General features: G+C 48.2%; 2 protein-coding genes across 3 annotated transcripts; one reads left to right on the top strand and one right to left on the bottom strand.

Annotated features, from left to right (window-relative positions):
• Positions 1–4,639: 4,639 nt before the first annotated feature.
• Positions 4,640–12,932, top strand: LOC116523361 (protein myomaker). The gene is made up of 6 exons (XM_032238463.1): positions 4,640–4,899; positions 6,069–6,754; positions 8,214–8,328; positions 10,295–10,443; positions 11,509–11,625; positions 12,646–12,932. The coding sequence occupies exons 2-6, from the start codon at positions 6,620–6,622 to the stop codon at positions 12,790–12,792; spliced, it is 663 nt and encodes a 220-aa protein (XP_032094354.1). The 5' UTR covers positions 4,640–4,899; positions 6,069–6,619; the 3' UTR covers positions 12,793–12,932.
• Positions 12,933–17,112: 4,180 nt separating this feature from the next.
• On the bottom strand, positions 17,113–19,999 carry LOC116523360 (haloacid dehalogenase-like hydrolase domain-containing protein 3). Of its 2 annotated transcripts, none has more exons than XM_032238461.1 (2): positions 19,244–19,927; positions 17,113–17,966 (listed from the first exon to the last, which is right to left on the bottom strand). In XM_032238461.1, the coding sequence occupies exon 2, from the start codon at positions 17,955–17,957 to the stop codon at positions 17,235–17,237; it is 723 nt and encodes a 240-aa protein (XP_032094352.1). In that variant the 5' UTR covers positions 17,958–17,966; positions 19,244–19,927; the 3' UTR covers positions 17,113–17,234. The 2 variants fall into 2 exon arrangements, with proteins under 2 accessions (XP_032094352.1, XP_032094351.1); XM_032238460.1 differs by lacking the exon at positions 19,244–19,927 and adding an exon at positions 19,940–19,999 and having other exon boundaries at positions 17,114–17,966.
• Positions 20,000–53,487: the final 33,488 nt, after the last annotated feature.

The following is a 53,487-nucleotide window of genomic DNA, read 5'->3' as shown; positions in this document are numbered from 1 at the left end:
TAGACATTTTAATTTGGATTAGAAATGGCAAACAATTGTTTTTTTTTCTGTCTTTCAACTATAAAAACAAAAGGGAAGGTTAACATATACTGGTGATTATTAACTAGAAATGTCAACATTTTTCCTTTTCCCTTTAGATTGTCTTAGACTTTAAATGGTCATTTTGTTAACACATATTAATAGATTGTTGTTTAGAGATTGTTGCTTTTTGCGTTTGTGGAGAGAAGAGGAAAGAAAAATGCCAGCAGGTGGCTGTGTCTTTGAATCTTAACTAAATGAAAATTGTGGTATGGTGATAGTAAAATATATAAATTTTTAACATATATAATTTAAATTGAATGGAATATATGTCATTGTGGACAGAACGCACGAAATGTACTTGTGACCAATGGATACACTTTCTACAAGATGTAATGTAAGATGATGCTTTTCTTTTTGTGTTTTTTCTGTAATAAAACTAATAAAAAAATTTATAAAAAAAAAAGAAAGAGAAAGGGGGAGACATTCTTCTTTTCCCCCATAGCCACAAGTTCAAACCCTTCTTAAACACTTCACTTTCTTTGTTCTTCCCTCAGGCAAATGGCTCCATATTTTTTCAACTCGATGATTTTCAACAATACAACTTAATATTTTTAAATCCAGTTTTAAATCCAGGAAAGAGAAATATGAACAGAAAAAAGAACACTTTTTCTTGATTTTTCCTCTTGTTATCTTCCACGTCTCATTGATGAGGGTTGTTTAAGATATGTAAATTAGAACCATCTGGAAAATAGCAAGTCTCCTTGGTGTTGGTATTTTTAGCTTCTGTTCCACCCTCTTTCTTTCCCCATGTCAATTAATCTCTCTTAAAGACACAATCTTTTCAGATCCAAATTCAAAGTTTCATATTTCAGTGGGTTGGTCAATTCTCATTTCTGACTCCAAGTTGTTTAAAGCAAGCAGTTCTCTTTGGGCTTAACAATTTAAGCCACATTTTTTTCCTTTTTCTTTTCTTTCTGCCAAAATGAAACTTTGATTTTGTTTTTGCCAATTAAATAGATTTATGGCTTGTACATACTGTTGTGTAAAAGTAAAAGGTTGCAGTTGTAATGTTACCTTCCACTGTGCTAAAGGCAGAGGTGGGTTTCTCCCGGTATGGTATGGTACACCAGAAGAGGTAGTGAAAATCTGATGTACCGGACAGGACCAGTAGCAATGGCAGCTTAGCCACATCCCCGTACCGGTGAAAGAAAGAAACAGCTGAGGAAGGAAAAGGAGTGAAGGCCTCGGCTGTTGCAAGAAGCGCCCGCGCTTCATTCTCTTTGAAAGTCGCCTTGCTTGCCATGGGGAGAAATCAGGGAGAGAGATGGAGGAGAAAGCTGAGCTTCTGCTAGGGATGGCCTTCTCCTCCCTCTTTCTCCCTGATTTCTCCCCGGCTGCGTTCACGGAGGAAAGAGGCAGATATGGTAGCCGGCGCTCGCTTCCCTAAGCACTCACCACCGCCGCCTCTGTGGCCCGCAGGCTGCAGTCCCGCCTGCCCTGCTTAACTGGGTGGCTGGCCGCGGGGCAAAAGGAGGTGAGGTGGCCTCAGGTGCCATCCGAGGACAGCCCCTGAGAAGCATTGCTTCTTGGCCCGAAACAAAGCACCAGCGAGGAAGGAGTCTCTGGTGGCTGCAGCAGCAGCAGCAGACACAGTGGCAGCGGCTAAAGCATAATCCCGTGCAGTCAGTTCTGGCTCTGCCTTCCCCGAGTATGCCCCGTTGCTGCTGGCACTGCTTTTGGTGAATCCAGCTCAGCCACAGGGCTCTTGCCATCGCTGAGAGCATCCTTGGCAGCTGCTTCTTGCCATTGCTGCTGAGCCGGAGGACCACCAAGCAACCTCCACTGAGGAACACTGAGGAGTTTTGGCAGCATGAGAGAAAGACTTCAAAGTTGGTGGAGGTGGTGTGTGGCTGGTGTGCCTTGTTCTGACTTTCCCCAGTTGCAAAATGCTTTAAAAATAAAGTTTTAGTTTTGGGGGGGGGGGTTTGCAAGGGTAATTTGACAACTTTGAGACTTGTTCAAATGCCAGAGTTCCTGAGCCAACATGACTGGAGGAGGAATTCTGGGAGCTGAAGTCCACAAGTCTTAAAGCTGTCAAGTTTGAACACTCCTGAGGCTTTTTTTTCTAAAGGGTTAGGGGTGCAAGGGTCTTATAACTTGACAGCTTTAAGACTTGCACGCTTCAAATGCCAGAGTTCCTGAGCCAACATTTTGGTGGCTAAGCAAGAGCTTTATTAAGTGAGTTTCACCACATTTTACAATTTGGCCACACCCACCTGGTCACATTACCACCAAGCCACGCTCACAAAATAGGCCATGGCCACAGAATAGGCAGTAAAATATTTTGAAACCCACCCCTGGCTAAAGGGAGTCGGAAATTGGTGACTTTTTCTTTCCTTTTCCCTCTTTACACCATTTTTTTTTCTTTTCTCTCCACCTCCTTCTAGTTTTCTATTACTATTTTGAAATTCTCTTTGAATATTATATTTTGATAAACCAATAAAAAAGTTTCCCAAAGAAATAATGAAGTGGGTTTTGGTTGGACTTCAGAAAGAATTCCCTATGAATAAGAGTTGCCCAGATTCGGGAGAGCCATCTGTCAGGGGCATTTTAGCTATTCCTGCTCTGGGAAGGACACAGGACTGGATCTTCTCCAAGGCCCACCCCAACTCTTACTTTTGCGGAATTTGCCACATGTCTCCTCAGACCTTCTGTGTGCCACCACAGGGTGGAGGGAGATGCATGCTCTCTAAATAACCTATCAACTGTTCTGAGGGGAAAGAGGCCAGATCCTAGAAATTCTTTGGCAATCCTAGATTGTAAGCCACTCAAAATCATCGACTGACTGAGGTAGAAATCGATCGATCGATCAAATAAATAAATCCCAATTCCTCACCAGAGCCTGGATGGACCAAGAGACCCTGGACATGCCTTTCTATCTGGGGGATACAGTTCCTAGTAGGCCAAGGACTCTTCAACGTCTTCATAAACGGTCCTAACCAGCAGCTAGAATAGCAATAGCAATTAGACATATACTGCTTCATAGGGCTTTCAGCCCTCTCTAAGCGGTTTACAGAGTCAGCATATCGCCCCCAACAACAATCCGGGTCCTCATTTTACCCACCTCGGAAGGATGGAAGGCTGAGTCAACCCTGAGCCGGTGAGATTTGAACAGCCGAACTGCAGAACTGCAGTCAGCTGAAGTAGCCTGCAGTGCTGCATTTAACCACTGAGCCACCTCGGCCACCTAAGAAGAAGAGGAACTCATCAAATTTGTAGATGACACAAGCTGGAGGGAAATGCTAGCCCTTGACAGACTTGAACCCTATCTAACAAAATGAAATTCAATGTAGAGAGAAGTCAAGTCCTACACTTAGGCAAGAAAAACCAAAAATCACCTGGGGGACAATCAGAAGTCAATGCTTCTTTGGAATAGAATCAAAATCACAGGAAGTATTAGTATGCTTTATATGGCTTTGGGAAGGACACACTTGGAATACTGTGTCCAGTTCTGGTTACCACAATACAGGGACGTGCAGTCACTAGAGGCAGGGGAGGCGGGGCCTCACCAGTCTCCTCAGGAGAAGGAAATAATTTTAAAGAATTTTTAAAAAATAATTAAAGCTAAGGTAGTTGCTACCAGATTCCAAGTCACAGTGGCTTGGAGTCTGCTTAGTGTTAACTATAGGAGGAGGCGAGAGAACTAAGGGCCTCCTTTGCATAAGGAATTTTTCGCCTTTTAAAAGTTAAGCAAGGGTTAAACGGCGAAAAATTTCATATGCAAAGGAGGCATTGATTCTCCCACCTCCTGATATGGGAACAGCGAATCATGCCTTGCACTTGAGCGACTGCGCAATCTAGCAGCAGGAGCCTTGCTTGTAAAATGCGCCTGTGTGAGCAAGTTCAACTCTCCACTTTGCATCACGGGAGCCGCCAAGAGCAGAACCATCAGAAGACTTAGAGGTCTCTTATTTCCCCATTAACCTGCAATATCTTTAACTAGCTAACATTTAATATACATTTAAATTTGTACTGAAATATTTGTTTTACAAGTTTTTTTATATATCAATATCTATTTTAGTTTAAATTAATATTTGCAGAGAATGATTCTCAAAGTATTCATACAGCTATGGCTATGGAAAATGATAAGATGTTAGAATGTATTCCAAATAATTGTCCGGTGGGGCACTTTGCATCGCGGGAGCTGCCAAGCGCCTATGCTGCAGAACCGGGTCTTGGTGGCTACCGTGATGCAAAGGAGGCCGCGGTGCAAAGAGAGGGCCATGGGGGGTCCTCCTTGGCGGCAGCCTTGGGGGGCGGAAGAAAAGACACTGCGGGCCTCCTGCCTGCCTGCCCCGCAAGGTCCGAGGCGGGCAGAGGCTTTGAGCCGGGAAGTCCATGGGGGAGGGCGGGCTCAGGCGGCTCTTCCCCCGTGGGGTCCATGCGGCCCTTCCCAGCTGCAGAGGCTCCGCCGTGGGCGGGCGGGCAGAGCGCAGGACCTGCAACTCCGAGGCCAGCCGGGCGGAGGCCATCTTGTGGGGCGGAGGCTCCGGGCCTCGCTCCGCCCGCCCGCCCATCCTCCTCAGCACCTTTCCTGCTGGGCGGGCGGCGGGCGGCAGTGAGCAGGCGAGGCGAGGGGAGCCCGGGCGGAGTGCCTCCCGTCTTGCGAGCTGAGCTGCCGGGTCGGGCCGGGCGATGGCGGTGCGGCTGGTGCTGGCTGGGGCGCTGGCAGTGGCAGCGGCGGGGCTGGCGGTGCCCCAGGAGAGCCGGCCGGCCCTGGAGAGCCTGCTGCCCGCGGCCGGAGCGCGCTTTGGCTGGACGAACCTCAGCTGCCCCGCCTGCAGGCTGCTCTTCACTGCCCTGGACGCCAGCATGCAGGTCAGCGCCCTGCTCCCCCCTCCCCGGAGGCCCATGGCATTTCCCCCGGCTGGCCGAAGAGGCTTCCCAGGCGGGCGGCTTCCTGGTGGCAGCGGGGCCCTCCAGGCCTGGGCCGGAGAAGGTCCCAGTGGCCCCCTGGAGGAGGAGGAGGGGGCCCTCTGGCCGGTGGGGAAGGCCCGGGCACTTTGCATTGCGGGAACTTCATCAGCCGCCGCTGCCGCTTCCTCTGCTGCCGCCGCTTTCCCCTCTGCCCTGTCCACGGCTTATGCCGCGTTTGGAGTGCTGCCCTTTCCGAAAGCCCTGCCGAAGCCCCAGCACTGTGTCCGCTATAGAGCGAGACGCTTCCCACCTGTATGGCGGACACAGCAGCGGGGCTTCAGTGTGGCTTTTGGAAAGCCGCGCCAGGGCTTTGCCTCATCAGCCATAAAGTTCATCGCACGTCACTGCCACAATACAAAAAAGAAGTAGAGGCTCTAGAAAGCGTATAGAGAAGAGCAACAAAGATTAACCAATTAATAGAGTTGGAAGGTCATCTAGTCCAACCCCCTGCCCAATCAGAAGACCCTTTTTCCAAAGGCGTGCCAAAATTGTGTGTGCACACACTATCGCATAGGTGTGTGCCCACAACCACAATTCAATGCACCCCACCCACTTGTGCATGTGTGTGTGTGACCCCCTGCACCTGGTGGGGGGGGGAGTTTTCACCCAAGGCTTTCCTGAAGCCTGGGGAGGGCGAAAACAGCCCCCCCCGGCCCACCAGAAGGCCGAAAATCAGCTGGCAGGATCTTGAGCCTATCTTCTAGGGTGTTGGCCATTCCTGCCAGCTTAGTATCATCCGCAAAATTGGTACGTTCCCCTTCTATTCCCTCATCTAAGTCATTTATGATGTTTTTGAATAGGTATACAATGAATTAATGGTTAATTATTTAGTAGCATAGGGCCTCCTGCTTAACCGGTGGGGGGGGGTAGGACTAGAAAACCTCCAAGGTGCCTTCCACCTGTGTTATTCTGACCATATTCTAATCTTTATTTTGAGGCTTTTGTTTTAGTTTGGGAGTTGAGTGGCAACATATCTGATAAACAAGAAAGAATAAAGCTTTGGGATTTACACCATTACATTGTCACGTGTCTTAATTGTGTTTTACTTGCATTTACATTTCTTTATATAGGGTGGAGTCTGGTACTTTGCAGCAGCAGGCCCCTGAAGGGGCCAGGAAGCAGCTTTGACAAGGTGGGAGAGCATCTGGTACTTTAGGGCCAGGCATCTGGGAACAATGTGCCTGGGAGTCCATCCTCAACAACCCCTCCCAAAGCCTCCTTGGAGAAGGACCCTCCCCAGATCAAATCCCCTTCTGCCCTGGGCCAGATCCTGGATCCCTCCTCCCCCCACATCTGCCCCAGTGTTCAGTCAACGACCAAGAGTGATGTCCTCCTCCTCCTCCTCCTCCTCCTCCTCCTCCTCCCCATTTGCCTTTCTCAGGAGTTGCTCCAAAGACAGCTGGCTCCTCCTGGGAGATGGAAGGGACCATTTGTTCAAGTGGAACCCAAGAACAGGAGCAGCTGGTGGGCTCCCTGCAGCTGTTCTCCATCGAAGAACAGAAGGGACAGGGAGGCCTCTGTCCTCGGTCCCAGCTGCCCTCTCTCCCACACACCCAGGGTCTGCCCTTGGCTCCCCAGTCTCCCGGGCAGTCCTCAGGGGGAAGGAGCTGCTCTCCTCCCAATGGGCTCTTTAGCTGCCAAGTTCCTCCTGCCCACCGTCAGCAGCCTGGCTTTCCTCCCCACCATCAGCATCGCAGCCAAGAGGCAGTTTCACATGGAGGCCATGGTCTACTTCTTCACCATGTTCTTTCTCTTGGTAAGTCCTCCTTCCCACCAGCCCTTTAGCCAAGAATTCTCCTTGGTAAAAAAAAAAAAAGGGGGGGGGCTTTGTGTTCACAACGTCTGCCTGCTTTTCTTCTTTGGCATCTTCTTCTCATAGCATGTTTGGTTAAGGCCCCATTGCAATGCACCTCGGACGCTTCTTCTTTTCGCTCTCTCAGATGGTTAAATTCGGGAGACAATGAGATATTTTGAACTGTCCCCGTTCCACCGGGGACCTTGGCCTTTTGGGCCCTGAGAAAATCTAGTTGTTTAACAGGGGGGGGGGGTCATTTATTACACAAGAAAGGAAATGCAAAATACCAAGAATAGTTTTCAGAGAAGGTTTTGATGCCAGTAGAAGCAACCCCAGGTTGCAGGACATTCCTAGGCGAAGTTTCAAGTTTTTGTGGAAACCATTCCATCCATATCTCTCACCCCACCCTCTCTCCTTCTCTCTCTCTCCTTCTTTAGCTCTCTCTCCTTCTCTCTTTTATTCTCTGTCCTCCTTATTTCTCTCCCTTATCTCTCTCTGTCCTTCTCTCTTTCTCTCTTTTATTCTCTCTCTCCTCATCTCTCTCTGTCCTTTTCTCCCTCTCCCTCATCTCTCTACCTCCTTATCTCTCTCTGTCCTTCTCTCCCTTCCTCCTTCTATATCCCCCTTATCACTCTCTCCTTCATTATCTCTCTTTTCCCTCCTTCTCTCCCTCCTTTTCTCTCTCCTGCCTTCTCTCTCCCCTCCTTCTCCCTCTCCCTCCCTCCCTCCTCCTCTCTCCCCTCCCTCCTTCTCTCCGTCTCCCTCTTTATCTCTCTCCCTCATCTCTCTCTCTCTCTTTTCCCCTCCTTCTCTCGCTCCCTCCTTATCACTCCCTCCTTCATTGTCTCTCTTCTCCCTCCTTCTCTCTCTCTCCCCTCTTCTTTGGTTAGAGTTCTCTTCCAAGACAATAGTCTCTGCATCTGACAGAAATGTAACGGAAAACTGTTAACATATGGTTCCTGCATAGCACTGAATAATTTTTTTTAGCATCTATAGCTACACACTTCTTACTCTGATGGGTCTTTTTGTTTATTTGAGTGGAATCCAATCAAAACATCAGGCTATTTGAAGAAGGCCTGTGGTGCAGACGGGCCTAATTAAAGGAATTTTTTTTTTAAAAAAAGTCAGGCTAGGCAAGGAGCCAGAGGGCAGCCAAGTTCTGCATGGGTTCACATTTTTGTTTCAGGTCATTTCAAAGAACTGCTTTCAGTTTTTAGTGACATAAACTGCAAAGAATCTTAAAACCTCTCTGTCCTCACTGGCTATAAAGCTTTTGTCCCCAGATGGCACCAACTCTCTGGAACAGCCTGGCAAAGTAAAAGGGGAGGCTTTCAAACAAGAGGATCCTGGTGCAACTTTTTAAAATTACAATTTTTATCACAGAAACCCTGGAAATAAACAAGCCACTGTTTCCCATCAGGTCTGCCACACCTGCGAGGGCCCCGGGCTCATCTTCCTTTGTTTCATGAAGTACGATCTGCTGCAATACTTCAGCATCTTTGGAACCGCCTTATCCATGTGGGTCTCGCTGATAGGTAAGAAAGAAGGGCTGCTTCTTTTGAGCGCAGGGGGGGGAGGGGGGCATTAAGGACACCTAAAGGAGAAGGCAATAACCCAAACTGCATAGGAAATCTTTGTAACGTCTCTCTCATCTAGAAGAGCCCCAAGGTCCCTTTCAGCTCTGTTATTCTGTGTTGCTGAAAAAGAAAGATGCCAGACCACAAAGCAGGGAGTGCAAGGGACACAACCGTCCCTCAGATGGAGAGCCCTTCTCTGTAAGCCAAAGCCAGGTCTCCAAGGTCCACCTAAAGGTGGATCAGAGCTGGGGCCGTTCAGACCTTTGGGGGCTGCTATTCCAAAGGAAGGTCATGTTTCCTGGGTCCAATCCCATAGCATTGTCTAAGAGACGGGACCTGTTGGGAAAAATTGATGGATCACGTAGGAGAGACAGTGCCTCAAATCCAGAGGTGGGCTGCTGCTGGTTAAGACCGGTTTGCACGAACCGCTTGCTCTGATTCTGTGTGGTTCGGAGAATCATACCACCAGCTGACCCTGTCCCCACTCATTTTTCATAATTGGCCCCCAAAACGGCCTGAAAATGGCCCCAAAAAGCTGTCCACGAGAGGAACAGAAGCTGGGTGAGCTGGACCTACCCTGACTGACTGACACACACTCTCTCTCTCTCACACACACACATGCACGCACATAGAGGTTGGATCTTTCTTTCCTCTCCACCCACCCACCCCCCGAGAATCCTGGATTCCCTCCCCAACCCTGCCTGTCCCATACAGGTACCACCCACACAAGTGACATAGAGTTGTCCATGCCCACTCAGTCACATGACCCACCCAGCCAGTCATTAGGGCAGAGAAGCAGTTGTTAAAACATTTGCAGCCCACCACTGTTCAAATCCGTGAGTTCTGCTCCAGGTTTAGCCATCTTCTTCTGCAGAGGGAGAAGAAGCTGTGTCTGTGAGCAGATGCACTTCCCTTGTCAGCCTTACTTGGCAGGCCACAAAAGTAATATGACCAGTTGAGTTCCTTCTGCATTATTCTAAATTGACATTAACAGAATCTGAAAGTACAAGTCGCCCTGCTGTCTCCTTTCCAATCCAAGAAACCTGGGAAGGTCTCGTCTTCTGTGCCTCTTTCCCCGCCCACTGCCCAATTGCAGGCTTTGCAGTCTCTTATCCAGCCATCTCTTGGCCCTGCCTCCCAAGGTCCTTCTTATGTAGTACAATCCTGCCCCCCCCCCCCCCCGTGAGCAATATTTACCTTGGTACTTGGGAGGACTCTTTCTTGGGAGATGTCTTTCTTTCATTTGGAAATTGAGCTCTGAAGTCTCAGGAGGTGGACCTGTGGGCCAGGTGACTCTTCCTTTTTGGGACTACAGATTGGGTAATTTTGGTGGTTTGTCAGATGCAGCCCATGGGCCATAATGTCCCAGCTGTGTGTCATGTAGGGCTTTTGGAGTGATAATATGTCTATCCAAAGAGAGTTAGCAGATTAACAGACTTGGAAGGGACCTCATAGGTCACCTAGTCCACATACCCCAAGCAGGGGACCCTACACCATTTCTGACAGGTGCCAGTCCAGTCTCTTCTTGAAAGCCTCCAGTGATGAAGCTCCCACAACTTATGTTCCATGGGTTGATTGTTCTCACTGTCAGGAAATTCTTCTTTATTTCCAGGTTGAATCTCTCCTTGTTCAGTTTCCACCCATTGTTCCTTGTCTGGCCTTCGGGTGCTTTGGAAAATAGCTCAACCCCCTCCCTTCCACTCTGGGGTAGCCCCTTAAATATTAAAACCATAGAGCACATTTTGGCTTTTCCCTCTGGCCTCCCTTTTTCCGACTGGCTCCACTGAAGCAGCAACCAAGATCTAACCCTGCTTTTTGTAACGATCAGGTCAACAAGGTGCTATTCCAGGGAACCTTTAAAAGTGTAGTGGTAAGAGTTGGAATTTTAAATGAGGTTGTACTTCAATTCTTGTCATTTTATTAGCTCTGGCAGAGTTTGATGAGCCCAAACGATCAACCTTGGTGATGTTTGGAGTGCTTACCATAGCTGTCAGGATCTACCATGACCGATGGGGATACGGTGTCTACTCTGGACCAATCGGCACAGCAGTTCTCGCCATAACTGTCAAATGGGTAAGGCCACATCTTTGTCACAGTACAAAAGGGCTGGCACATAAGAGTCACTTCAACTGAAATCTGAGAAGAAGTTAAGAATAAAATTTAAAAATAAAAGTATCCCAATTTCAGGGAGGGATTAGTTTCCTGATGACAGCGGACAGGATGCCCCCACTATCAACTGCCGTTCTCTATAAGTGGTGTCCTACTGTGGCTTCATGCCGTGAATGGACACCATTGGCAGCTTTTGCAGGCCCCAGAGGGGTCCTACGAGGATTTCAATCATGGTCAAACTAGAAGCAAAACGATCACTTCAACAATAGAAGGAAAAGGCTTTTCAGCCAAATATGAGTACATCCCATTGTTAGGGGGTGGGGTGGGGGGTGGGGGAAGGCCCAGGAGAACTGGAATAAATTTCAAAATGATCTTCATGGGACCAAGAAAAGGATGATAATTAGAGGAATGGTCAAGAGGAAAATGAAGTCCTGAGATATTTCACCTTTAGAAAAGAGACTCAGATGGTGGGAAATGACGGTACTCTACAATTATCTGAAAAAATGCTGCAGTGAGGAAGGTCACAATCAATGTATTCTCCAGAATAATGGATTTAGGTGATAGGAAGCAGATTCTGTTGGGAGAGGTAGAAGGAATTTCTAACAAAAAGGGCAATTTGAGGCTGGAACTAGAATTCCTTCTTCGACTGTCTTCAAGTGGGAACCTGGGATGTCCAGGATGTTTCAGTGGGAGGCCTGCAAAGACGATTGTGGCCTTGCCCTCCTCCAATTTGAGGGCTTCATAAATTAAGAGATAAATTAGCCCTCACCCCCACCCTTTCCCTCATCCTTAGCAAAATTGAAAGGAAACTGAACTTTCTTAGCAGGTAAGAAAAGGTCCTAACTTGACAACCCCACTGAAATCATTTGACAAGCTTAACGCTATATTGTGATAGGATTTGGAAGGCAACAAAATATGTCACTAGAAGCCAAGCTGTGTGATGGAATTCTACCTCCATCACTAGGGTTTAAAATTAAACTGTGGTAACTGGAGAAAGGCCAATTGCTGTAATCTCTCTTCTCTCTCCAGCTGCAAAAGATGAAGGAGAAGAAAGGGCTGTATCCAGATAAGAGCGTCTACACTCAGCAGGTGGGGCCTGGCTTCTGCTTTGGGGCCCTGGCTTTGATGCTGAGATTTTTCTTTGAGGTAGGTAAAGTTGTCCGGTCAAAATGCAAAAGGGAAAAACAAATCAGAGCAAGCACAACCAACAGACAGGCTGCCAGGTGAAGCAAAGAGTCTCTGGGCTTCTAGGCCAGCACCTTAACCACTACTTTGTTTAGTAGTGGAGGAGGAAGGGATATCAAAATTACTTATTTTATTTATTTATTTTATTTGTTTGCTTGTCAAACATGTATAAGATGATAAGTAGAGGTAAGAACATAAACATGTTTAGGAATGGGGTGAGGTCCATGGCAAACAGTTGAAGCTGGAGGTTGAAGCTGGAGGGTTTGAAGATGTTACAACGGAGTCAGGTAGTGCATTCCAGGCGTAACCACTCTGTTGCTGAAGTCGTATTTCCTGCAATTGAGTATGAAACTTTTTACCTTGAGTTTGTATCGATTGTTTGCCAGTGTGTTATTGTGGTTGAAGCTGAAGAAGTCGTTGACAGGCAAGATGTTTTGTGTACTTGTACTTGTAAGGATTGCATGCGAAAACAGGCTTGGATGAAACTTGTGAAGCTGCAAACATCACAGATAACATTCCAGAATTATCTCCATACAATGATGCAAAAGACAAGAGAGGCTGTAGCAAATTACAATCTGGGATGTTAGTAGGAAGGGAGACTGGGATGAACATCTTTGCAAGATGCATCAAACCTGACGTCAAGATGTTTGTTATTTATTTGCACAAGGCGAGCATTCCTTTTATTTGAAAACTACTCGCTCGGGCAAGGTGAGTGACCGGGCATGACAAGGAGTGGCAGGGGGAGGAGGGGTGAGGCTGGGCAAGGCAGGGCCGGACGAGATGAGGTGCCACTTGAGGTGGGTGGTTGAATTGGCCAAGCCCAGTCACATGACCATCCAGCCACGCCTACCTACCTGTGTAGGGAACCCGTTGTTAAATTATTTGAATCCCACCACTGGTTAAATGTTTTCTGCATCTGGATTTTTGGCAGCTGGATGCAGCTTTGTTGATGCTGATGCGACCAATCCTGCCTTTTCCTAGGACTGGGATTACACCTACGTGCATAGCTTCTACCACTGTGCTCTGGCCATGTCTTTTGTCCTCCTCCTGCCCAAAGTGAACAAGAAAGCAGGCAACGGGGGAGCCCCTGCGAAACTGGACTGCTCCACTCTCTGCTGCTATGTATGAGGACTCGGCCCCTGGCGTGAAGGATCAAAGGACTTTTTCCAGGCCTGTAGATGCAGCTAAAAGCCATGGGCTTTCTGAGTTTTTCTTTTGAAGACATTTTGCTTCTCATCCAAGAAGCTTCTTCAGCACTGACAGGATCATGGGGAATGGAAGGATTTATATTCCTTGCGGACAGCTGGTCATTTGCATCCTTTTAAAAGGTCCTTGAGGCCACTTGGAGGTTTGTCTGTGTCCTCAGAATCACCTGAATGGTGCTCCTGGTTCCTGTCATCTGCAATTTTTCCTCTGGAAATCCATTCCTACTCCCACTCCATTCCAAAGGTTTTCATCCCAAATTGTATAGCTATAGCAATTTGGGATGAACACCCTTGGAATGGTGTGGGAGTAGGAATGGATTTGGAGGGGGGGGGAATTGCAGACTACAGGTACCAGGAGAACTACTCAGGTGACCCTGTGGACACAGATAAACTTCCAAGTGCTTCAATCAAAAAGATGCAAATGACCAGCTGCCTGCAAGGAATATAAATCCTTCCATTCCCCTCCAACCAGTCAGAACTGAAGAAGCTTCTTGGATGAGAAGCTAAACGTCTTCAAGGAAAAAACAAGGAAGTCCAGTTGCCTCCTGATAAAGCAGCTTTGTTTGGGACAACCATGACCTAGATGACAGAGAATCAATGTTTACCGTGTCTACTGGTGATCATATCACACCTGGCCACTGCTATCTGCTCTGTTCGGTAAGGTGCTCAGTCTGCTTCTTACATCCCTTAAGTTTTCCTCTTTTTGAAGCCAAGAAGTCTGAAGCCCAACCAGGCTGGGTGAGCCTGGCCATTGAGCAGACCACTTCCATGTGGGAAATTTCTGCACCAGAATTGAGATTGCTGCCTTCTGCTACTTCACTCAGGCTCCAGGGGCAATGGGTGTCCTATTTCAGTAGTTTTCTTTTGTGTAGTCGTAGGATCTGAATTTATAACAATGCTCTTATTGTATGGTATCTCAGACACATACAAGATTTTATTCACAAATGCAGTAATTACTGACACTAATAATATTTGCTTCTGGCCACATGGGAAATGTTAGATATGAAATCTGGAACAATTATATCTGCTCCTGAATTGCCTCTATTGTTGCCATTATCACAAAGGTGCTTTTTTTCCAAGGCAATCAGACTTTCTGGTTTTTCTTTGAAGACGTTTCACTTCTCATCCCAGAAGCTTCTTCAGCTCTGATTGGATGGTGGGGAATGGAAGGATTTATATTCCTTGCAGACAGCTGGTCATTGGCATCCTTTGAGAGGGTCCTTGAAGCACTGAATATAATATAAATATATATGAATATATGATATAAATCCTTCTATTCCCCACTATCCTGTCAGGATGAGAAGCGAATCCTCTTCAAAGAAAAAACCCAGTAAGCCCAGTTGTCTCCTGAAAAACCACCTTTGGGAGAACCAGGACCAGGGGGACCGAGAATCTCTGCAGAGTTTAAGCCTTCGGGAACCGCAACCGGCCGGGGGTGCCGAGAACGGGTCCACGAAGGAGGGAGCGTGGCTCTCCGCGTGGAGACTCCGGGAGCAGCGGGGCGGGGCTCAGGCCAGAGGGCGGGACTGGGAAAGGGCGGCTCCCCCGCGGCCAGCGTACCCGAGTGGTACGCCAATCCTTGCGCTGCTTCTGCTTAGCTAGCGGCGATCGGCGGCCGCCCAGCGTAGGGCAGTCCCGGCTGCACAGACCCGCGCTTGCCCAGGAAACGGCCGAGCTGCGGGGGAGGACGCCTGCGACCGCTTAGAAGGGCCCAGATCCAGAAGCGCCGCAGGGAGCGATTCAAAGGAAGACGCGCCTTCCAGCTAGCGGGGATTTTAGAAGTTGGACCTCCGATTCCGAAGGAAGGTAACTCCGGTGGGTGAAAGAGATTGCAGTCGAGAGCGGCTCTCGCCTAGCCCTACCGACCTTCCCACCGCCTCCCCGAAGTAATTCTCTTGGTTTGCAATCCCTTGCTGCAAAAGCTCCTTCCTGGGAGGCGACTGTCTGAACCCCGGGCCTGGTTGCGGGGAAGCCGGTGTTAAATCTGCTTTGCAAGCCCCGGTTTCCCTCTTTGTCTTCAGAACCGGTGGGCCACAGTGAAAATCCGAAGGGCAGCGTGCTTCCATGGTTCAATTTGTGGCAGACGTCCTGCCAGAAAATAAACAGCACCTTGTGTTAACAATAATGTCTTGGGATCTTTGGGGGACCTAATCCAGTAGCTGCTCTGCAGTAGCTCCAAAAGCCATTTCTGGAGCTGTTGCTTCCACTCAATATTAATTGAACGTCCGCCTATAGAAGTGTGGCTAAACGAAGATGCATCCGAGTAGGGGGAGGGTGACCCTCTTTCAGCACATCCCCCAGCCCTCTCCTGGCTTTTGAGAGCAGCCTGATGGTTGGGGAGAGGTTCTGACTGGAGATGCAACAATCCTTCTATTGTTGTGCATGCAAAGGCAGAATGGGGGAGATGAAGGGTGCCACGTCCACTCCTTTAAAATGGGGACTAGCTGCAGAGCCAATTTCGACTCAGTAGCCCATGATCAGAGAGGACTCCGAATATGTACAGTAGGTCTTGTAGCATTTGGTACATAACATCCCTCTGAGCAGCTCATGCCAGGCAGAAGGTATGTTGTTCCATGCGACTGCAGTTTTGCCAAGTGGAATGGAGGGCTTTTCAAGGTGGAGAGTGCACTGGACAGCTGCCAGCAAAAATTGGGAGGTGGGGTGGGCTCTGAACTTTGTTAGGTATGTATGGACACTGAAGAACACTGCAGCCCAGGCCCAAGAGCAGGCCCATCAAAGCATGTTGACCCAGGAGGCACACCGGAAGGAGTCACTGCAGAAATTAGATGCCCTCTGACCCACTGCAGAAATTAGGTAGCAATAGCAATAGCAATAGCAGTAGACTTATATACCGCTTCATAGGCCTTCAGGCCTCTCTAAGCGGTTTACAGAGAGTCAGCATATTGCCCCCAACAATCTGGGTCCTCATTTTACCCACCTCTTACCCACCATTTTACCCTGGTGACCATAATCACTGCCAACTGATGGCCACCCGGGGTATGTAACCCCACTGAGAGCAGATATGGGAGGGAGGGAGTGGTTTCTACCAAATAGAGGAGCGTAGTTTGAGGCTGGAGGCCTGTGGTTGTCTTCTTCCCCCACCAAAGCCTCCCCCAATGGTCCTTCTTCAGCGGCACCCTGGGAGGTCAGCTGGGCTGAGAAAAACAATTAGCCCAAGGTATGCCCAGTCCTAGCTACCACCCCACCCATCTGGGAACCTTCCTCACAAATGTTGAATTTATATTTACCAGCAAAGAAATAAAGGTAAATATAAATTCAACACAAAATGTATTATTTTGCAAAAATGACTGCTTGTATACTTGTGTGGACCAGGCTGCGCTGATAGACCAGTCATTTGGGTGGGGGTGGACGGGACAGGACATTTCCTCACAAATGGGAATGCCATCCTTCCCCAGCATTGCCATCTTGTGGGAACAATGGGGGTTGCAGACAAGCCCCAGCTAGGAAAGGTGCCCCATGAGAGTGCCAGGCTGTGCCCTCAAGACTCAGAGCTCCTCTCAATTTTGTGTTGCACAAACTGAGGAAGATGAGGGGATCCTGCAGCCCAGTTAAGAGCCCACCAGCACAATGGCTCTGGACTTTGGCTGTTCTTGGCTGCACTTCAGGTGAGTGGGGCAGTGAGTGGCAGCAGTTCTGTGCTATCCCATCCGCACCCAGCTTCTAGGGCTGACCTCTAACCCTGTGAGAACCAGTTGGAGTTTGGACCCAGATCCATTCCCCTGTTTCAGTTTTAGACTGGACTGAAGTGGAATTTCTCAGTGGGAAGTAATCTCAGTGTGGGGCTCAATCGACTTCTTGTATCATTAGCAAAGGTTGCTGGGAAAAGAGCTGGGATAGAAAGATTCCACGTAAAGAAGTTTATAGACATCCTCAGTCATCCAGCTCATGGTTGTCCCACCAAAAGACACTCTTGGTGGGACAAAAGGCACTTGGACTTTGCTTTTCCTTCTCCTTTTAAGGGAAAACAAAGTCCAGTTGCCTTTTGAAAAAGCACTTTTGGAATTCTCAAGGAACATCAAGGAATCTTTCACAAATCAATCACAACTACATGTCCAGTCTGTAAATTCGCCTGGAATAAGCAAACTGTTCTGTAATACTCCAAAGTAATACCCCCCCCCCTATTATGCCTGTTACATTTCTTTTCCTGTTAGCAGCAATTGAGTGTGTATGTTAGAATCCCCTCAGTTCCCCAAAAACATTTTGCATCAGCCTCTAATTCCATGCTGCAAACTCTTATCAGCAGTGATAAAGATTTTATTGGTCTTACTTCGGGTTCATGTTAAGAGTTGTTAAAATTGCAATTTCCTCTGCTAGAAACAGCTGCCGAAATCCAGCCATTTACTTTTAGCCTTTCTCTATCCGAGCCTGCAGATCTAAAAGTGAAGATAGAAGGTGGTTTTCTGGTACCTCCATGTTGCTGTCAACCAGCCCCCTGGCCATTTTAAACAGGAAGCTGTGCAGCCCAGCCTTCCTTGCAGCCAAGTAGTCATTCACGTAATGGTCCCCCACATGAGCAGCCAGCTGGGGCTCCACGTTGGCACTGCGGAGGGCTTCCAGAAAAATGCGCAGGTCTGGCTTGGCAAACCCCACTTCTTCCGAGGTTAAGACAAACTGAAAATATTGTCGGAGGTTGCACCGGCTCAGAATCTCTTGCACCCTGCGGTCAGAGTTGGAGACCACTCCCATGGGGATCCCCTGTTGCTGGCACCACTGGAGTACCTCAATGGCACCTGGGACCAGGTCCCAATTCTTTGGGCTACTATAATCCCGGTAGAGTTTTTCGGCAACGGGCCAAAGAACACCAGTGTCATGAATTCCGGCAAGCTGGAAGGTCTCCAAGGCAACCCCAAACCACCATTGCTTGGAGCTGAGGCCCTGGCCCAAGCCATAGTTGGGGAAACGCTGGCTATGGGATATATGAGCTTGGGAAAAGGAGTGGTTGAGCACCTCAGCCGGTACCTGGAGGCCAAAGGCCTGGGCCTCGGCGGAATAACTCTGCCCCACGGGTACCCGGAGACGAAGCAGAGTGTCTGTGACATCCCAGGTCAAAAGACGAAGTCTCAGCATAACAGCTGCCTGCAGCACCAAAACAAAGAGAAAAGTAGGCCTCATCCTGCCCTGTTTTCTCAGGGACTGAGCATATCCTCCTCAGCAAAGATTAGAACCATCCTGCAAGTTATTTTGAGTTCAACTCTTGATCAGGTAACAGAACAGATAACAGAATTGGAAGGAACCTTGGAGGTTCTCTAGTCTAACCTCTGCTCAAGCAGGAAACCCTAAAACATTTCAGACAAATGGCCGTACAGTCTCTTCTTGAAAACGACTAGTGATGGAGCACCCACAACCTCTGGAGGCAAGCCATTCCACTAGTTAAGTCACTAAGGCCAGCTTCACAAGGACCAAGGTATAGGTTCTCCTACTTGTGTAATTTTCCATGAGGGTATGATTTAATTGAAGCTAGGCTCACATGGGCAATCCAACAGTCTTAGAGTGAAAAAACACACTTATACATATTAACAGACTTGGAAGGGACCTTACAGGTCATCTAGTCCAGCCCCCCACCCAAGCAGGAGACCCTACACTATTTCTGACAGATGGCAGACCAGTCTCTTTTTGAACGTCTCCAGTGGTTAAGCTTCCACAACTTCTGAAGGCAACTTCTGTTCCACGGGTTCCACTGTCAGGAAACTCCTCCTTATTTCCAGGATGAATCTCTCGTTGTTCAGTTTCCATCCATTGTTCCTTGTCTGGCCTTCAGGTACTTTGGAGAATAGCTTGATCCCTTCCTCTCTGTGGCAGCCCCTCAAATATTGGACGACTTCTATCCTGTCTCCCCTGGTCCTTCTCTTCACAAGACCAGCCATGCCCAGTTCCTGTAACTATTCATTGCCTGTTTCAGCCTCCAGTCCCTTCATCATCCTGGTTGCTCTTCTCTGCACTTTTTCTAGAGTCTCAACATCTTGTTTATAGTTTGGGGACCAGAACTGGATGCAGAACTCTAGGTGTAGTCTTACTAGGGCTTTATAGAGTGGTAGTAGTACCTCTCTTATAAACTGCTTCACAGTGCTTTTTACAGCCCTCTCTATGAAAAAGAAACCCCCTTAATCATATTCCTAGCTGAGCGAAGTAAGGAAGGTGAAAAAGGATGGTCTTTCCCTGGCCCAGAATCTAGCAAAGTCTGCAGCCGGAGGAGGCGGTTGTGCTCAAGGCTCCTGGAAGGGAGCCGGTTTCTCGACAAGGCAACCCTGCAGAGATCTGGCCCTACAAGTTGGGGGGAGGGGAGACTCAACGTCTAGGAAATGGACCTCTTCAAAAGGGAATCAATCAAAGAAACCTCCGAGTCAGAGGGTTACCTTAACACAACACTCCCACCTCCCGTAGAGCCCCTTCACCCTCAAGGCAACCGGAGGGGCGTGGGATGCCAAGGCGGGGGGGCGAGGGCTGTCTCCTTCCGTGCACCCGGCCGTCCTGTGCAGCCCGCCAAGCCGGCAGCAGGGCCGGGACAGCGGTGTCCCTCGAAAAGGAAGAGCGTTTGGTCCCGCACCCAGGGCTGCTTCTAAAGGGGGCGGGGGCGGTCGCACAGCCCCCAAGCTGCCTCCTCGGCGATCTCACCCAAACCCCAAACTGGGGTCGCGGGGACTCGGGCGGCCCTCCGCCAATTTCCGAGGCTCCGAGGCCGTCGGGGGGCGGGGCCATCCGCCGCTGGGCAGACAGCCTGCCGGTAGCCCCCAAGGGGCCTTTAGGGCAGGAGTCTCCAACCTTGGCAATTTATGTCTTATTGTGGACTTCAACTCCCAGAATTCTTCAGCCAACTTAGCTTTGCTGGCTTAGCTTTGAGCGCTGAGGAATTCTGGGAGTTGGAGTCCACAAGTCTTAAAAGTTGCCAAGGTTGGAGACCCCTCACTAAGGGTCAGCCGGCGATGCCAGGCAACCCCGGGCGCCCTCTGTGCTTCCGGCTCGAAGCGGCCCACAGCCGTTTCCCCAAGGAGCCTCTGCCGCCCCGGAGCCCTCGCCAGCCCCCGCCCCCGCCCCCCTCCCCGGCCGCTCACCTGGCCTGCGCGGGAAGAACTTCCGTCCTCCGGAACCCAGAAGTCCGGAGGGAGGTTCCGCCCGGGAGCTCCAGCCCGTTCACGCGCCTGCGCAGAGAGCCCTTTTTGCAAAAATTGCCATTTTTTTTTGGCAATTTTTGCCAAAATTGGAAGATGCCTTCGCGCTTTCGGTTCTGTCCAGGAGCCTTTCGCTGCCCTCCCGTTTTTCCCCATGCCTCCTTCTCAGCCTGAAGAGAAAACCCCAGCCCGCCCTTTTGTAACTTGACGGTCCTGGAAAAATTGCTAGCAATAGCAATAGCAGTAGACTTATATACCGCTTCATAGGGCTTTCAGCCCTCTCTAAGCGGTTTACAGAGAGTCAGCATATTGCCCCCAACAATCTGGGTCCTCATTTTACCCACCTCGGAAGGATGGAAGGCTGAGTCAACCCTGAGCCGGTGAGATTTGAACCGCTGAACTGCTGATCTAGCAGTAGCCTGCAGTGCTGCATTTAACCACTGCGCCACCTTGGCTCACCTTGGCTAGCCAGTTCCGGCTGTTGAATTTGGACATTTAAAGGATCCATGTGACTTTCCTTAACAATCATACAACATGGAGGGTGTGGACTATTAAGGAATCAATTATCGGGGGGGGGGGGGGGGGGGGAGGGACTTGGAGGTCTTCTAGTGCAATCTCCTGCAGAAGCAGGAGACCCTATATGGAACAGAAGTTGCCTTCGGAAGTTGTGGGAGCTTCATCCTTGAATAAGGTGACCAGATTTTCAGATTGGTAAAGAGGGACACCATTGAGGGTGTGTGTGTCTTGATTAAAAATTAAAAAAAAATCGGGACTTTTTAGTTAAGGCTACCTTCAATCCTCATGAAGGAATAATCCAATTGAATTGATTAGAAATAAGATGTTCTAATAGAATAAATGGTCTATGGTTCATTTATTTTTATTTTTATTATTTATTAGATTTTTATCCCACCTGTCTTATTTTTACAAATAACTGAAAGGCGGAAAACATACCTAATCTTCCTTTTAATATTTTCCACATAACAACAACTCTGTGAGGTGGGTTGGGCTGAGAGAGAACAACTGGCCCCAAAGTAGGACTCAAACTCATCTTCCCTTGGTGTGTAGGCCAGCCCTTTCACCATTACACCAAAAGGCTCTCATTTAGTAGGAAGACACGGAAGAGGGTTTTTTTAGTGTAATGAGGGAAATGGGGGGAAATTCGGCTTGAAGCAAGATTTCTGGGATAGGGTCTTCCTTTTTTGGGTTGGCTTTAATGCCCATCTCTTGGCATCCTGGGAGTTCTCCCCTGGGAAGGAAGCTTTGACAGAAATATTATTTTTGCTCCACTAGAAAAGGCCAAAGTGAGAGGGAAAGGCACTGATGGTGGAGGAAGATGAAAAGTGAACTTTAATCACATTTACTTTTCATCTTTCTCGCCTGCTTAATTATTTTTATTATTTTATCAGAATATAAAAGACAAAAAAATAAAAATAAGGGGAAATTAAGAAGGGAAAAGGGGAAAAAGGAGAAAGTGTGTGGTAGAAAGGGAAAAGGGAGGGAGGAGGCATTGACTTCTGACTCTTTTAGCACAGTAGAAGATAATAACATTACAACCCCAACTTTTTACTTTTACAAAATAATATATACTACCCAATTCTATAACAACAAACTATCTAATCAGAAAAACCAAAATCAAAGTTTTACTCCCCCTCCCCCGAAGCACAAAAGGGGTTTCCAAGTAGAAACAAAATTAATTGTGTTCTTTAATCAAAGCAGTCAATTTTGCCATCTCTCCTAATTCCATCAACTTTTGCAGCCAACATTTCTATATTACTTTGCAAGCATTATTTCAAGAAGCCTTGTTTGCCATCATTCCCTTAAATCAGAATATATTATTATCTTCATTCAGCAGATGGGGGTAGGTACCTTAACTGACAGCTGTACTTTCCCTAAGGTCACCTAGCTAAGATGACATTTAAACTGGAGACTTTAACATATCAGCTCCAGCTTCATAGCCTTACAGTGCAAGGGCGTTTGCACTCATCCCCCTTCTTACGGAATGTAGCTGTTGGACTACAGTTCTTATTTGAATCCCAATTGAAACCAAGGGCAAAAACGAAAAGATAATATACTCTGAGAATGAATTAAGCAGCCTGCAATTTTTTACAATTGGAGAGCTAACTCACTATCTGGTTGCCTAAAATTTACTCTTAGCTTCACATTCAAGGGTTCCTTTCTTTCAATAACATCCCAGTTTAGAAGCTGGCAAGGAAGACGTTTGCTGCCGTTGCTGCTACTGGGAGCCACAATCCTTTTGTGCTCTGCTAAAATCTCTAGAGGGTTAGCCGTGCATCACAGCCCACATTCACCCTCCTTCTGCTCCATAATCTTTCAGATGACATACATTTCCTCATCTAAGGAAATATCTCTGCCTACATGCACACACATATACAAAGTCATGAATTATATGAAAGCACGTCTTCGGACAAATCCTTAATACAGCAGCCTCCATTCCCCATGGGAGGAAATAAAACCATCAAAAGACGGTTACTGTCTGCAAAGAAAAGAGGCTTTCCCAACTACCACCCATCCTCTGGACGGGTCAGACTTGCATGGTCCCTAACAGGATACTAAAAATCTCCAACCCTTTTTGAAGGGAGCCCAATTATTGGGAGGGGCATGTAGGAGTCCTAAAACTCTGAGTGACACTGAGGGACTGAGGGACACTGAGTGCACAACATCCTCAGGTTCCCATCCTGTGGAGAGCCTACTCTCATCCCGAACCGTTCGTTAACATCTCTTTATCAACTGTGTTGTCTTAATCTCTCCCCACCCACCACCCATCCCCACTCCTTCAAGGAAAATAGCCGCTCAACCACCCTTTATCTTTCCTTTCCCATCAATCGCGCCTCGTCGCGCCTCGTATATCGATAACTGCCAAAAACTGAGCACCCTTGTGTCTTAGCAGAAAGGATCGGGGTGGGGGAGGCGCGGATCGCAGCCTTCACAAGACGGAGGGGAGAGGTGGGAGAGGGGACAGTCCGCCAGCGTGGGGGGTGGAGGAAGAAAACCAACCTCGATCATCCTTTCTATCCCACCGCAACAGCCTCGGAGAGGGACCGTCTTGGAAAAAGGCAAAGTGTGGTCGATTCTCGCAGGGAGCGCAACCCGCCTGCAAAAGGAGCCAGGCCTGACATTGTTTGGGTTCCACGGGTGAGATGCCTACCTGGCAAGTGGATTCCGTCTCGGGCTACCCACGGAAGAAACCGCAGGTGCTCTTCAGAGTTCTCGGGGAGCAGGTGACCGGGAAGGGAGGGGAAACATACCCTGCAGACTTAAAATCTTGCACAGGAGGAAATTAGCTTCGGAGAACGGGGAGGCGGGGGAGAGCGCCCGGTCCTTGCACCTTGGCTGCCAAACTGCTCCAAAGAACCTGACCCACCGCGCTCCCTTCCCCACCCTCCCAAGTGAACACCTCTTCTTCCCTCCAGGTCTGCTCCGTCGCCCGTCTGCAAAGTCTCTCCCTTGCCCCAGAAAACGATGCAGGGATCCTGCTTGGTACCCAAAGCGCAGGAAGGCACCTACCTGGCTCGGCGCAATGGAGTCCTCCCTAGTCCCAGTCCTGGGCCCTTCCCCTAGGCAGGACAAAGAGCAGCCTCCACTGGCGCCTGGCCCCAGTCGTGGCGCCTTTTCTGGAGCTTTATATCTGCCTCCGATGGATGGCAGCGCCGGTAGGGGAATCACGTGCGATGGGAAGAAGGAGAGGGATATGCGCGGTGTGGGGAGCGCCCACCCAGCGGCGTCCGCAGCTCCCACCAAGCGTAAGGTGACCAGATTTTAACATGGGGCGACTGACGATAGTTTGAGCGGGCACGGCTGGCGCAAACTACCGTCAGTCGCCCCGCACTCATCAAAACAAGTCCGGGGAGAGTAGGTGGTGGGCAGGAAGGCTTCAGGCGGCTCCTGGGTGGCGATGCCACCGCCATCCGCTCGCCGGCTCTTCCAGCCTGGACGCCCGAAGCCTTCCAGTCCACCCGGGGCGAGTCGGCTGCGGTGCAGCCGGTGGTGGGCAGGAAGGCTTCGGGCGGCTCCTGGGCGGCGGGCATCTGGGCAGGAAGTGGGGGTGGGGGTGGCATCTTTGCCGGCTCTTCCTGCCCAGATACCACCCAAAGCCTTCCAGCCCGCCCGGGGCGAGTCGGCCGTGGTGCAGCTGGTGGTGGGCAAGAAAGCTTCGGGCACTCCTGGGCGGCGATGCCACCGCCATCCGCTCGCCGGCTCTTCCCGCCTGGCCGCCCGCCGCCCAAAGCCTTCCAGCCTGCCCGGGGCAAGTCAGCCGCGGTGCAGCCGGTGGTGGGCAGGAGGGCTTCAGGCGGCTCCTGGGTGGCGGGTGTCCAGGCAGGAAGAGCCAGCGGGGGTGGTGGTGGTGGTATCTTCACCGGCTCTTCCCGCCCGGATGCCCGCTGCCCAAAGCTTTCCAGCCTTCCAGCCCGCCCGGGGCGAGTCGGCCGCGGTGCAGCTGGTGGTGGGCAGGAAGGCTTTGGGCAGCTCCTCGGCGGCGGGTGTCCGGGTGGGAAAAGCCGGCGGGGGTGGTGGTGGCATCTTCGCGGCGGAGCAGAGATGCAGCAGCGCCAGCAGCAGGGCAGCCTCCATCAGGCAGCGAGGTGAGTTGCGTATCTGCACGGCCGCCTGCCGCCTGAAGCCTTCCAGCCCGCCCGGGGCGAGTCGGCCATGGTGCAGCCGGTGGTGGGCAGGAAAGCTTCGGGCACTCCTGGGCGGCAATGCCACCGCCATCCGCTCGCGGGCTCTTCCCGCCTGGACGCCCGCCGCCTGAAGCCTTCCAGCCCGCCCGAGGCAAGTCGGCCGCGGTGCAGCCAATGGTGGGCAGGAAGGCTTCGGGCGGCTCCTTGGTGGCGGGTGTCCGGGCGGGAAAAGCCGGCGGGGGTGGCGGTGGCATCTTCGCGGCGGAGCAGAGGCACAGCAGCGCCAGCAGCAGGGCAGCCTCCATTGGGCGGCGAGGCGAGATGTGTACGCAAGGCTGCTCGACCAGCCCGCCCCCTGACTCCTGTTAGTGCTCGGCAGTGCGCAGCCGCTACGCAACCTCCAGCCCCGCAGGCTGCCCACCCGGCGCACAGCCACTATCATTCTGCAATTCCTTGGCGGCGTCAGTGGCAGCAGCAGCCGCGAGACCTCCTCCTCAGCTACCGCCATCTTGGCTCCCCCTCCTTCCGAGCACCCTCCCTCCGGCTTTCCTCAGGTCCCGCCCTGCTCTTCCCTCGCACAGCGGGTCCTGGCAGCACTGCTGATGTCCTTTCATCCACTTACCCATGAAAATCGTGACTTTTAAAACGTCGCGGGACACGGGACAAATTGTGAAAAATCGTGACTGTTCCGCCAAAAGCGGGACATCTGGTCACCTTATCCTTGAAGCTTTTAAAAAGGGACTGGACTGCCATCTGAAACCATTGTACTTGTTTCTACAATTTTTGTCTAATTTCCTGCAGAAGCATAAATCAAATAACGTATAAAACAACTATTAAAACTAAATCATCTTCGGGTTCGGGTTCATGTTAGGTTTAGGTTTAGGGTCAGGGTCATGGTCTGGGTCCGGGACAGGGTGAGGGTGAGGGTGAGGGTTTGGCTTCATATTAGGGTGGGGGTGGGGTGGGGGTCAGGGTTACAGTTAGAGTCAGGGTCCGGGTCCGGGTTCATGTTAGGGTTAAGGTCGGGGTCCGGGCCTGGGTTTGGGTTTGGATTCATGTTAGGGTTAGGGTTAGAGTCAGGGTTAGGGTCAGGGTCTGGGTCCGGGTAAGGGTCGGGGTCCGGGTCCAGGTTCGGGTTCATGTTAGGGTCAGGGTCCGGGTTCAGGTCCGGGTTCATGTTAGGGTTATGGTTAGGGTCATGGTCGGGGTCCGGGCTAGGGTTCACGTTAGGGTCAGGGTCCGGGTTCGGGTTCATGTTAGGGTCAGGGTCACGGTCCGGGCCAGGGTCTGTGTCCGGGTTAGGGTCCGGGTCAGGGTCAGGGTCCAGATCAGGGTCCGGGTTCATGTTAGGGTCGGGGTCTGGGTCCGGGTTCGGATTCGGGTTCATGTTAGGGTCAGGGTAAGGGTCCGGGTCGGGGTAAGGGTTCGGGTTCATGTTAGGGTCAGGGTCCGGGTTCAGGTTCATGTTAGGGTTAGGGTCAGGGTTAGGGTCCGGGTCAGGGCCTGGGTCAGGGTCGATGTCGGGGTAAGGGTCAGGATCCGGGTCCAGGTTCATGTTAGGGTCAGGGTCTGTGTCCGGGTTTGGATTCGGGTTCATGTTATGGTCAGGGTCCGCGTCTGGGTCCGCATCCAGGTTCGGATTTGGGTTCATGTTAGGGTTAGGGTGTCAGCCTCTGCTTTGCTGCTGCTTCGGCTGCCATTGAAATGGGGAGGGGGGCATGGTATTTGGAAGAGCAATCATTATGTGCTGGAGGAATATTCTAGAAGCTGTCCTGACCATCTCATTGTGCATGTGGAGGAAAGGAGTACACTTAATTTCAATCAAATGGATTTGAGTGGTTTCTTTTCTGATTATTAAATGAAGCAGCACCTGACAATAAGCTGAGTCTCACCTCGCATCCAACCCGGAGCGAACACCTTCCGAGGGGTTGCCCTCACAGAAGGAAAAGAAAGATGTCTTTACATGAAAGCGACCAGGAAGAAGAAATGGGTGCAACGGCAGCACCATCTTTAACAGAAATGCTGGCCGACCTGAGAGTGGAGGAACCTGCTGTTCGACCCAGCTGGACTTGGGGAGTGGGACAGAAAGAGGAACCTGAGGAACTGCTAATTGGAGTCACGAGGAGGAGACCCAAAAAACCAGCTGCTGACTGGCGTGGCTCTAGGGAGGAAGACTACAAAATGTCCCAAGGCATGAAACTCCTCGAAGAGGCATGGAGCAAACGCCAGGCTCAAGAGAGTGCTGTGGAAAGGGACCCAGCAGAGGAACTAGAGAAAAGGTACCCGTTGCTTAGCTTAGCTGTATGAGAAATTTGAGGCTAAGGTTGATAAAATTAGAGACGACATGCTGAGTCTTGTAACTGTATTAACAGAACATATTTCTGGAGTGGAAGATACTCTAGAGGTTCTTAATGATGCCAATGCTAACTTGACATTGAAAACAGAGGTGGTGGAACAAAAAGTGGAAAATGCTGAAAAAGAAATTATTATGATACAGTACCGACAAATGGAGTTCGCATTAAGAGTAAGGGGGCTGCGTGAGGAGAAACAGGAGAACCTGAAACAGATCCTATCGGAAGCTTTTGACCACCTGATGGGAAGACCAGGGACCAACCAAGACTGGCAAATTGACAAAGCTTACCGCGTTAACTCCTGGCTGGCAAAGCAGAAGCAGCTTCCTCGAGACATCGTTATATATTTTACTACAAGAGAGCTTAGAAATATGGTACTGCAAGCGTCTTATAACACTAAGCTTCAAATTGGCGGTCAAGACCTGGCTGTTTTGAAAGAGATACCACCTCAAATGTTAAGAGCCAGGAGAGACTACACTTTTTTGGTCGAAGAACTCAGAAATCGTCAGATACAGTATAGATGGGATGCACCATTTGGCATCATATTTACATTTGATAAGCAAAGGTACCGCCTCAACTCTGTATGGAAAGCCCGAGATTTTTATTATAATATATTGAAGGCCGGACACCCTGCATCATCTGGACCTAGAGAAAGACCACAAGAAGGACAGGATAGACAGCAAACTACACAACCACCAGACAAGATGGAGCATCTCTCTTCTCTAGAAGTGCAAGGTGCTATGGAACCAAGACCTAGCCGCATGACTACTAGATGTATGGAGAAACAAGCTAAAAAGCAACAGCATCAACAATCATCGGCCATCGATCAAGGAACTACAATAACAAATCTGGAAGCAGTGGGAGGAGCTAGACCTAAGGTTAAACAGGCCATGCAGGAAGCTCTAAAAATGCTTCAACCAACCAAAGATGACAACTAAGATTTTAACATGGAATGTCAACGGACTGAACTCTCCACAGAAGAGGAAGAAAATATTTCATTATCTCAAACAGTTTAAGAACGATGTAATTTGTTTGCAAGAAACTCATATCAAGTCAACTGATCAAAAATATTTGATCAACTCAAAACTTGGTCAACATTTTGCAGCTTCTGCTATGGAAAAGAAGAATGGTATAGTTGTATACTTAAGAAAAGATATGAAAGCTGAATTAATAGAAGCAGATCCCTTCGGAAGATATATTGCTTTAGACTTAATCTTAGAAGGGAAAAAGACATTACTTTTGGGAATTTATGCTCCAAATCAACAGCAAGATAGATTCTATAGAAATCTTCATGCTAAATTAGTACAGTGGGACTATAGTTCCTGTATACTATTGGGTGACTGGAATGGAGTGATAGACACTAAGAGAGATAAGAAGATTTCCCGCCTAAATACCAAGATGCGAGCAAAGTTACCCAAATCTTTCTTTGATATTATGGATGATTTTGAATTGAGAGATATTTGGCGAGAAAGAAATGCAGAGGAATATGACTTCACTTTCTTCTCGGACAGGCATCAATCCCTCTCAAGGATTGATTTTATTCTAACCACTAATGATTTGCTTTCTAGGGTCAAGAAAACAAAGATTGCAGCTAGGGTCCTTTCGGACCATAACCCAGTTTGGATGGAGTCGGGAAGGGTAGTGCAGGCAAGAAGGTCTTGGAGATTGAATGAAAACTTATTTAGATATGAAAAGTATATTAATGATTGTAAAAAATTACTATCTGAATATTTTGTTTTGAATATGAATAAGGGAACATCTATGGAATTTGTATGGGACGCAAGCAAAGCGTATATGAGAGGAGTTTTGATGAATATAAATAAAACACATAGAAATAAGCAAGGGTTAAAACGAACAGAACTGGAAGAGGAAATTAAGAGAAAAGAGCTGGAGTTAACAATGAACCCAGACGATACAAAGGTTAAGGAAGCTATTAACATATTAAAATCTGAATTTGACATGTTGATCTCTGACCAGGTAGCTACTAATTTATTATATGCAAAACACAATACTTTTGTGAAATTTACACAAGCTCAAAATCTGAGAGAAAATTTTTACAAGATGTTCTATAGATGGCATTTAGATCCTAAAAAGTTGGCTTCTATGTATCCGAATGTACAGCCTAAATGTTGGAGGTGTGGTTCTCTTGACGCTACATATTATCATATATGGTGGACCTGCCAAAAGGTTAAGGCATTTTGGATAAAAATATGGTGGGTCATGCAAAATGTTTTTAAAAGAAGGATAAAGTTTATTCCTCAGTTATTTTTACTAGGTATATGTACTGACTTTACAGTGGTAGAGACCAATTTGATTCTGCACCTGATAACTGCAGCAAGACTGTTGGTGGCGCAATATTGGAAGAAGGAAGACTTGCCTACAATCCAAGAATGGACATTGAAAGTAACAAACTTAGACCTTCCTGTGGGAGGAGCCTGTCGCCGAGGAGCTCAACGGAGCCCCTCTTAGAGTACTGGTTTGTATATCTAATTAAGATCAATAGATATCATCCCTTTCTGGCAGAAAGGGACAGGCAGAAGCTCAGGTGTTAGGATTTATTCGTAGTTCACAGCCCTTTTCCTTTTTTTGGGGGGCTGCGAACGGAGAATAGACCCAGCGTAACTGAGCTCTTATCTCCAGCCAGTTCTTCGCAGCTGCCTTTTTGCAGCCCTAGACAGCCGACTCCCGCACTCAGGACAATGATAAACTGTTTTTAAGATAATACGAGCGGGTCTCACTTCTGTGATGTGTTTTTTTTTTAACTATCTAAACACCAGCCTTGTTCTTCCTTTGAACTTCTCTGCGCAATTGGGATACAAAATGGCGTTTTTACTGTGTTGGTGATTGAAGACGTAATTAACTGGCTTTATTTCCCCGGAGACTGCTACTCATTAACGAGCAAAATCTACAAATAATTTATGGAGAACTGACCAGCTGAAGACACTGTTTATCTGTCTATTCTCAGATTTTATCTATAATGTCTCCCAGGTCTAAACAGGCAAAAAAATCCTCCCCCCTTGTGCTTAAAGAACTTGTTACCAAATCGCTGCCTTTGTCTCCTACGCCATCTACTGGAGATTCTTTGACACAGGAGCTTCTCTTTCAAATAATTAATGACTTTAGAAAAGAAATTAAAGAATTTGTGTGGGATTTATGCGATAAAATACAGACCAAAATTGCCCAGATAAATGCGAATATGTTTGAAGTCACGTCTACTTTAAGAGATTATATTGAAGAAATGGAGACGAAATTGGAAACTTTGGAGGGGGCTAATTTTAATTTGACTTCTAATATCCAAGCATTACAACAAGAGATTACAGATACTCAAACACAACTTACAATGATAAATTATAACAGAAAGGCGTCTGCAATAAGAGTTAGAGGACTGCCCGAAAAGAAAGGAGAGAACTTGAAACAGACGTTTGTAAAAGCTTTCAGCCAAGCGGTGGGAGGTCCGGGACTCAATTTTGATTGGAATATTCGAAAAATCTATCGCCAGAATTCGCGTGTAGCAGAGCAACGACAGCTTCCAAGAGACATAATTATATACTTTTTCACAAGAGAATCCAGAAATGCGATTACTCAAAAATTTTACAATAACAGGCTCCGAATAGATGGCCATGATTTGTTTGTCTTTAAAGAGGTCCCGCTCCAGATGCTGCAAGCAAGGAGAAGTTATACCTTTTTAACCCAAGAACTTAGAAATCGTCAAATAAAGTATAAATGGGAAGCTCCAGTTGGAATCACAGTTACATTTGAAAATCAAAGATTTCGTATTAATTCTGTTTCGGAAGCTCGGGACTTTTATTATAAAACTCTGAAGGTGGGGCCTCTTGACTCACTCGGAAGCGCGGAAGGACAAGGTGAAGGAAAGATAAGCAGCAAGTCACTTGGTTACAAGAAGGAGGGAGTTGTTCTCCCCCTACTGGAGAGGCAGAAGAGCGGAAACTGAGGATTCAGTCATATTTTCAAAGCAGCGGGACACGTGGTTATAAGGCAGAGGGTTGCCTTTTCTTTCCGGAAGGGCAGAAGAGTAAAGAATATAGACCCAGCGACGTCTTTAAAATACTTTCTAAGCTTTTGGACTGATTAAAACTTTAGGATTTCTGTTTGGTATGAAATGGTAAAGCTGTGTACTGATGAGGAATGGAAAGAAGCATTGCTTATTCTAGACAGATATTATACGGGACTTTTACAAGACTTATTTGAATTTCAATCCAAATTGCGCATGAAGTGTTTTCTGTGAGGAAAGTGGGGACTAAGATTTATTTGAATTGCGGTTTGGGATGAATGGAGTTGGGAAGAGTGGGGCAGAAAGGAAGGTGGAGCGGGATATTGATGAAGGGATCTTGGGATTGAACGAACTGGTATGGATTTTGGGCACACATTTTACGAATTTACATGTCTGAAGTATAACATAAAAAGCTCAGGATTTTAAAGTGAAGAGCGAGATCCTAATCTTATGCAATTTGGGCTTGGGAGGAATGGAGACGTGAAACGAAGGATAGGAAGATGAGTAGCGAAAGCATGAAGATAAATTGATTTTTGTATAAACTAATATTTGAATATAAGGTTAAGAAAGGCTATCTGGAGAGTCTACAGGAAGATGGGGGTAAATATCAAAGAAGTAAGGGACGAGGATAAAATATAAATGGAATGATTCACACTGTTTAAATTTTAAGAATGATGGGAGGCTGAGCATAATGCAAAAGATTTTTCAAAATTTTTTTTTTTATTATTTACTTTTTTGTTTTCTTTTTTTTTTCTTTTTCGGAGTGTTTTTTTTATTTTATTTTTATTATTATTGTTAATAAGATATTTTGAAGGTGAATGGTACTGAACTGTGCCGGGTGTGTGACCTGGGAAGTCGGAGGGGGTTAGGGAGGGGGGTTTATTGGGGGCGGGTGGGTGGGTGGAGATATAGTTTCAATATATAGAATAAGAAGAATACACTTGTATACTGTTGTTCCTTATCTTTTCTTTTTATTTTTCTCTTTTTTTTTCTTATTGCTTTTTAACAGAGAAATGCACCATAGTGAGAAGTAGAGGAAAGGAAGAGGGAGAAGTAAGGAGGGAGGAAGAGGGGAATGTAAGGAGGATGAGAGGGGAAGGAGGGTGAGGAAGGCGAGAAAGGAAGATAGGAGGGGAAAGGGAAGTAGGAGGGGTGATCGCTGGAGGGAGAAAGGAAAGTTGGAGGGGGAGAAGAAGGGGTGTATGAAAGTGATAGGTTGGGTTTATGAGTTGTGTTTAGGTTGGGTTTTTTTTTTTCTTTTTTTTTTATTACTATTATATTATTATTATTGTAAATATCCCGTATATAAGTGAATGTACAAAATTGAAAATGAAAATGAATAAAACATTTAATACAAAAAAAAGAAAGTAACAAACTTAGCCGAAATGGCTAAAATATCGGCATATCTCAAAGATCATTCAAATGAGATATATAAACGAGACTGGAAGAAATGGATTGACTATATACAAAATAAATACGGGACTAAGAAATTCCAGTTAGCCTATGCTTAAGATCAGAAATGATTTAAATTGTTAAAAGTCAGTTCAGTAAGAAGAAGCTAAGGTCAATCTAGAATGTCATTAATTTCTTTATTTCTTTTTTCTCAATAGATTTTAGACTGTGTTAGTTAAAAATCCATACCGTGTACGGGTTCTGGGAAGTCGGGGGGGGGGAAGGAGGAGGGGGGGTGGGGGGTGGAGGGAGGGAGGGGTACACACAACAAAAAAAAAATTGTACTTCAATGTCTTAATGATTGACAAATGATGACATATTTGTGGTTTTTTTTTAAAGAAAAATAAAAAAGTTCTGTTCGAAAAAAAAATAAGCTGAGTCTCACCTCGCATCCAACCCGGAGCGAACACCTTCCGAGGGGGGTGCCCTCACAGAAGGAAAAGAAAGATGTCTTTACATGAAAGCGACCAGGAAGAAGAAATGGGTGCAACGGCAGCACCATCTTTAACAGAAATGCTGGCCGACCTGAGAGTGGAGGAACCTGCTGTTCGACCCAGCTGGACTTGGGGAGTGGGACAGAAAGAGGAACCTGAGGAACTGCTAATTGGAGTCACGAGGAGGAGACCCAAAAAACCAGCTGCTGACTGGCGTGGCTCTAGGGAGGAAGACTACAAAATGTCCCAAGGCATGAAACTCCTCGAAGAGGCATGGAGCAAACGCCAGGCTCGAGAGAGTGCTGTGGAAAGGGACCCAGCAGAGGAACTAGAGAAAAGGTACCCGTTGCTTAGCTTAAGGGAGACTGGAGACGCCGAAGGGGGGTGTGCGCAAGAAAACCCAGCACCGACCTCTCCCTTTGAGGCTAGAGACATTCCGAGAGCAGGGGGGGGGCAGGCGACGCCGGATGGCTAAGGTCCCACCCTTAAGCATAAAGTATGATGGAGAACCTAGCGGTTTGGGGCTGTTTATTATTCAGGTCTGGAATTATATGCAAATATATGGGCCTGATCTAGACTCTGATGAATCTAAAGTAAAAATAGTGTTAATGGCCCTAGAGAAGAAAGCAGCTGACTGGATGGTCGGATTACATAATAGTAACTCCCCTCTCCTGAGGAATTTTGATGACTTTATGGCAGCAATGAGGAGACGTTTTAACGACCCCCTCACCGAGCGCCGAGCTAGGTTAAAATTTACGACCCTCAGACAGGGGAAAAAGACTGAATATGTGCAGGAATTCCAAGAGTTATCGGCTTATATGAGGGGATGGTCTGGAGAAGCCTTGTTGGATCGATTCGCAGATGGCTTGAATAGAGATGTTTACCAGCAGTGCGTAAACAGACACATTCCCCGCCGCTTGGAGCCTTGGTATGAGAACGCTGCAGATATTGAGCTTGATTTGACTAGACTTCATTGCAAGGAAGAGGGAGAAGTTGAAGATTCCCCTCCCCCCCTAAAACTCCCCTCCCAAAGGGTGAAAAAGGAGGTAGAGGAGGTTTCACAGGCAAGCCCAAGCCCTCCGCTTGTTTCCACTGTGGGAAGGAGGGGCACCGTGCTGTGAATTGCTGAGTCAAGCTGACCCACTCCGCTCTGCCCCCCCCCCCCGGAGAGAGAGGAAACCTGAGAAGACTCCCGGCAAGAGAAAAGAAACCGCTTTGGGTGGGGAGGAGACTTCTCGATGCTTCGAGCCAGAGGAGGGGGGGAAATGGCAGTCCCAGCTCATCTGACGATAGTGACTATGAAGATGCTGACCGCTGGGTAAGTTCCCACTTGGGGCCCATGCTTATCCCAGTAGAGCTTAGAGTGCCATCTTCTGGCGCAAAAGAGAAACTTCTGGCTCTTTTAGATTCTGGTTACTCACGTTGCATGATAAGCCCTGATATAGTTGAGAGAATGAGCTTGAAGCTGAAAGCTTTGAAAATCCCTATTGCTTTTTGCCAAATAGATGGCTCTATTGTGGGGGGCGGTCCTGCTCATTTTTCTACTGAACCCATCGAGATGTGGATGGGAACCCACCAAGAAATGATAACTTTTATTGTGGCCCCAGGAATGGACTGGCCCCTTATTTTGGGACTCCCCTGGCTCCGTAGATGGAACCCACGCATTAATTGGAGAGATGGGTGGTTACGAATTCGGTCTGCCACACCCCCTGAGGGGAAGATGGAGCCTCCAGAGTCTGGTAATACTGTCCCCACACTGGCGGCCAGGGGGCAAGAGAAAATTGAGGGGGAGGAGAGAATTCCAAAGGAATATTGGGACCTCAAGGATGTTTTTAGTGAGAAATCTTCTGATAAATTACCCCCTCATAGAGCCACAGATTGCACCATTGATATTTTACCTGGGGTGAAGCTCCCAAAACCCCAAATATATTCAATGACCCCTAGAGAGATGGAGGAAATGAGGAAATTCATTGATAAAAACTTGGAAAGGGGCTTCATTGAACCAGCAAGGCCCAAGGTAGCTGCACCAGTATTATTCAGAGAAAAGAAAGATGGCTCCTTCAGATTATGTGTTAATTTCAAAAATTTAAACTGCATATCTGCCCAGAACCTCTACCCTTTACCACTGATGAAGGACATGCTGGCCCAAGTAGAGAAATGGAGGATTTTCACTAAATTGGACCTACAGGAAGCTTCCTATTGGGTCAGAATTAAGGAGGGGGGCGAATGGAAAACTGCTTTCAACTGCCCCCTTGGTTGCTTCCAATTTTGAGTAATGCCGTTTGGCCTCCAGGGGCCGCCAGCAATCTTCATGCAACTGATTAATGAGGTTCTGCATGACCATCTTTACAAAGGCGTAATGGTCTATTTGGACGATATTCTTATTTACACGGAAACACGTGAAGAACACGTGAAGCTGGTTCTCACAGTTCTGAAGAAACTCCGAGCTGCAGAACTTTATGCCAAATTGTCCAAATGCGAATTTCATCAGGAAAGGGTTGATTACCTAGGCTATCGAATCTCCCACAAGGGGATAGAGATGGACCCCGCTAAGGTCAAGGCTGTCACCGAATGGGAGGCCCCATGTACACGTAAGCAATTACAGAGGTTTTTGGGGTTTGCTAACTTCTATCGTCAGTTTATTCCCTCGTTCGCTAAAATAGCTCTCCCTATAACAAACCTCCTTAAATCAAAAGGAGGAGCTAAGGCCAAACCTAGTAAACCATTGGACTGGACTATGGAGTGTCAAGCTGCTTTCGAAAAGCTGAAATGCCTCTTTGCGAAGGAGCCGGTCCTGAAGCACCCAGACATGGACACACCTTTTGTGGTCCAGGCTGACGCCAGTGATGTAGCAGTCAGGGCGGTACTGCTTCAAGCAAATAGCCAAGGTAAATTACAACCCTGCGCTTACACCTCTTGCAAACTGACCGACATGGAAAAGCGTTGGGCTATTTGGGAGAAGGAGGCTTTTGCTGTTCGTTGGGCTTTGACAACCTGGCGCCATTTTCTGGAGGGCGCCAAACACTCTTTTGAGGTGTGGACTGACCATAAAAATTTGGAGGCGTTGAGAACCCCCAGAAAACTTTCTCCCAAGCAGATGCGCTGGGCTCAACATTTCAATAGATTCAATTTTACTTTGAAATACATTCCGGGAGGAAAAATTTTTTATGGCTGATGCTTTGTCCAGACTTCCACAGTACAACTGTTCAAAGCTCAGTGTTGTCCAACCTGTCATACCCACAAAAAGCCTGGCTGCTCCTGTTGTCACTAGAAGTCAAACTTCTTCTAAATTGTGTCCATTAGGACCATCGTGCTCCAACAGGCTCATGACTCTCACATGGCTGGACGCTTTGTTTTCGTCAAGACCCTGCATCTCGTCAAGAGGCAATTTTGGTGGCCTTCATTGAAAAAAGACATTGAGACCTATGTAGCTAGTTGTCCGGTTTGTGCCGCGGCAAAACGCCCTCCGGGAAAACCCCAAGGGTTGCTCCAGGCGGTAGCTCACCCAGAAGCCCCATGGAAGGAGATCTCTATGGATTTTATTGTTGAACTTTCAGAGAGTCAAGGAAACACAGTAATCTGGGTTGTTACTGACTTGTTCTCCAAGCAAGTTCATTTCATTCCTTGCTCCAAAATCCCTTCCGTTAAATCTCTCACTAAGATGTTCATCTCACATATGTATCACTTGCATGGAGTACCCGACCGCATCATTTCGGATAGGGGTGTTCAGTTCACCTCCCTGTTCTGGAAAGAATTCCTAAAACGAATTGGATCCGCCCAGGGGTTAAGCTCCTCCCACCATCCTCCGACTAATGGGGCCTGCGAGAGGACTAATTCTGTGCTGGAACAATATCTACGTTGTTTCCTCAACTAGCAGCAAGATGATTGGGTGGAATTATTGCCTCATGCTGAAGTGGCATGCAACAATTCCGTACACAGTAGCACTGGGTTTATCCCTTTTCATGTGGTATACGGGCAGGATTTTGTGCCCATTCCAGAGATTCCTAGCGAGAAACTGCAAGTGTCTTCACTATCCGAGTGGAGTGACCGACTTCGGGAAGTATGCCTTTGACACTCCGGGCTCTAGATGCTGCACACCGTGCTCATAAGAAACATGTTGATAGAAAACAGACTAAGGCCCATGAGTATAAAGTTGGTGATCAGGTTTATTTATCCACTAAGTTCCTTCAAACGACTCAGAAGTCTAAGAAGTTGGGCCCCAAATATGTTGGGCCGTTTCCAATTATCAAGGTCATCAACCCTGTCTCCGTCCACCTCCAATTACCTAAACACCTCAGCCGAGTTTATCCTGTTTTTCATGTTAATCTCCTGAAGCCTGAACTTACTTCTTCGTTGAGGGCTCCTCTTCCGCCTCCACCCGCCCCACTTTTGATAGACGGTGAGCAGCATTTTGAGGTCCGTGAGATTTTGGACTCACGTAAACGAAGAAACCATATTAAGTACCTTGTGGCTTGGAAGCATTTTCCCCCATCTCACACTGAATGGGTTGACAAGTCCCATGTTCGAGCTCCTTGTCTGCTCCGCAAGTTCTACTCTATGTACCCTGACAAGCCCTGATTCTTAGATGGACTGCTAATTTTTGTTTTGTTTTTCCCTTCCCATATCTCTCTTCTGTGTCATGTTGTCTGTCTGTTTGTCTGTGTTCTTTCGTTTCTGCAGGTTTGACTGCACTTTTCTGGAGGAGGGCCAGATGTCAGCCTCTGCCTTGCTGCTGCTTCGGCTGCCATTGAAACGGGGAGGGGGGGCATGGTATTTGGGAGGGGAATCATTATGTGCTGGAGGAATATTCTAGAAGCTGTCCTGACCACCTCATTGCGCATATGGAGGAAGGGAGTTTCCCGCCAAGGTTAACTGTCCAGCATTCCACCCTGATAATGCTTTTTGAAGATATTTCCCACCTGACAGTTGGGTGAAATATTATTGGATTATGGACTGGAGTGCCAAGGGGAGGGGATGGAACTATACATGATATTCATTGCTTTTACGCCCAATTAACCAGACTCAGCTTTCTACTATTCGTTTGTAATTACTAAAAGTACACTTAATTTCAATCAAATGGAGTTGAGTGGTTTCTTTCCCGATTATTAAATAAAGCAGCACCTGACATAGGGTTAGGGTCATGGTCCGGGCCGGGTGTGGGTTTGGGTTCATTTTAGGGTTAGGGTCAGGGTCCGGGTTCAGGTTCATGTTAGGGTTAGGGTCAGGGTTCAGGTCAGGGTTCAGGTCAGGGTCAGGGTTCAGGTCCAGGTCCAGGTCAGGGTTTGGGTCCGGGTCCGGGTTCATGTTAGGGTTAGGGTCAGGATCTAGGTCCGGGTCCGCATCCGGGTTCAGATTCGAGTTCATGTTAGGGTTAGGGTAAGGGTCCAGGTCCGTGTCAGAGTCCAGGTTCGGGTGCTGGTTCATGTTAGGGTCAGGGACGGGGTAAGGGTCCGGGTCCGGGTTCATGTTAGGGTCTGGGTCAGTGTCCGGGTTCATGTTAGGGTCAGGGTCCGGGTCTGGTCCGGGTTCGGGTTCATGTTAGTGTTAGGTTTAGGGTTCGGTTTAGGGTTAGGGTCAGGGTCCGTGTCCGCGTTCGGGTTTGGGTTCAGGTTTGGGTTCATGTTAGGGTTAGGGTCGGGGTCCGGGTCTGGGTTTGCTTTCGGATTCATGTTAGGGTTAGGGTCAGGGCCATGGTCAGGGTCCAGGTCAGGGTCTGGTCCGAGTTCGAGTTCGGGTTCATGCTAGGGTTAGGGTCAGGGTCTGGGTCCGGGTTCATGTTAGGGTTATGGTCAGGGTCCGGGTCGGGTTCATGTTAGGGTTAGGGTCAGTGTCAGGGTCTGGTCCAGATCCGGGTTCAGGTTCATGTTAGGGTTAGGTTTGGGGTTAGGTTTAGGGTCAGGGTCAGGATCCGGGTTCGGGTTCAGGTTCATGTAAGGTTTAGGGTCAGGGCTATGGTCAGGGTCCAGGTCTGGGTCTGGTCCGAGTTCAGGTTCGGGTTCATGTTAGGGTTAGGGTCATGGTCGGGGTCTGGGTCCAGGTCGGGGTCTGGGTCCAGGTCCAGGTCCGAGTCCGGGTCAAGGTCAGGGTCAGAGTCCGGGTTCATGTTAGGGTCAGGGTCCGGGTCTGGGTTTGCATTCGGGTTCATGTTAGGGTTGGTGTCAGGGTCCAGGTCAGGGTCTGGTCCGAGTTCGGGTTCATGCTAGAGTTAGGGTCCGGGTCCGGGTTCATGTTAGGGTTACGGTTATGGTCAGGGTCCGGGTCCGGGTCGGGTTCATGTTAGGTTTAGGGTCAGGGTCAGGATCTGCATTCAGGTTCGAGTTCATGTAAGGTTTAGGGTCAGGGCTATGGTCAAGGTCCAGGTCTGGGTCTGGTACGAGTTCGAGTTCTGGTTCATGTTAGGGTTAGGGTCATGGTCGGGGTCTGGGTCCAGGTCGGGGTCTGGGTCCAGGTCCGAGTCCGGGTCAAGGTCAGTGTCCGGGTTCATGTTAGGGTCAGAGTCCGCGTCTGGGTTCGGATTCGGGTTCATGTTAGGGTTAGGGTCAGGGTAAGGGTCTGGGTTCGGGTTTGGGTTCATGTTAGGGTTAGGGTCAGGGTCTGGTCCGGGTCCGGGTTTGTGTTTGGGTTCATGTTAGGGTTAGGGTTAGGGTCAGGGTCCGGGTCTGGGTTCGGGTTCGGGTTCATGTTAGGGTCAAGGTCTGGTCTGGGTCCGGGTCCGGGTCCGGGTTCGGATTTATGTTAGTGTTAGTGTTAGGTTTAGGGTCAGGGTCCACATCCAGTGGGTTCGGGTTCGGGTTCGGGTTCATGTTAGGGTTAGGGTTCGTGTCAGGGTTAGGGTCCGGGTTCGGGTTCATGTTAGGGTTAGGGTCATGGCCATGGTCAGGGTCCAGGTCCAGGTCTGGTCCGAGTTCGGGTTCGGGTTCATGTTAGGGTTAGGGTCTGGGTCAGGGTCAGGGTCCGGTTTCGGGTTCATGATAGGGTCAGGATTAGGGTTAGGGTCACGATCCGGGTGCGGGTCTGGGTCCGGGTTCATGTTAGGCTTACGGTTACGGTTATGGTCAGGGTCTGGGTCAGAGTCCGGGTCCAGGTTCATGTTAGGGTTATGGTCAGGGTCAGATTCTGGATCTGGTCCGGGTGCGGGTTCGGGTTCATGTTAGTGTTAGTGTTAGGTTTAGGATTTGGTTTAGGGTTAGGATCAGGGTCAGATTCAGGGTCCGCGTCTGGGTTTGGGTTTGGGTTTGGGTTCATGTTAGGGTTAGGGTTAGGGTCAGGCTCCGGGTCCAGGTTTGCTTTCGGGTTCATGTTAGGGTTAGTGTTAGGGTCAGGGCCATGGTCTGGGTCAGGGTCCAGGTCCAGGTCTGGTCCGAGTTTGGGTTCATGTTAGGGTCAGGGTCTGGTTCCGCGTCTGGTCTGGGTGTGGGTTCGGGTTCATGGTAGTGCTAGGTTTAGGGTTTGGTTTAGGGTTAGGGTCAGGGTCAAGATCAGGGTCCGCATCCGGGTTTGGGTTTGGGTTCATATTAGGGTTAGGGTCAGGGTTAGGGTTGAGGTCCGGGTCCGGGTTCACTTTCGGGTTCATGTTAGCGTTAGGGTTAGGGTCAGGGCCATGGTCAGGGTCCAGGTCCGGGTCTGGTCCGAGTTCGGGTTCATGTTCATGTTAGGGTTAGGGTCGAGGTCCGAGTCCAGGTCAAGGTCAGGGTCAGGGTCTGGGTTTATATTAGGGTTAGGGTCAGGGTCCGGGTCTGGTCCGAATTCGGGTTCAGGTTCATGTTAGGGTCAGGCTCGGGGTCCGAGTCCAGGTCAAAGTCAGGGTCAGGGTCTGGGTTTATATTAGCGTTAAGGTCAGGGTCAGGGTCAGGGTCTGGTCCGGGTCCGAGTTCGGGTTCATGTTAGTGTTATGGTCAGGGTCAGGTGCCGGGTCTGGTCCGGGTGCGGGTTCGGGTTCATGTTAGTGTTAGGTTTAGGGTTCGGTTTAGTGTTAGGATCAGGGTTGGCGTCCGGGTTTGGGTTTGGGTTCATGTTAGGGTTAGGGTCAGGGTTAGGGTCGTGGTCAGGGTCCGTGTCCGGGTTTGGGTTTGGGTTCATGTTAGGGTTGGGGTCAGGGTTAGGGTTGGGATCCAGGTCCAGGTTCGCTTTGGGGTTCATGTTAGTGTTAGGGTCAGGGCCATGGTCAGGGTCCGGGTCTGGTCTGGGTGCGGGTGCGGGTGCGGGTGCGGGTTCGGGTTCGGGTTCATGTTAGTGTTAGGTTTAGGGTTTGGGTTGGGGTTAGGGTCAAGGTCAGGGTCCGTGTCCGGGTTTGGGTTTGGGTTCATGTTAGGGTTAGGGTCCGGGTCCGGGTTCGCTTTCGGGTTCATGTTAGGGTTAGGGTTAGGGTTAGGGTTAGGGTCAGGGCCAAGGTCAGGGTCCAGGTCTGGGTCTGGTCCGAGTTCGGGTTCAGGTTCATGTTAGGGTTAGGGTCATGGTCAGGGTCTGGGTTGGGGTCGGGGTTCGAGTCCGGGTCAAGGTCAGGGTCAGGGTCTCGGTTTATGTTAGGGTCAGGGTCAGGGTCTGGTCCGGGTCTGAGTTCGGGTTCATGTTAGTGTTAGTGTTAGGTTTAGGGTTTGGTTTAGGGTCAGGGTCTGGGTTCAGGTCCGGGTTCGCTTTCATGTTCATGTTAGGGTTAGGGTCCGGGTCAGGGTCCAGGTCTGGGTTCATGTTAGCGTTAGGGTTAGGGTTACGGTTATGGTCTGGGTCCGGGTCCGGGTTTCGGTTCATGTTAGGGTTAGGGTCAGGGTCAGGGTAAGGTCCAGCTCCGGGTTCATGTTAGGATTAGAGTCAGGGTATGGGTCTGGGTACGGGTCCAGGTTTGGGTTCATATTAGGGTCAGGGTCAGGATTAGTGTTAGGGTTAGGGTCACGATCGGGGTCCGGGTCCAGGTTCGGGTTCATGTTAGGGTTAGGATCAGGGTCCGGGTCTGTGTCTGGGTCCGGGTTCATGTTAGCGTTAGGGTTACGGTTATGGTTATGGTTATGGTTATGGTCTGGGTCTGGGTCCGGGTCCGGGTCTGGGTCCGGGTTCATGTTAGGGTTAGGGTCAGGGTCAGGGTCAGGTTCCGGGTGAGGGTTTAGGTTCATGTTAGTGTTAGGTTTAGGGTTTAGGGTCGGGGTCGGTGTCCGAGTCTGGGTCAAGGTCAGGGTCAGGGTCTGGGTTCATGTTAGGGTTAGGGTCAGGGTCTGGTCCAGGTCCGAGTTCAGGTTCATGTTAGTGTTAGTGTTAGGTTTAGAGTCAGAGTCAGGGTCCACGTCTGGGTTCAGGTTCGGGTTCATGTTAGGGTTAGGTTTGGGGTCCGGGTCCAGGTTCGCTTTCGGGTTCATGTTAGGGTTAGGGTTAGGCTTGGGGTTGGGGGTCGAGGTCCGGGTCCATGTTAGGGTCCGGGTCCGGGTTTGTGTTAGGGTTAGGGTCAGTGTCAGGGTTCGGGTCCAGCTCCAGGTTCGTGTTAGGATTAGGGTCCGGGTCCGGGTTCGGGTTCGTATTAGGGTCAGGGTCAGGATTAGTGTTAGGGTTAGGGTCATGATTGGGGTCCGGGTCCGGGTTCGGATTCATGTTATGGTTAGGATCAGGGTCCGGGTCTGGGTCCGGGTTCATGTTAGCGTTAGGGTTACGGTTATGGTTACGGTCCGGGTCCGGGTCTGGGTCCGGGTTCATGTTAGGGTTAGGGTCAGGGTCAGGTTCCGGGTCTGGTCCAGGTGCGGGTTCGGGTTCATGTTAGTGTTAGGTTTAGGGTTTCGGGTCAGGTCCCGGACCCTGACCCTGAACCTGATCCGGACCCTTACCCTGACCCTGACCCTGAGTGTGACCCTGACCCCGACCCTGACACTAACCATAACCCTCACTCTAACGTGAACTCTAACCCGGACCCGGACACTGACCTGGACCTGGACCTGGACCCTGATGCTCACAGTGACCCTGACCCTGACCCTAACATGAACCTGGACCCAGACCGGGGTCTGGGTCAGGGTCAGGGTTCGTGTTTGGGTTCATGTTAGGGTCAGGGTCAAGGTCAGGGTCAGGGTTTGTGTTTGGGTTCATGTTAAGGTCAGGGTCAGGGACAGGATGAGGGTCAGGGTCAAGATGAGGGTCATGGTTAGGTTTGGGGTCAGGGTCAGGGTCTGGTTCAGTGTCAGGGTCTGGGTCCAGGTCCGGGTCCAGGTTCATGTTAGGGTTAGGGTCAGGGTGAGGGTCTGGGTCCGGGTCCGGGTCCGGGTCCGGGTCCGGGTCTGGGTCTGTCCTTGGATTAGGGTTCATGTTAGGGTTAGGGTTAGGGTTAGGATCAACATCAGGGCAAGGTTCCAGGTATGGGTCCAGGTTCGTGTTCTGGTTCATGTTAAGGTTAGGGTCAGGGTCTGGGTCAGGGTCAGGGTCCATGTTAGGGTCAGTGTCAGCATCATGGTCAGGTTCTGGGTCAGTTTCAGGGTCCCCTAATATAAACCCTGACCCGGACCCAGTCACGGACCCGGACCATGACTCTGACCCTGACCCTGACTGTAACATGAACCGGAACCCAAACCTGGACCCGGACCGGGACCTGGACCCTTACCCTGATGCTGACCCTAACCCTAACATGAACCCGAATCCGAACCCGGACGCGGACGCGGACCTAAACCCGGACCCAGACCCTAACCCTGACCCTAACCCTAACCCTAACCCTAACCCTAACATGAACCCGGAACCGGACCCTGACCCGGACCCAGACATGGATCCTGACCCTGAGCCGGACCCTGAACCTGACTCAGACACTGACACTGACCCCGACCCGGACCTGGATCTGGACCCTGACCCTAATGCTAACCCTAACACGAACCCGGACCCGGACCTTGACCCAGTCCCAGACCGGGAGCCGGACCGGATCCGGACCCTGACCCTGACCCTGACCCTGACCCTGACCCTGACCCTGACCCTGACCCTGACCATAACATGAACCAGAACCCAAACATGGACCTGGACCTGGACCCTTACCCTGACCCTAACCCTGCGGGTTAGGGTTAAGGTTAGGTGCAGGGTCAGGGTTTGGGGTCATGTTACGGTTAGGGTCAGGGTCGGGATCCGGGTCCGGGTCCGGGTCCGGGTCCTGGTCTGGGACTAAGTCAGGGTCCGGGTTAGGGTCAGGATCCAGGCCATGGTCAGGGTCCGGGTCAAGGTCTGGGTCCGCGTTCAGGTTCATGTTACGGTTAGGGTCGGGGTCAGGGTCAGGGTTAGCATCTGGGTCTGGGTCCGGGTCTGGATCCGTGTTCATGTTTGGGTTAGAGTTAAGGTTGGGGTTAGGGTCAGGGTCAGGGTCCGGCTTCTGGTCCAGGTGTGGGTCCGTGTTCATGTTAGGGTAAGGGTCATGGTCCGCGTCCGGATTCGGATTTGGATTCGGGTTCATGTTAGGGTTATGGTTAGGGTAAGGGTAAGGGTAAGGGTCCGGGTCTGGGTCCAGGTTTGGGTCCGGGTTTGGGTTCTGGTTCGGGTTCATGTTAGGGTTAGAGTTAGGGTTCGGGTTAGGGTCAGGGTCAGGGTCAGGGTTTGTGTCCGGGTCTGGATCCGGGTCCAGGTCAGGGTCCAGGTTTGTGTTAAGGTTAGCATCAGGGTTAGGGTCAGGGTCAGAGTCCAGGTCTTTGTCCAGGTCCTGGCCCAGGTCTGGGTCTGGGTTCGGGTTCATGTTAGGGTTAGGGTTAGGGTTGGTGTCAGGGTCAGGATCACGGTCAGAGTGAGGGTCAGGATCCATGTCCGTGTCAGGGTGAGGGTTCATGTTAGGGTTACGGTTGGGGTCAGGTTCGGGTCCGGGTCCGGGTCCGGGTTCATGTTAGGGTTAGGGTCAGGGTCAGGGTCAGGGTCAGGGTCTGGGTCTGGGTTCGGGTCCGGGTTTGGATTCGGGTTCATGTTAGGGTTAGAGTTAGAGTTTGGGTCAGTGTCAGGGTAAGGGTCCGGGTCAAGGTCAGGGTCAGGGTCAGGGTTCGTGTTTGGGTTCATGTTAGGGTTAGTGTCAGGGTCAGGGACAGGATGAGGGTCAGGGTCAAGATGAGGGTCAGGGTTGGGGTCGGGGTCTGGGTCCAGGTCTGGGTTCGGGTCCGGGTCCGTGAACAGGGCCATCTTTGAATTCGGGTTCATGTTAGGGTTAGGGTTAGGTTTAGGATCAGCGTCAGGGCAAGGGTCCGGGTCCGGGTTCGTGTTTTGGTTCATGTTACGGTTAGGATTAGGGTCAGGGTCAGGGTCAGGGTCAGGGTCAGGGTTAGGGTCAGGATCCGGGTCAGGGTAAGGGCAAGGGTCAGGGTCCATGTTAGTGTCAGGGTCAGGATCTGCGTCAGGGTCAGGGTTAGGGTTCATATTAGGGTTAGGTTTATGGTTAGTGTCAGCATTAGGGTCAGGGTCTAGGTCACAGTCAGGGTCCGGGTCCGGGTCCGGGTCCGCATCCGCATCCGGGTTCGGATAGGGGTTCATGTTAGGGTTAGGGTCAGGGTAAGGCTCCAGGTCCGTGTCCAGGTTCGGGTTTTGGTTCATGTTATGGTCAGGGTCCGGGTCCAGGCCCGTGTCTGAGTCCGAGACTGGGTCAGGGTCTGGGTCCGGGTTCGTGTTAAGTTTAGGATGAGCGTTAGGGTCAGGGTTAGAGTCAGGGTCCAGGTCCGGGTCCGGGTCCGGGTTCATGTTAGGGTTAGGGTCAGGGACAGGGTCAGGGTCTGGGTCCTGGTCCGGGTTTGGATTCGGGTTCATGTTAGGGTTAGGGTTAGTGTCAGGGTAAAGGTCCAGGTCCATGTCTTTGTCTGTGTCCGGGTTCGGGGTCTGGTTCATGTTAGGGTTAGGGTTAGGGTCACGGTCAGAGTCCAGGTCCGGGTCAGGGTTTGGGGTCTAGTTCATGTTAGGGTCAGGGTCAGGGTCAAGGTCATGCTAGTGCTCAGGCTGGAAGGCTTCGGGCGGCTCCTGGGCAGGCGTCCGGGCGGGAAGGGCCGGCGAGGGGGTGGCGGTGGCATCTTCGGCAGCGGAGCAGAGGCACAACAGCGTCAGCAGCAGTGGCGCCAGCAGTCAGGCAGCCTCCATCGGGTGGTGAGGCGAGTTGCATGCGAGGCCGCTCAGCCAGCCCGCCCCACGACTCCTGCTAGTGCTCGGCAGCCCGCAGCCGCCACACAGCCTCCAGCCCTGCAGGTTGTCCTCCCGGCGCACAGCCACTATAGACAAAGTTAGACCTGGAAAAATGAGTGAAAATGTTTGCAAGAAGAAGCCACATGGTGGAGCCAAAAAAAGGGGCGAGGCACCCTTTCTACAAAAATCGGGACTTTTTAAAAATGCCGCGGGACGCAGGACAAATTATTTAAAATCATGACTGTCCCGCCAAAAGCGGGATAGGTCACCTTACACCAAGCTGGCAGGAATAGCCAACACTCCAGAAGACAGGCTTAAGATACAGAAGGATCTTGACAGACTTGAACATTGGGCGCTATCTTTACAAAATGAAATTCTATGGTGAAAAAAAGGAAGGTTCTACATTTAGACAAGAAAAACAAAATGCACAAGTACAGTATAGGTGATACTTGCTCAACAGTAGTAACTGTGAGAGGGATCTTGGAGTCCCAGTGGACAACCATTTAAATAGGAGCCATCCATGTGCAAAAAAGCCAACATAGTTCTAGGCTGCATAAACAGAGGGATAGAATCAAGATTACCTGAAGTCAGAGGTGGGTTCCTACTGGTTCAGACCGGTTCAGCTGAACTGGTAGTAACTTAGTGGCCTGGGTCACTGGAACCGGCAGCGACCCAGCCTGTCATGCCCCCAAACCGGTACTCTTGGTGGCGGCACTGCCATCTTGTTTTTGGCTTCTGCGCATGTTCAGAATAAATATAAATAAATATATTTAATAAATATATGATAATTATTTTGAGAACAAGAAATCAGACGTAAAATCATATCAATATATAAATATTAAAAGCAGTAGTCATAAAAAATATGATAAAAGTTACTGTAAATTCAACCTATTCCGATTTAATCTGTATTTTCAAGTATTAAGAATATTAAGAAATTGTGTTAATAGAAACCCCAAGTTTTGATATGGTACAAGCCAAAATATACAATCCAAACCAGAAATTCTCTTCAATATCAGATTTATTTTTGATGTATTCTTAGAATTCTATGAAGGGGCAGTGCAATGGCTCAGCAGTTAAGATGCTGGGTTTGTCATCTGGAAATCTGGCAGCCCAGATTCCAGACCTGAGATCTATGTGTTGGGGTATGCTCCCATTTTTGCCCAGCTCCTGCCAACCAGGGGTGGGATTCAGCCAGTTTGGACCAGTTCAGGTGAACAGGGTGTTAATTTTAATCTGGTTCGCTGAACTGGTTACAAGGACTGGCTGACCCCGCCCACTCCACCCCTCCCTTCCCAGGAGTCTCCACACGGCCTGTTTTGGATGCCAGGTAAGTGCAGGCCCCACGCGAAGGCTCTGAGAGGGCAAAAAATGGGCCTACCAGAAGTACTGGAAGTCAGGAAACAGGCCCATTTCTGACCTCTGGAGGGCCTCAGGAGCTCGGGAGGGGCGTTTTTGTCCTCCTGGAGACTCGAGGAAAGCCTGGGGAGGACGAAAATGCCCCCCTTCCCGCTGTGGTGCAGGAAGATGACTAGACCACGGCCACATGACCACACCCACCCAGCAACTGGGCAGAGAACTGTTTGCTAAAATTTTTCAATCTCATCTTTGCTGACAACCTAGCAGTTTGAAAGCAAGTGTCAATCAATCAGAATAGAGCTGGAAGGCGAGGAATTAGCTAGTTTCAGTCTCATTGAAAGATCATCCCATTTAAGTGTGGAAAAGATTATGTGAATGCTCCCTATACTAATTTCTCACTCCTGGTCGCTATTTATGTGCAAAAGGCTACCTGGGAATTGATCTAAAACAGTGTTTCTCAACCTTGGCAACTTTAAGTCCTGTGGACTTCAACGGGAATTCTGGGAGTTGAAGTCTACAGGACTTAAAGTCGCTAAGGTTGAGAAACACTGATCTCGATGACAACTAGCCAGGTTCCAAGTCTTCTGTGTGTCTTTGCTGTCATCTAGTGGCTGTCTAGAACTTACAGCTCAAGGATGCTCAGCTAATCCCAGTCCAGTTCTTTGAGAAAAAGTGGGTGTAGTAAATTTACATCCTTGGTTGGTCAAGCACTGTCTCTTCTCTAAAACACTATGTTAGGCCGAAGGTTTATAGCCCTGGATACTGGGGTTCTCGGCCACCTGCCTTCCCTAGATGAGCAATTTTTAAGGGCCTAATTCACAATGATTGTTAAGAACTTAAGTCTGTAGAAATTCTCCACAATCCAGGTTATGGTTGTCCCAAAGGTGTTATTTTCAGGAGGCAACTGGACTTTCTTGTTTTTTCTTTTGAACCTCATCCAAGAAGCTTCTTCAGCTCTACATAGATAAACCTCCAAGTGCTTCAAGGACCCTCTAAAATGATGCAAATGACCTGCTGTTTGCAAGGAGTATAAATCCTTCCATTCCCCACCATCCAGTCAGAGCTGAAGAAGCTTCTTGGGTGAGAAGCGAAACGTCTTCAAAGAAAAACTGGAAAGTCCAGTTGCCTCCTGAAAAAAGCACCTTTGGGACAACCATGACCTGGATGTCTAAGAATCTGTACAGACCTCTAGCTGTACAGTTTTGGATGAACACCCTTTGAATGATGTGGGAGTAGGGATGGATTTCCAGAGAAAAAAATTCAGACTACAGGAATAATTTCCACCACTCAGGTGAACCCGAGGACACAGGTAAATCTCCAAGTGCTTCAATGAAGTAAAGGATGCAAATGACCAGCTATCTGCAAGGAATATAAATCCTTCTATTCCCCACCACCCAGTCATAGCTGAAGAAGCTCCTTGGAGGAGAAGTGAAACATCTTCAAAAGAAAAAACAAGAAACTCCAGTTGCCTCCTGAAAAAGCACCTTTGGGATTGCTAGAGTTTGTTCTCAGATGTGGTAGATCCCTTTCCTTTGAATGCCACTGCTGGCTCCATCCCAAAGAGCGCCACAGCTGTGGGTTTTGAAGTTCTGTGGAATGGATTCTAGTTTTAGGAAATGAGTCTTTTGCTTGTATTGCTCTGCAGGGGGGAAGAACAACTAACCAGTGGAACAGTTTGTCTCCAGAGATTGTGGATGCTCCATTACTAGAGCCTTTTAAGAAGGGACTGGACAGCCACTTGTCTGGAATGCTACAGGGTCCCCTGCTTGAGCAGGGGGCTGGACTGGAGGGCCACTGGAGTGCCTTCCAACTCTGTTTTTCTGTAAAAACTCTGTTATTTTTTTGAGAAGCTCTCCAGGAGCCTTTATTATAATATCATTTTTCTTTTTAATTTTCATTAGAAAATGTTTCAGTACAATAAATGTATACCAAATTAAAAGAAAATCAAGAGAAAAGTTGATGGAGGGGAAAAAGGAAATAGATGAAATGAAAAAAGAAAACAAACAATTGATTTTCTTTCTGTTGAGTAATTACCATCTTAATCTCACCTTTCTTTTTCATTCTTTTTCATCTGCAAATCCCTAAATCATCCATTCAGTCTTTTCTTTTTTCAAGAATAAATACATATAAGGCTTCCAGAAACATTGCACGTACATTGAGAGTTTCTGCACCGGAGACAAACTGCTTGTGTGTCTAATAATCGCACTTGGCCAAATAAGGTATTCAATTCGAGGAGTTGACAGGAACTTCTTCAGCTGGACAGACGTGGGGGATGTGAGCTCTGAAGAGCCTCACATGAACCCAGCCTGACAAACCAACTCCGGGAGTCCTTTTTTGGATCAGAACCCCCCTGGAGGGGGAGGCGAAGAGGGCAGCGTCTCGTCAGACCCAGAGGGAGGCAACAGGTCCCTCACAGGTCAGAGATTTGCCCTTGAATCTGAGTCAGACGGCAGCCTGCAACATGGCTGACAAGATGCTGACTTCCAGTCAAAGCAAATGAACAGGAGAGTGTGGAAGAGATGAAAGACCTGTAAGAAAATTTATCTAACCCACAGCCATAAATCAAACCTGGAAAAGGCAAAGAAATCCTGAGAGCAGATTGGGATTTTTTCAAAAAAGAAAGAAAGAAAAGGAAATGGAGCGTTGGAACACTACCCCCCCCCTCAAATGGGAAAGCAATGAGGTTATCTTTTCAGACCACCACTGCCTGCTGGTTGAGTTGCACAATGGCTGAGAGGCAGGATACAAGCTTGCCACACTGCCTGAATTTTTTTACTGCCTTTCTGGGAGCATATGATCTTTCATTAAATCTGAATGATTTCCTTAGGATATCTTTTTTTTCCCAAAAGTTTTTTTTCTTTTTTCATTTTCAGACGAAAAACCACATGCATACCATTACATAATAAACACTATTTTGTATTATTCAATATTACATCAATTCATCTTACCATCAACCCCAAAAAACTATCATTAGCTCTTCTGCTCTCCATACAACATATTTGTACCCTATCCATCACTTTGTTCTCCCTCTCTTCTCCTCCCTACCTCCTTTCTTCCCTCTCATTCTTCCCTTCTCTAATTCCCCTCCTCTCTCCTTCTCCTCTCTTCCCTTTCCACTCCTCCTTTCTCTCCTCCTCTTCCCCCCTTCCCCCCTCTCCTATCCCTCTCTTCTTCCCTTACTTCTCTCTTCTACTTCCCATTCTTCATCTCATTTACATGGTGTATTTCAGCATCTGAGCGGGCTCCATTTAATGTTGATGATGTTAGTAATTTCATTTCAATAAACATCTTTCATATTAATAATTTTAACATATATCCTCCTTTTAAAAAGTATACATATATAGCAATTATTTTTTTAAATACCGCCACCCTCCAAACTTATTTTTTGGCTGAAGTGTGGATCTGGTTACAATTTCCAGCTATTCTCATCATAATATTATATAGTTATACATCATTACATGCCCCAAATTTTTAGTTCTCTCTTTATAATCTCAATAGTTTTCCATTATAAGTATATTTCAAGTTCCCCCTCTATTTTTCCATATCTTTATTTAGCTTACATTTAATTATCTTTTTTTTTGGGGGGTCAAAAAAGTTTTATTTCTTTTAAGACAAACATTTCATCATTCTTCAATCAGTAAGACATCGAAGTACAATTTTTTGTACATCAAAATAATTCTAGTTTACCACCAAATTCTTGTCTAGCCTAATATATATTTTTGGGATCTAAATGCCATCTATAGAACATCTTATAAAAATTTTCTCTCAGGTTTTGAGCTTGTGTAAATTTCACATTTCTTACCCAGATTCTTTCCCATGTATCCAGCATTATTGGTTCTTCAATGTTTTGAGCCCACTTTATCATACAATCTTTAACTAATTCTGTTTCCGAATCCATCTGTATTAATACATTATATATCCTCTTTATATGCATTAAGCTTTGATCTCTTATTTATTTAAACAGATTATCCTCAACTTGAATAAAACCATTTTTTAAAATCTATTTTCCACCTAGCCTGTAATTGCCCATACTGGAACCATGTTTGAACTACCTTCTCCTCTTTTAATACCTCTAAAGATTTTAATTGTAGTACCCCCCCTTTCCAAGATAAGAAGCTGTCTGTAGGTAATTCTATCCTGTTTTTGTGCTATATTCATATTTTCAATTGCGTGTCTAGGAATTGCCCACATGGGTATCTTATCATTTAATTTATATTGGTATTTTTTCCAGACCCGCAGTAAAGCATTTCTAAAATATGACTTTAAAATTCTTATCCAATTTTTTGTTGAATAACAGGTAAGCATGCCAGCCATATACCAGATCGTGTCCCTCAATATTCAATATTCTATCATTAGTTAAATGAGTCCAATCACTAATTACAGATAGTGCCACTGCATCATAATATAGTTTTAAGTTAGGTAGTTTCAAGCCTCCTCTCTCACGTACATCTTGCATTATTTTCATCTTTACCCTCGGCTTCTTTCCTGCCCATACAAATTTGTTGATACCCTTCTGCCATTCTAAAAGATTCGCATCTTTTTTAAGTATAGGTAACATTTGGAAAAGAAATAAAAATTTTGATTTGAAGATGTTCATTTCACTGCCGCTATCCTATCCAACAAAGATAAGTGCAATTTCTCCCATTTTTTCATCTCTGTCTGTATACTATGCCAAAGTGGTTCATAATTATGCTTATATAGTTTCCCATTTGAAGTTAAAATGTTAACTCCAAGATATTTAACTTTTTTAACTACCTCACATCCTAGCATCACTCCTAGTTCTTCCTTTTGTTTAGTATTCATATTTATAGCTAATATTTTTGTTTTTCCTAAATTTATTTTAAAACCAGACACTTGACCATATTGATTAATCATATTCATTAAAACCATACTGGATTCCTGCGGTTGTTCCAATATTATGACCAAATCATCCGCAAAAGCGCACACTCTATATTCTTGCTGCCTAATCTTGATCCCTTTTAGACCATCCAAGCCCCGTATTTTATTCAACAATACTTCCAAAGTTATAATAAACAATAGTGGGGACAAAGGACAACCCTGTCTTGTACCTTTTTCTATTTGAAAGGAATCTGTTAAACTTCCATTAACTATAATTTGGGCTTTTTGCTGCTGATATATTGCACCAATTGACCTTAAAAAGCCATCTCCTATCTGCATTTTTTTCAGTATCTTCAACAAGAATTGCCAATTGACTCGATCAAAGGCTTTCTCAGCATCCAAAAATATGAATGCGGCAGGGATTTGATTATTCTTTCCCAAGTATTCTAAAGCATTAGTAATTAACCTGACATTGCTCTTCATCTGTCTGCCCTGTATAAGGCTTCTGATAGAATCTGTTTCAGGTTCTCCTGTTTCTCCTCACACAGCCCCCTTACTCTTAATGCGAACTCCATTTGTTTATACTGTATCATAATAATTTCTTTTTCAGCATTTTCCACTTTTTGTTCCACCGCCTCTGTTTTCAATGTCAAGTTGGTATTAGCCTCATTAAGATCCTCTAGACTATCTTCAATTCCAGAAACATGTTCTGTCAATACAGTTACAAGTCTCAGCATTTCATCTTTAATTTTAACAACCCTGGCATCGATTTTCTCATACAACTCCTGTTTAAGTCCTTTTATTTCACCTTTAATTTCCTCTTTTATTTCTTTTATTTCCTCTTTTCCCTCCTGTTTTATCTCCTGTTTATCTCCTCTTTAAGATCTCTAAGTTTATCTTCCATTTAAATTGTCTGTGCGTTAAGAGCCACACTTAATTCACTCAAGAAGAATTCTTTTGTTAACAAATCCCCAGCAGGGGGCGTAGGGAGCGGAGGCTGCAACCTTATGCCAGGGGATGTGCCCTGGGAATAGAGGGCGACGGTTTCAAATTAGGATTGGTTTTGAGGCCATTCCAAATTTATCTTCCAGCAATTAATAAAACTCTGCTGCCTGACTATGCAGCTATAAGTAAAGATGCTGAATTTCTCCCTTACTTTGAAATTTGAGGCTTGGCAAAACTTTCAGAAAATAAGCATTGTAACAAGACAGTTCAGCAGATTCATCACCATTTAAATTCCAGATAAGCAAGATTAATGAGAGAATGGAAGTCTTGTAAAAATGAAACTAATTAGAAGGCTTCTGCTGGCCGATTGTAA

Source organism: Thamnophis elegans, unplaced genomic scaffold, assembly GCF_009769535.1.
Source record: "Thamnophis elegans isolate rThaEle1 unplaced genomic scaffold, rThaEle1.pri scaffold_204_arrow_ctg1, whole genome shotgun sequence".
In the NCBI taxonomy this organism is placed as follows: domain Eukaryota; kingdom Metazoa; phylum Chordata; class Lepidosauria; order Squamata; family Colubridae; genus Thamnophis; species Thamnophis elegans.
The sequence above is the reverse complement of the archived record's forward strand: the minus strand, read 5'-3'. Positions and strand labels throughout refer to the sequence as shown.

Excerpts from the sequence above, each read along its gene's own strand:
- LOC116523361 (XM_032238463.1), top strand. The coding sequence starts at position 6,620 with ATGGGCTCTTTAGCTGCCAAGTTCCTCCTGCCCACCGTCAGCAGCCTG. Across the intron at positions 8,329-10,294 it reads CATGTGGGTCTCGCTGATAG|CTCTGGCAGAGTTTGATGAG; the intron begins GTAAGAAAGAAG and ends TCATTTTATTAG. Across the intron at positions 10,444-11,508 it reads TCGCCATAACTGTCAAATGG|CTGCAAAAGATGAAGGAGAA; the intron begins GTAAGGCCACAT and ends TTCTCTCTCCAG.
- LOC116523360 (XM_032238460.1), bottom strand. The coding sequence starts at position 17,957 with ATGCTGAGACTTCGTCTTTTGACCTGGGATGTCACAGACACTCTGCTT.